We start from the raw sequence: 72,089 nt of genomic DNA, 5'->3' as shown, positions 1-72,089 counted from the left end.
TTAACAGCAGGGAGGTGACACAGGGCTGAATCCAGGCGGTTGCAGCCGCCTCCCTTCGGGAGGGGGTCTTTCCGCCCTCACTTAAAGCGGCGGTGGTGAGACCCCTCCTGAAGAAACCATCTCTGGATTCAGCCGTCCTTAACAATTACCCTCCAGTCTCCAACCTCCCCTTTGTGGGGAAGGTTGTTGAGAAGGTGGTGGCCTTTCAGCTCCAGCGGGCCTTGGAGGAAGCTAGCTATCTTGACCCATTCCAGTCCGGCTTCAGGCCTGGCTACAGCACAGAAACCGCTTTGGTCGCATTGACAGATGACCTCTGGAGAGCCAGGGATGGAGGCCATGCCTCCATCCTAGTTCTCCTTGACCTCTCAGCAGCTTTCGATACCATCGACCATGGTATCCTTCTGCGACGACTGTGAGAGGTGGGGGTGGGAGGCACTGTTTTGCAGTGGTTCTCCTCTTACCTCTCGGACAGGGCGCAGTCGGTGTTAGTTGGGGGGGCAGAGATCGAACCCTAGGCCCCTAACATATGGGGTGCTGCAGGGTTCGGTCCTGTCTCCCCTACTTTTCAACATCTACATGAAACCGCTGGGCGAGATCATTCGGCGGCACGGGATAAAATACCACCAGTATGCGGACGATACCCAGCTGTATCTGTCCGCCCCGTGCCAACTCAATGAAGCGGTGGACGTGATGAACCAGGGACTTGAAGCTGTTAGGGACTGGATGAGGGCTAACAAACTTGTGCTCAACCCGGATAAGACCGAGTGGCTGTTGTGTTTCCCTCCTGCCAATTTGGCAAGTATTCCATCGCTCAGGCTGGGGGGGGTCAAACATTACACCCCTCAGACAGGGTCCGCAACTTGGGAGTCCTCCTGGACCCACAGCTGACTTTCGAACACCATGTGTCAGCTGTGACCAGGGGGGCATTTGCCCAGGTTCGCCTGGTGCACCAGTTGCGCCCCTACCTGAACCGGGAGGCTCTCACAACAGTCACTCGTGCCCTTGTGACCTCTAGGCTGGAGTACTGCAATGTGCTCTACATGGGGCTGCCCTTGAGGAGTATTCGGCAACTTCAGCTAGTCCAGAATGCGGCCGCGCAAGCGATTGTGGGTGCACCTCGCTTCACCCACGTAACACCTATCCTCCGCGAGCTGCACTGGCTACCTATCGATCTCCGGATACGCTTCAAGGTGCTACTTGCCACCCATAAAGCCCTCCATGGTAGTGGATCTGGGTACTTGAGAGACCGCCTACTGCCAATCACCTCCATTCGACCAATTAGATCTCACCAATTAGGCCTCCTCCGAGGTCCATCCGCCGGTCAATGTCGACTGGCAACCACGCGGAGGAGAGCCTTCTCGGTGGCAGCTCCGACCCTATGGAACGATCTCCCCGTGGAGATTCGTACCCTCACCACCCTCCAGACCTTCCGCACAGCCCTTAAAAACTGGCTTTCCTGTCAGGCCTGGGGCTAAAGATTGCAACCCTCCCGAATGGTATGAATGTTGTGTTTTAACGATGTATTGTTCTATATGTTAAAAGTCTGTTTCCCCCCCCCCTTTTTAAGTTGTAAGCCACCCTGAGTCCCCCCAGGGAAAAGGGCGGCATATAAATAAACTTAAATACAAAATACAAAATACAATACTATCAACAGAGATACAAAAGTGGACGGTAGGTATAAAAAGGTTGACTACCCCTGTTTTAGAGGGTTGTTGAAGAACTTTGAGGTTTAGCTGTGACCTCAGAGTCACCTGAGTAGTGCAAATGAGTGTGGAACCTTCTTGGAACCAGTGGTGGGATTAATTTTTTTTAGCAAGGGGTTCTGTGCCCGGTTGCTGGGTGGGCGTGGCCATGGTGGGCATGGCCTAGTGAGCCTCCTGTACCATAGCAGTGGTGGGGGCGTTTTTGCCCTCCCTGGGCTCCGGAGGCCCTCCTGGGAGAGGTAGAGCAGGATGGGTGGGGCCAGCCAGTTCACCTTGCAACTACCCGTTCGGCGAACTAGATATAAAATTAGCATCTGGTTCACTCAAACTGGTCCAAACTGGCTGAATCCCCCCTCCCCTCAATGTATGCCCTTGTTCATTGCACTGTGAGGCTATCAATGAGTTTGGGTGTCCTCATCTGAGAAGGCACAATTAGACAATTGCATAAGATGCAATTCTTAATCTTTAGTTGGATGCACCCATTGCTTTAAGGGTCGGATGGTGGAATAATCCAAAAACTCAGATGAATTTACACCAAGGTACAGACCATGGCTTGCAAACTATAATAGCTTCACATACACAAACTAGGCCAAACCAATTATGATTCCATTAGTACATGAGTTATTTCCCTCCTTTTCTTTTCTTCCCACCCCGAACTTTGTCTAAAATTAAAACTAGAAAGAGAATGTGAATGTTTGCTGAAGCTAATTAAAGTGGCAATGGATTGTCCTTAAGATCTCCATCTTGGCTCCAAGCTGACTGAATTCCAAAGATGACAAACAATTTCTCCGTTAAAAGATGTTTGTGTTTTGGGTCGGATGAAGAAACAAGCAACTTTTCTTTTGTTTCGCTGTTCCGATTATACAAAATACTTGAGGATATTTTTTTTTTTAAAAAACTACCTTTTCAAAACAGCGAATAGCTCTGTACTCTCTCAGGCAAAGGCACTCAGAAATCTGAATGGAAGGCTGACGTCCTTGGCCTGATTTAGGTTGGAAAAGCAACAAAGGAATTTCTTTCTTTAAAAAAAAAAAAGGATTGCCAATGTAAGAAAGATAGAGGAGCTTTCAAAGAAGAAGGCCAAAGCCAAATAAATAGAGGGAGGCAGAATAGCACACAGTACAAAAGTCATATAATCAATTAAAAACCATGCATGCTACGATTGCTATTCTGAAAATGAGGATGGAACAAACAAGGCTTACGGGGCTCCTGATATACTTTTAATAGCCATTGAGATGCCTTCTCATTATTGAAGAGAACGGGAAGCTCCATTCCCACCGTTTTGAGGTAAGAAACACAAAAATATTGGAGTGGGAAGCTTAACATGGGCCTCACCTCGTTCAAAACAAAGAAATCTCTGTATTTCCCCAAGTCCAGGACGAACCTGAAGATAATGAGAGGAATACTGTTAATATAGTTTACTTGGACTTCATTAAGGCATTTGATAAAGTAGACTATAACCTAGGTAAAGGTAAAGGTTTCCCTTGCACATATGTGCTAGTCCCAGATTGTTGTTGGGGGCAATATGCTGACTCTCTGTAAACCGCTTAGAGAGGCCTGTAAGGCCTATGAAGCGGTATATAAGTCTACTGCTATTGCTATTGCTATTGCTATTGCATTCCTGACTCTAGAGGGCAGTGCTCATCTCCGTTTCAAAGCTGAAGAGCCAGCACTGTCCAAAGATGTCTTCATGTGGCCAGCATGTGGCCAGCATGTGGCCGGCATGATGCCAAAGAATGATGTTACCTTCCCATCAAAGGTGGTTCTTATTTTTCTACTTGCATTTTTATGTGCTTTTGAACTCCTAGGTTGGCAGAAGCTGGAACAAGTAAAAGGAGCTCACTCTTTTATGTGATGCTAGGGATTCGAACAGCTGAACTGCCGACCTTTCTGATCGACAAGCTAGCGTCTTAGCCACTGAGCCACCACGTCCCCTAGACCATAACCTACTACTAGATAAAGTAGAAAAATGTGGGTTAGACAGCATCACCACCAGCTGGATTTGTAACTGGCTGACCAACCGCACTCAACGTGTAGTCCTCAATGAAACTGCATCTACATAGAGGGAAGTATGCAGTGGAGTGCCCCAAGGCTCTGTTTTAGGCCCAGTGCTCTTTAACATTTTCATCAATGACTTGGACGAGGGAATAGATGGGAACTCATCAAATTTACAGATGACACCAAGTTGGCAGAAATAGCTTAAGATACAGAAGGATCTTGACAGACTTGAATATTGGGCAATATCTGACCAAATGAAATTCAATGTTGAAAAAAAAAATAAGGTTCTACATTTAGGCATGAAAAATAAAGTGGGGGGAAGGGAGGTGGGGTGTTAGGGGGGAGGGGGGATACATAGTATGTGTTAGATTTTAAAGTAACATGACTGCACTTGTATACTGTTGCTCTTTAATTCCACTGTAAAAATAGGACAAGCTGAATATATTAATAGATTGTAGAAATACACTGAAGGGAGGAGTAGAGGGATAGAAGAAAGAGGGGTAGAGAGGGTGGGAGAGAGGACTGGAGGGAGGGGGAGAAGGAAGGGAGGGAGTGTATCGGGAGAGAGGAGTGGTAGAGGGGGAGGGGAAGTAGGGTAGAGGGGAATGATGGAGGGAAGATGGAAAGTTGGAGGGGGGCGAAAGAAAGGGTGTATGGAGGGTCGAAGAGGTACATTGGGTTTTTATTTTTGGGGGTACTGCTGATAAGAGGAATGGCTGTGTTTATTGTTTAATGTTATATGGCCCCGGTTTTGCACAGTATATATGTGACTGTACGAAAATGAAAATGGAAAATAAAAACACATTTACATTAAAAATAAAATAAAATGCACAAGTACAGTATGCAGTATGTGGTGGGTTTCAAATTTTTTTACAACCTCTTCTGTAGGTGTGGCCTGCTTTGTGGGAATGGCTTGCCAGCCATGTGACTGGGTGGGCATGGCCAACTTGTAAAATGTGGTGAAACTCACTTAACAACGCTCTTGCTCAGCAACTAAAATGTTGGCCCAGAAACTCTGGCATTTGAAGCACGCAAGTCTTAAAGCTGTCAAGTTACAAAACTCTTGCACCCCTAACCTTTTAGAAAAAAAACCCAGGGGTGTTCAAACTTGACAGCTTTAAGACTTGTGGATTTCAACTCCCAGAATTCCTCCTCTCACTCTTCATCTTGATGATGCGCAGATGGGCGGGGGGAGGGAGCTGGAACCGGTTCTAAATGGCACTGTAGATTTGTGGAATCACTTCTATAGAAGAGGTTAGAACTGGCAGGAACCCATCCCTGGTGGTGCCTTACTCAATAATAGTAACTGTGAGAGGGATCTTGGAGTCCTAGTGGACAACCATTTAAATAGGAGCCAGCTGTGTGGAGCAGCTGCCAAAAAAGCCAACACAGTTCTAGGCTGCATAAACAGAGGGATAGAATCAAGATCATGTGAAGTGTTAATACCACTTTATCATGCCTTGGTAAGGCCACACTTGGAATACTGCATTCAGTTTTGGTCGCCACGATGTAAAAAATAATGTCAGCTAAGCGCATCATTGCCTTGCCCACTGAAGACTTTAGCCCTTCCCTGCAAAACATCAAAGGCAGCTTGTAATTTACAGGTAGTCCTCAACTCTGACCACAGTTGAGCCCATTAAGGCTGATCTTATGCCTAAATTACCGGTTCAATTTATTTGGAAAAAAATACATTCGAACAAACAAATCAAAATTGCCAATTCTTGTTTTCATTATGGATATCCAGGGCATTCTAAGAAGAAACAAATAGGCAATGTAAATTCAGAACATGAGAGCAGTTCGCTAACCAAGTTACTAGTAAAACCCACAAAATTCTCCATGTTTAATAGAAGGAGACAGAACGGTGATTTCATCCTGCATTTATGCTTTGGAAAGCCTGGTCTATTTGTTCTCTGAATGTATCCTGTTCCAGCTGGAACAAGTTCCTGTCCTTCAGATCAGAGCAAAATGTTCAGGGTTGAATTGCCGACTGGACATCCCTGTTGTCCAAAGAGTTCTTTCCAATACAAAAGAACAGAGGAATGCATTATTTCATGCATTGCTAGTCCCTTCGCTTCTGTTGCAGTCAAAACAAAGGGGAATCTAACAGCCCAGCCACTTTAACCCCTATGGAAAACATTAAATATAAAGCCATCTTAGTAGGAGTTCTAAGAGTTAGCTCTTCTTCTTGTTTGTATTTAAAATAACCTATACAATCAAGAAGGAAAAGCCCATAGCATAAAATACAAAAGCCATTATCCCAGTAAAATTCCCCATTAACCTATAAAACTATGGAAGTGTTCACCAACTAGGACCAGATGCAGTGTTGGGATTCAAATAATTGAACAACCGGTTCTCTGCCCTAATGACCAGCTGGGTAGGTGTGGCTTGGTGGTCATGTGACTATGTGGGCATGGCCAACTCAACGTCACTCACATCGATGGGCACTTCACCTTAGCGGTTACAATGTAATAAGGGTTAACTGGAGAGGCAGTTTCTGTAAGCAGGGCAAGAAAGATTAGGCTAGAAACAACACCAGTGTGTTTCCTTCCTGCCTTCCTTATAGGATTAGCCCTCTAAAGTGGAAAAAAACAAAATGAGATTTCTTCCAACAACCAGTTCTCAAACTGCTTATAAAGTTAGCAGCTGGTTCTCCCAAATAGGTGCGAACTGGCTGATTCCCACCACTGGCCAGATGCAAACAGATAACACTGGGGTAGGAACAGTGAGCTAAGTACTCAAGCTACCTACAGACAGAACTATATGCGGTATCTAGGATCACTTCATCTTGATAGATACTTGACTAAAGCACCATATCAAATTTGCTTTGTGAAACAACCTGGCCTCTCATGGTTCCCAAAAGCCACATTGCTTCTCTTTACTAGTCTTTTGAAGACCTCTTCCAACAGTTCCCAGAAGTACAAGCAACATGTTGCCTTCCTCACATGAAGAACCGTGTCAAGCCAAGTTGCCCAAACCAAAGCTACATCATTATAGATCAAGGATTCCCACCCTTTGATCTAGCTATTGTGGAACTGAGAGTTGGAAAGACTTACTTAATCTTCTCTAGCCTGAGCATCCTCCAGATGTGCATACTTATTCCTGGCTGAGAATACAGAGAACTGACATAACACCGCTAAAGAATGCCAAGTTTTAGGAAACTGGCTTTTGCGGATCAAGTGCAAAGCCCAGCCAGACTGTCAATCCCAATTTGTTTTGACCCGTTCCAACGGATGACATGGTTCCTTCTAAATCCCAGATCTGCCTTGTTGCACACCTCCCCACCCAAAGACTCATTCATCATTCATCCCCCACTCAAGCCAAGCTATGATTCCCACAAGCCACTGACCATGATGCTTGGCCACTTTGGAAATTGGTGGCTCAACCCAGACTTACCTTCCCTACTGGTTTACAAATGTGACCGCTCGTACGTACCATGCACTGCATGCACAGTGCTCGCATATTATGTTGGGGTGGGTGGGCAGAGCGCCCTGCAACTGCTGCTACCGGTTCGCCTGAACCAGAGAGAACCAGCTGAATCCCATCTCTGGCTCAACCTATCTGGAGGGCAACATGTTTGAGGAAGCTCATATAGAACATTTTATTAAAAAACAAAAACTTCCCCAAAAGGGAAAGGGAAGTAATGCCTCTGCTAAATGAGCACCAATGTGGTCAAATGCCACATGCCATTTCAAGTGGTAGCTCCAGCTAAAGCATGACTATATGCACAGCCCCCCTACTAATCTCTGTTTCTGTTCTGACCCAGCTCCCCAAACACGACAGACCCTCGGAAGTGAATTCAAAGATTCCTTTATTAGGAGCACCAGCAGCCCCGGCAAAAAGTTTCTCTCTCACCACAGGCTAACAAGTGTGCCCAGACGGAAGATAAATAGTTGTCTGCCACATCTCTTCATCTCCGCCCCCTGCCTTTTATCACCAGAGCTAGGATGGGGCTTCGTTAGCAGTGGTGGCTCTTCCATCCCAAGGACTGGCCCATCCATTTCCACTCCTCTCCTCTGCCTTCTGCGCATGCACACGTCAGGCACTAGACCCAGCTGTTCCTCCTCTTCCTCATCAGCCATCTCCAGACCTGGGGGCTGTTAACTCTCCATCTAAGGGCTGACGGACAGCCCAGGCTCTGTCTCTCTGTCTCTGTCTCTGTCTGTCTCTCTCTGTCCCTCTCTGTCTCTGTCTCTGTGTCTCTCTCTCTGTGTCTCTCTGTGTCTCTCTGTCTCTCTGTCTCTCTCTCTCTCTCTCTCTCTCTCTCTCTCTGTCTCTCTCTCTCTCTCTGACAGCTCCATTCCCTCTTCCCCCTTGGAGCTCTCAGCTTGCCTTGATGCTGACCCGGGCTCCCACACCGCTTCATCTGACTTGACTGCTGGAGGGGCCAGCGGCCGACAGGCCACAACAGTTCACAATGGCAAGGAGAAAGTCAGCTAAGAGAAAGGTTCAAGTCTCCAGTATGTCATATACAGAGGAGAGACAGAGAGAAAAATGCATGTTTGAATTGGAAACAGAGAAGAAAAATGTTTAGGGTTTATTGAACGATTGTACTGCTGCATCAGCTTAGCATTTCCGACTCAACCTAACCAAATAGCTTTTTGCTCTCTGTTCTGGCATGTAGGTGTTGGCCTTGGTTACATATTGGAGCCTTCTACTAAATCAAAATAGGGCTGGGGTGCCTCAGGGGCTAAGAGGCTGAGCTTGTCAATCAGAAAGGTCAGCAGTTCAGCGGTTCGAATCCCTAGCGCCGTGAAATGGAGTGAGCTCCCGTTACTTGTCCGGGCTTCAGCCAACCTAGCAGTTGGAAAGCGTGTTAAAATGCAAGTAGAAAAATAGGGATCGCTTTGGTGGGAAGGTAACAGCGTTCTGTGAGCCTTCGGTGGTGAGTCATGCCAGCCACATGACCATGGAGATGTCTTCAGACAGAGCTGATTCTTCGGCTTTGAAACGGACATGAGCACCACCCCCTAGAGTCAGGAACAACTGGCACGTATGTGCAAGGGGAACCTTTACCTTTACCTTACCAAACCCAAACTACCAAAACTGATTTGCAAACAGGTTAGGGATCAAGGAGGGAAGGCAGGCTAGTAACAAAGCCCAGTTTGGCTCCAAAGTTGTTTGTGTTTCTCCTGAGTCAGCTGCCGAATCCATCGTCAAAATGTCAGCCATTTTGACAAAGCTCAGCCAGGCTTCTCCTAAAAGGCCTAACAAGAGCTTCAAGCAGCAGGGAGCGAGGGTTACGGAGGGTTAAGAAGAGCAGGGCGAGTTTGCTCTTGGAAAACGGAGCAAACAAGGAGGTTTTGTCCAAACGCCTCCCTGGCCACATAACCCCCCATCTCCTCTTTACAGCCTATTCTGTTCCCCCCTCAAGGTGCCTGAATAATACAGCTTGGCCAACAACCAGGATGACACAGCACACACAAGGTGGAAAAGCATCCCTTGAACACTGATTGGAGCTGACAATATTTCATCTCGCCTCTGATCCCAGAAGGGAAATTAAGGCAATGGGGGAGATAAAGCATGGCATCAGAGGGGACAGACAGTCCCTGCTTGATCTTGGTATTGTGAAGATCACCTCGCAAGGAGAAATTGAACCGATCTGTGGAGGCTGAAAGCAGAACCCAGGGACAAAGATCTGTGGCACAAAAGGACAGTCACAAGGCTCCTTTCCTCCTGGAACAGTTAAGTTGCTGGCATGCCCATGCCGTGCCCCACCCCATATTACAGGGTAGACTTCGACTTACAAGAGTTCATTTATTTGACTGTTCAAAATGACAACGGCACTGAAAAATGGGACTTACGGATGTTTTTACATGTACAACTGTTGCAGCATCCACAGGGTCACATGATCACAGACGCATGGCAACTGACTCGCATTTATGACGGTTGCAATGTCCGAGGTTACGTCATCCCCTTTTGCAATCTTTTTACAAGCCGAGTCAACGGCGAAGCCAGATCCACTTAACAACTGGGTTATTAATTTAACAGCTGGAGTGATTCCCTTAACAATTGTGGCAGGAAAGGACGCAAAACGGGGCAACGTTCACTTAGCAACATAGGTTTTGGGCTTAATTGGGGTCCTAAATCAAGGACTAGCTGTAAATATTTTTAAATGATCAATTAAAGTAATTAAAACAGAGGTGTCCACTCTGACGGCTTTTGTTCCTCCCTTGGAGTTGTATTTAACCCAAAGTAAACTTTTATTTTAACCCCAAATAAAGGGACATGGTGGCTCAGTGGCTAAGATGCTGAGCTTGTCGATCACAAGGTCGGCAGTTTGCCGGTTCAAATCCCTAGCACCGCGTAATGGAGTGAGCTCCCATTACTTGTCCCAGCTTCTGCCAACCTAGCAGTTTGAAAGCATGTAAAAATGCAAGTAGGAAAATAGGGACCACCTTTGGTGGGGGTTCCACCACAAAACCGTGAAGCCCTTATCCGCGCCAACATAAGTGCGGAGGCAAATCCGCGCCGTCCGAAGCGCTAAGAAAAAGGCGACCCTACCGCGATGACATAACCGCGGAGGGCAAATCCGCGCATTCCGAAGCACTCAGCACCCTAAACCTAACCCTAACCCTAACCCTAACTCTAACCCTAAAGCAAACCCCTAAACCTAATCCTAACCCTTACCTTAATTTAAATCGGCTTTCTGCCGCCGCGCTGTTTTAAAGCACCCTTCTGTTGCCGCGCTGTTGTCACGGCGGTGATGACGCGCGGTGATGACGTTGCGGCTTTAGCGACGCGGTTTTATCACCGCTATTTTGACGAGCGCGGTTTTGTTGTGCCACGTTGGTGGGAAGGTAACAGCATTCCGTATGCTTTCAGCATTTAGACATGCTGGCCACATGACCATGGAGACATTGTTGGACAGTGCTGGCTCTTCGGCTTTGAAATGGAGATGGTCACCGCCCCCTAGAGTCAGGAACGACTAGCACATATTTGAGGGGAACCTTTACCTAAACCTTTAAGACTAAAACTGCCCTCTCCCTAACCTCAATAGGTTTTAGGGCAGAGATGGAAACGAAGGTTGCAAGACCTCTAAGTCTCCCAAGATAACATCCCTGTAATATATCAGCAAACATACTTGCTTTGGGAACAAGTATTGGGATTGTCTGAGAGTTCAGGTGTTAACATTAGCAGTTTGCATCTCTGCAGCATCCTGTTCCCAACTAAAACATTTCAGACATGACTTCATTATTATAGCATGACCACCTTTCAGCTCAGGAGAGTCTAGGGAGGCCATTTGCAGCCCTCCAGTTTTCAGCAGCTGTCTTCTACTGCTTTAGGTTCTTTCATGACACACACCAACCCTCATCAAGGCTTAGTTAACAATGGTACACAGCCGGTGAGCCCATCTAGTTCTTCCTGCTCATCCCTAGCGTTTCTGGTTCAAGTGAGTAATAGAAGAGCAAGCAGAGTCTGCTTTGCACCTGCCACACCAAGCTCAACAAATCTGAGATTTTAAAGTTTTCAATATTCACCGACAAGTGTGTCCCACTGGGGTCTCTTTCCCCATACATGCCCTGTTGCCACAGCTAGATAGCGTGTGAGTGTGTATGTGAGAGAGAGAAAGGAGAGAAAGAGAGGAGAGAGAGAGGAGAGAGAGAGAGAGAGAGGAGAGAGAGACAGACAGACAGACAGAGGTAGGTAGGTAGGTAGGTAGGTATATCTGATATGCTGTCCGGTATCTCTTTTTTTTAAAAAAAAAAAATTATTTCCATTTTCATAACATACACTCACATGTATACTATACATAGCCCATATCATATAGTATTAAATAATAATTACATCATTTCCTCTTGTCAACAATGCCCAGAAAAATAAAAACCCATTATAGCTCTTCTGCTCTCCATACACCTCTTTCTTCTACCTCTCTCCAACTTTCTATCTTCCCTCCATCATCCTTTCCTACTCTACTTCCCCTTCCTTTCTCCTTAATAATAATAATAATCTAACACGTCTCGTCAAACCTGATATATATCCCTCCCCCCACCCTCCCCCCCAACCCCCCACAACCTTCCCCCCCCCCGACTTCCCAGAACCTGTACACGGTATAGATTTTTAACAAAAACAGTCTAAAATATATTGGAAAAAAGAATAAAAAATTGATAACTCCTTTACATTGAACTTAGCTCCTCCTTGCTAAACTAACTTTAAACAATTTAAATCATTCCTAATCTTAAGCATAAGATATATGGAATTTCTTAGTCCCGTATTTATTTTGTATATAATCAATCCATTTTTTCCAGTCTCGTTTATATCTCTCGTTTGAGTGGTCCTTAAGATATGCAGATATTTTAGCCATCTCGGCTAAATTTGTGACTTTCAATGTCCATTCTTGAATTGTAGGCAAGTCTTCCTTCTTCCAGTGTTGCGCCACCAGCAATCTTGCTGCAGTTAATAAGTGCAAAATCAAATTAATCTCTACAGCTGTACAATCAGTAATTATACCTAACAAAAATAACTGAGGAGTAAACTTTATCCTTTTTTAAAGAACATTTTGCATAATCCACCATATTTTTATCCAAAATGCCAACCTTTTGGCAAGTCCACCATATATGGAAATATGTAGCATCGAGAGAACCACATCTCCAGCATTTGGGTTGTAAATTCGGATATATAGAAGCCAACTTTTTAGGATCCAAATGCCATCTATAAAACATCTTATAAAAATTTTCTCTCAGGTTTTGGGCTTGTGTAAATTTTACATTTCTTACCCAAATTCTTTCCCATGTATCCAACATTATCGGTTCTTCAATATTTTGAGCCCACTTTATCATACAGTCTTTAACTAGTTCTGTTTCAGAATCCATCTGTATTGCTGTCCGGTATTTCTTGAAAGCCCCAGGGAAAGATAATCCATTGGCCATGTTCCACTAAATATTATTTACTGAACAATTGTTCAATTATTATATGCCCAACATGCTACCCTATAAAGGACCGTTTGCAAGCCACAATAGATAAGACCCCTTTGCTAAAGCCAAACAAGCCACACGGCTTAGCCTAACAGACACAAAACAGAGACTTATAGCGGATGCATCCAATTTAACACAACCCATGGGCACAATTGATGGATGGGGCAGGAGAAGCTGCTGCCAAATTGACAAGAGCATCTTTTTTCTTCTTCCAGATGGTTGGGAGCAATATGCTGACCCTGTAAACAGCTTGAGAGAGGGCTGTAAAGCACTGTGAAGTGGTATATAAGTCTAAGTGGCACACAGCGCCCGCTCTGATTGCACGTGAGACCTCACCCCAGTTCAGCTCCGCCGCACATGTGTGCATGCCTCCCACCAGCCCGCTGGTTTTCAGATCTCTGGTGCGCATGCACGGAAGGTGGGTCACATGTGGGGGTCACGCATGCATGGGCGGGGAACAGGTTACATGTGGGTGCACACATTGCATTTTGGGGGGTCCGGCTGCGCACGTGTGATTTGGGCACTCAAACCGGAAAAGGTTAGCCATCTCTGGTATAAATGTTATTGCTGTTCCTACCACTGATTCAGCTGTGCTCTATTCCTTCGGACCAATTCTCCACCAGTGTTCCTTCTTCAGCCTGGAGCAAGGTTCTTCTTGTGTTCATTTGTGAGACCTGACTTTGACCATCATGGCTAGTCTGAACTAGCCTCCATCTACCCAAGGAGGCTGTTTCTTCTGTACTTGCAGTGTTTTGAGACAGCTGGAAAGAGACGGTGGGAAATGCTTGAACGGCCTGCTGGGGGAGCTGTCCAAGTGCTGATTGCACTTTCCCATTTGCATTGCCCTGGGTTGAGAAAGTTAGTCATTGTGGTCTCTTCTTTTTTTTAAGGCAAAGAAAATATCTTGGTCCCCCCACTGCCCAAGTGTGTGAACATATGGCAGCCTATTAAAGGGAATATCAGTCTTTTCCAGAAATATTTTGAGACATTTTGGCTGTGGTGGTCTTCACTTTATACAGGTAACCCTTGACTTACAACAGTTAATTTAGTGACAATTTGAAGTTACAACTTTAAAAAAAGTGACTTATGACCAGTTTTCATGCTTACGACTGTTGCAGCACCCCCATGGTTCCGTGATCAAAATCCCGACACTTGGCAATTGACTCAGACTATTTATCGCAGTTGGGCCAAGTGATCCCCTTCTGACAAAGTGTCAATGGAGAAAGCAGATTCATTTAACTTGGTTAATTTAACAACTGCAGTGATTTCCACTTAACAACTGTGGCAAGGAAGGTTGCAAACTGGGGCAAAATTCACTTCACTGTCTCGCTTAGCAACAGAAATCCTGGGCTCAGATGTGGTTGTTAAGGCAAGGTCGTACCTGTATTGAGGCTTTTTTGTAAACCAGTTTGATCATGAAGGGTAGCTCACAAATGTTCAATACACAATACACAATGGCTCATTTTGGCTCATGCCAAGTGCTTCAAGCCACACTTGCCTGCCGTGGGTATGGCCAGTCATGGCTTTGCAGCCGCACAGCCCCAGTATGCACGGATTGGGCCATAAACAGGGCAAAGGTGAGACTCAAGAACAATCTCCACAAAAATTGTTACCTTATGCTCAGAAGATTCCTTTGGTCCCCTAAGAAATATCCTAGACCAGGGGTGTCAAACTCAAGGCCCAGGGACCACATCCAGCCAACGGGCTGCTTAGATCTGGCCTGGAAATAGCAAAGGACCAGCCCACTGTGCTTCTGCTAGCAAAAATGGGGTGTGGGAGGGGGGGGCTACATGCACCACCCTACCCCCCTGCAATCGATTTTGGCCTCCAGAGTGCTCCAGATGGCCTTCCAGGCCAAAATGGGGCCTCTGGAGTGCTGCAGGAGGCCGTCCTCAACTCAGGTTTTAAAAGGGAGGAAAGGTAAAATAGTTTACATTTCAAGTTTGGATGCTTCTGCTACTATAGCCTATGTCAATCATTTATAGCTCTAGTCTCCCCATGGAGTCAGTTTCTTGACCTGGTCTCTCTGTCATAAGGTGCTCAAGTATTAAAAAAAACACAGAAATGTACGCCTCTTTATTTTGATAAGTATATAAAACCTTGTGTGTGGAGGTGCGGTCCTGTGTCACAACCCATGGTGATGCGCCTCCCTCCCCGGGGTCAAATACAACCCTGATGCAGCCCTTAATGAAGGTGACACCCCTGTCCAAGACGCTGAGGCTATTTGGCTTTTGCTCCTGGAAGTAAAAACTGCCATCTTTGCAGAGGGACTTTTTCAGGAGTGATGCTGCACTTATTAAAGCCACCACTTCAGGAGATACCTGCCAAGCTCTTGTATACTTTAATCCAGGCGATTAACAGCACGCGCACACACACTCATCTTTTAGCATTACTGTGTATACGCAGACATACGTACATAGACAGGCTTTTAACATTAGAGGCGTATTTTTAAGAGCTGGGTGTTGCATTTATACTGCAAGGTTCTGTAGCGACTATGGAAACATTGTTTTTAAACACTGCATCCATCCTCTTATTTCAACCATTCACATTAAATATGGGGGAAAACATATTAACTTCCTACATATCCACCACTGGTGGCATTAAAAAAAAAAAAAAAACAACCACCACCACAAGGGTCTATTTTGGCAAATTATACCAAAAGCTTTTGTTAAAAATCTTTCTTCAATTGTGCCTGATTTTCAGAGACAGCCTGGATAAAATCTCTCCAGTTTTCTTGACAAGGTTTTTCAGAAGTGGTTTGCCATTTCCTCCTCCTTAGGGCTGTGTGTGTGTGACTGGCCTAAGGTCTCCCAGCTGGATTTGTGCCTAAAGCAGGACAAGTCAGCCTCCCAGTTTGTATTTTGATGTCTTCACTATTACACCAACCTGGCTCTCTTAACGGCACTGATACTTCAAGTGATACGTCTTCAACTCCAAGCCAAACGCTGCTGCTTTTCGAAAAGGTTGAAAACACATATAGTATATTTTTAATTATTTATTTCCATGATGAGTAAGAGAGGAGCAGAGGACTGTTTTAATTTTTAAAATTTAAGAGAGAAAAGGCATGGAAGAAATAAAAACAAAAATGGATATTTGCCCTCCCTGCCCCAAAAATACACTAGAATAAGTTACCCTTTGAAGTTAATTATGGCAAATCTGGGGAAAGTAAGAGTAATACTTTAAGTATTAGAATTGCATTATTTACTTCTGCTTCACGTGACAAAGGTTTGTGATGGTGACCTATTCAGATGTAGACAGCTGATTATGCCAAGACATTGAATATTAAGCTATGTGCCATGGCTTCATTTCAATTAGGTTTGTCTTTATAGTATTCATATAAAAATGAAATACCCCGTTTCCCCAAAAATAAGACCTTCCCGGATAATAAGACCAATTGGGCTTTTGAGCACATGTGCTAAAATAAGCCCTCCTCTGAAAATGAGTCCTCCCCTAAAATATTGCAACATAGCAGCCATGAAGGTGACCATGCTCGCTGCCTCCTGCACCTCAAAAATAATAAGACCTCCCCGAAAATAAGGCCAAGCGCTTATTTCAGGGGTCAAAAGAAAATAAGACCCTCTCTTATTTTCAGGGAAACACGATAGAACAAGGAATGATTGAATTGGGATTGCACACCCATTAACATGCTTATACCAGATTGAAAGCCTATTGATTATGGATATTTTGAACAAAACATTGGGAAAGGACAAGAAGAATCTCAATCTAAATAGAAACAACATGCCGAAAACAATTCTAATGCAGGTAGTACTCAACTTACAACCAGTTGCTTAATGGCCATTTGAAGTTATGACAGACCCTCCAAAGTTACTTATCACCTGGTTCTAAAGTCCCCCTGGCCATTCCCACACAGTCACATGACTTCACTTGGGCCCTCAGCAATCTTTCTCACAATTACGACCATTTGCAGCATCATGTGATTGTGACTTACATTTTGCCAGAAACCAGCCCATAGTGAATAACAAGATTATTATAGCATTCGCTGAATTGCAACACTCGCTTAGCCAGGAGTTTACTTAACCACCAGAAAGGGTCACAAAATCCAATTGATTACAACTGTCATAACTTAACACCTTCATTGCCAGATTCAATTATGGTTATTAAATGAGAGGTACTTGTGTGGCTGAGGCAGAAAACCTTTGTACTTGAAGTTATAATCTCTAGGATATGCTCAACTTCTATTTGTGGCATCAAGTCTTCTAGGGTTTCCACATCTTAAGCTGCATTTATTAGAGCTGATGAACTTCACTCACCTAAAAATGTATTTTTTTTTTCTTCTGGCAGGAAAAAGAAATCAATGAAGCTCTATATTTATCCCAGTGACAATGTGCAAGAATATGTGAACATATAATTTCCATCAAATTCACATATAGTAAGAGTCCCCAAAATTTTTTGCAGTAAGTTATAAAAAAGTGATGAACTGTGAGTCAGGAGGGAAAAACTGGAAGCTATTGGGTAATTCTTTTCAATATATTTAGAACAAAATGAATATTTAGCATTATATTCTCTCAAGGAAAATACTATTTTTAACCACACTTCCATCTGTTTTTATGATTTTCTAAAATCAAGGATCTCTGCCATCCAAATCGACTATCCGGAAAGCTTATCCATGTTTCCAAATGTTTTCTTTAAACCAGGTTTGTGGACTGAGGTATGCAGAACCATTAAGCTATGCACATCCAAAGTGGAATGTAAGGATATCAAAACAGCTGCCAAATACCACAAATATCCCTCTGTACCATTATTGTAACTTCTGATCTTTAGGGCAGCAGGTAAAAAGTGACTTTAAAAGAAGGTGAAAATTAGGAATAGCAGCAGGACCAAGTTTTGCAAGGCGATACTAAGGAAAAGGACATTTTCTCACTCCTAGAAACTGGAACTGTTATCCTGCAGTCCTCGGGCTGCACTGAATTTTTCCAGTGAAATTCTCACCTGTCTTAACAATGCGTCGGGTGAGGCAGAGGGGGGTACAAAAAGCACATATGCATTCAGACTTGTAAGTTGTACACACACCAGGAAAGATAGGCGAGAAAAGATGATCTTGTGTGAATGGCAGTAAAGATTATAACCAAGCGTTAGAGAAAGTGACCGATTCATTGAACCCTAAGCATAACACAATGGCTAGAAAAGATTTCTCATTTCTTTAAGGTTTATATGATAAAAAGTTTTGTTTTAATCACATATACTTTACAAGAAGCCCCTCGAGGAAAGGTAGACAAAACTGGAGAGGTTATAAAAGTTGTTTTAAAAAGATTTGGATTAAAAAAAAGCAATTAGGGAGAGTAAAACGAACATGGAGAGCCAAACCCTGCATGTGGTTGCGGAAGAGAAGCAACAATTCCAATCTCCATTGTGCTTCTCCCTCTTCACCCAAGACCTGCCAGACAGAATTTGATACTGATCATCAGGCTGTACAGAAACAACCTGATGATCACTGGCCTCTTAGCATGGACATGGCTGACGTCACTACAGCACTTTTTGCTTTAGGTTTAAGGACTTTTGAATTCATTCCAAAAGCCAGTTCACACAACGCCGGAGTTATTGGTAAAACAAACTTTCAGCATACCATGGAATGGTCGCTCATTTTCACCAAGTGTGTATGGATACACTGACAAACACCTAGAAAAATCATACGGCTTGGCTGTTACCTGATATTTTGGAATGTGTAATGCTCTTGGTCTCTACTGATAAAACCAACAACTGAGTTCCTAACCATTTCCTCCGGCAGTTACCGTATTTTTTGGAGTATAAGACGCACCTTCCCCCCCCCCCAAAAGAGGGTGAAAATTTGTGTGTGTCTTATACACTGAAGATAGCCCCACCCACCGCCCCCAACCCTTTGGCCTCTGCCTCCCAGCAATTTACCTCTTTGCAGCAAATGGGGGCTTGCGGAGGCTTCAATAAGCTATAGCAATCCCTGCAGCCTGTAACAGCTGATGATTGGGAGAAATTGAAAGTGAAATTGGCTGTTTGCTCCACATGGCAAATTGCTGGGAGGCAGATTTTTTTTTTCTTGTGCTAATCAGACTGTTTGCTACAAGGAGGTAAGTTGACAACTATAAATGCCTACAGAATGTTCAAATTGTTAGACTTATTTTTTAAAGACTGCTTTATTATTATTCTAGACAACTTAACAAAATGAAGCAGCTTTTTAAAATAAATGCTTGATCTGAAGAGGCCCAGTGCTGTTGCTTTAAAAAGTGCTATTCTTTTAAATAGCAGAGAATAACTATACTTCCAGAAAGCACATCAATTTTAACAGCATCTGTACAAATATAGCCTGAAATATAACAGTACAAGCAGTGTATATTTTCTGTGTTGTTTGTTGCAAGGAGGCAAATTGCTGGGAGGCAGAGGCAGATATTTTCCCCTTGTTTTCCTCCACAAAATCTAGGTGTGTCTTATACTTTGGAGCATCTTATACTGCAAAAAATACGGTAATTAAGGTATATCTATTGATCTCTCTCTCTCTCTTTTTTTTTTTTTACAAACTGACCATTTAGAGAACTTACTTAAAAGAACACTTCCTTCAACATTCCACATTTTTCGTTCAGGTATGATCTAGGATACATTTGAAATAATTACTCTTACATAAATATATTTTATGAAATAAGGCACATAGAAGTCAACTTATTCTACATCATAAACATTGTTAGTTTTTGAACTCAATTAAAATGAATCATGTTAAAAGGTGCAATAAGGAAAGAAAAAGTCACTCTCTCCCTCCCCACTTCAAAACTCCGGGAACAAAAATTACATATAAAGGAAATCAAGCAGAGAAGGCCCCAGAGTCTCTCTGTAGTATGAGCAGCCTGGTAAAAGGACACAGCACCCTTCTGCCCAGCTGTGTGATCCAAGAGGCCTATTTTAAGTCTCTCTCTCTCTGCCCGACTGCCTGCTTGACAGAGCTTTGCGACTTCTTGAGATTTTGAAGGGTCCTTCCTCATAATGTGGTCAACTAGGGTGGAGAAGGAAAGAAGTCAATCTTCAAAGACTGTAGAAAACATTTTGGACCCAGCATTGCAGGTGGTTTTGGACCCAGTGGCACAATCTACAACTTAAAATATACGCATATTTTTTTTAAAGAAAGCAATTTGGAAAACTAGTTTACTCAGATGTGATGCAAAAGGAAAAGGAAAAAGGAAAACTAAATAATGGGTGGGCTTTCTGTAGAAATCAAGCAGTAGCGCTCTTGTTCTGGTGGAATTTCTTCTCCACCTTATTCTTCCACTGAACCAAAAGCAGCTATTTCTGCTGTTTAGATGCTGCAAGAAAACCTCAAGTATTCTAACTAACTCAGAGAATGAGATCTATACACAGCATCTTCAATTAAGTTCAATTAACTACGCTAAAATCAGAATAAATCAGATGACTAAAGCCATCTTTTGGAAATGAACCAAATTTACTTTGATGCTTCACGCCAAGCATGGGCGTCTCAAAGAGACAATTTCATTCATTTTAATCCAGGGAGAAGATCTGTTTAAAACTGGAGCAGTAGGAGAGGCAGTCGCCATCCAGTACCTAAGGATTTCATGCCCTGGCTCAGCAGTCTCCAACCGTGGCCACTTTAAGACTTGCGGACTTCAACTCCCAGAATTCAGCTCAGCTGGGGAATTCTGGGAGTTGAAGTCCACAAGCCTTAAAGTAGCCAAGATTGGAGACCCCTGGCCTGGATGATAACTATGGCCCAACTGGCTAGATGAGGTACTAGACTGGTTTTCTGTTTCTCAAGCGCGTTTTTTTCAGGGCAGTTCTATTGAACATGTACAATGTAACAATTTATTCTTTTCCAGCAGGTAGTCTCACTTCTTAAAAAGTGCCAAAAAGCAATAAGAGGGATTTAAATAGAGAGGAGTCAAGCTTTTTACTAACTGGCATCTGAACTCAACCCTAGCTTCAGAATGTGTGGATATGTCTGAGTACAACATACCTGTGTTTTCAGTTGTTAGTCAACACAGACAAGCAATTTAAAAGCTACAAGTGATGAGGGGCTTCAGGTTGTGGAAAGCGGACAAGAAAAATTGCGCTCTCTGTACAGGACCCCCACCTCTCATGGAACATAGAAAGAATTAGCACCACTTTCAAACTTTTAGAAGTCAACCTTAGGTCAAACCTGTTTAAATGTTATGCTAAAAATGCCCATTATCCTTATGCAACACATTGATTATAAATTGATACAGTCAATCTGCAAAAAATCCCAAACATTTATGGGGATAGCTAGGAAAAACAGTTGTACTAAATACAGAGGCTCTCTAATTTCATTGGCACAGCCATATAGTTTTCTTGGCACCGTGTCTGGGTAACCGTTCTCATTCTGAATGCACACCTGAAAGCCTTTTTATATTCCTGTGGCTTCTGTTAGGAGAGATTTAGGAGGCACAGTCATGCAAATTTAAAGGTTTTGCCGTGTATGAAACGCCAGGCACATTAAAAAGCAGGCAAAGTTCTGTCATTTCATTCTAAGCTGGCTGCTACTCTTAGTGCTTGAATATTAATTCTGGGTTACTAATGAGCCTTAGGGTCATTCTTGAAATTTATAGAGTGTTTTGAAAGGTTTTATAATTCATGAGCAAACTACCCATCGGCCTATTCTTCATGCCCTCAGATCAGATGCTCAAAGCTGTTCAGTGGCACAAAGGAAACCACCAAACTGAAGAAATTTCTTCAGGATACTCTAGACTTTCTGCCTACTTCTGAAAGTTTGGTCCTTCCTTTGGCTAAAAAAAAGCTCTGCTATATAGCTAGGGGACCAGAAGTTCGAAACTAAAAACAGGGACATGGAGTCTGTAAGGGTAAAAGCAAGAAAACGACACTCTTTGGGGTATAGAAGCTCTTACAAGGCACATCCCCGTGAGAAAAGAACAACAGGGCATATGGCAAGGCAAAGGTTTTCAAACCAATAAATAGGTAGGCAAGTTCCCTATTCAAACCATCACTCTGATTAGAGTGATCATTCCAGCAAGTGGGATGCCTGGATAAAGTTAGGGGCCTGCCCTTTGACATTCTGTATACTAAGAAAATCCCCCAAAATGCTATTTGAAAAAAAAAAGTTTGCTAGAAAGAAGTATGTATATCTAATGCTGGTAGGGCAGAACCTCAATTTGTCAATTAACCCACTTTTGTAACTGAAGTTGAGGCTCTACAGGTTTCAACAATGCTGAAATGACACTGGGGTAATTTTTGTAGGAAAAAGCAAAATAATAAGGAAGACTGGGCATATATTAGATATGGCCAAGTTGGTCTATGAAAACTCCCATGTGGTGTCTAGAGAACAGTCATTGGCTTAATTTCATCACATTTCAGCTTTTAGCATAATGTGATTTAAAAGGAAGAGCGAGCACTTACAGCTAAGTTGATTCATGTAGGACCTTCTACTGAACTGAGAATCTGCAAATCTTTTGACTGCAAAGCAAGATCACATCCAGTGCTTAAAGCTCTGGTCTGCAAGGCACACGGAGGGAAATCCTTCCTAATTTTGCATATACTAAATTCCATCTTCATTATAAAAACTTAAGTGGTACTATGGGTCAAGCAGACAGGATCCCTGTTCCCTGGCTCATTCTATGATTTAAAAAGGTTTTTTTGGGGGGGGGGAGATAAAATTGTTTAGAAGATCCTGTTGTGTACACAGTAGAGTGTTTTTTAAACTCCAACCTAAATTAATACATTCCAAATTTAGCATAAAGAAACTATTGTTAGGACTGGTGGGAGTAGAAATTTTAAATTACACCCTATTTGAGAGACAAAGAAGATGAATCACCAGCTTACTACCGTGTTTCCAATGCCTTACATAATTGTTGCAAAGGAAATTAGTATTACTTGCAAGTTGGTTGCCTGTCATCTTAAGCAACATTTCCTGGTTGCACCAGGAGCTGCAAATTTAGTCCTAAATCAAAGAAAATCTTTAACAATATACATATATTTTCATAGTAACCTGAGAATCTGGAAATCTAGGGTTCATTTTCCTTCTTTCTTGGAAGGATGTTTAAGTCCCATCGACTGGGGGGTGGGGGGAGCAGTTATTTGGAAGCCTGGAAGATCTATCTTTGGTTATTGGATGAAAAGAGGAAAGCAAAAAAAAAAAAAAAGTTTGGCATTCTGGGAAATGATGGACATTTTCTCTCCATCTTATCCGCCTCCATCTCCATTTTGGGGATGTGCAGGGGCTTATTCAGACCAGTCTTCATCAAACTCTGAGGAATCATCTTCTGAATCGCTGTATTCTACCGCAATGCGGCGCGAGAGGATGGTTGCCACATCATTGCCCACAACGTCTCGCTTCTCTTGTTCACGTTCTTCTTCAACTTTACGAAGCTGGAATCCTGGCAAGGAAAAAAAGAAAGAAAGAAGTTGCAGGTGCCCCCTTTCATCGGTACTCTCTGCTGTGGCTCACCAGTGGCCCTGGAGCTGGCAGCAGATTCGGACAGTGAGGAGGTTGGGGAGGAACATGGGCCAGTCCTGGAGTCTGGGGAAGGTTCTGATGAGGGCTCTGCATCGGAGGCAGAGAGGGGGCCAAGGCTGTCTGACAGTTATCAGCAGCCTTTGGAGTCAGACAACAGTGAGGCAGACAAACAGCTGGAGCCTGTTCCCAGTGTGCGCATGCACAGAGTTGCCAGACAAAGGGAAGAGCTAAGGAACAAGAGTCGATTTGGGAGTAAGGCCACAGGTGGACGGTGAATGGCCCTTCCCATGGGGAATAAAAGAGGAGCAAAGGGGGGGGGGTGTTTGCAGGAGACAATTAGTTCATTCCTGCATTCTTGCCAAGTATTATGGTGTCTGAAAGATTTCGGCCGGGCCACTCTCCAAGCCTGACAAAGGTAAATTGTGAACTATCTTGAAAGACTGTGGGAGAGGAAAGACTTTGCTGGAGAGGAATTCACTGTAAATTAAATGGAAGAGGTTTATTGAGACGAGGACTCAGCTTTGTCCTGCTGGGGAAGCCTAGGTCAGAACACTCTCTCCTTCTCTGTGTGTGTGTGTAGAGACAAGACAGTAGCATTATGTGAAATAGTTGTGCATGACCTTGCCTCCCCAAGAAAAGGGAAATAGCAGCAACTAAGATGATCAGGAAAAAAGCCCACACAAAAGGTAACGTTCACAATTTATAGAATTCTTCAGCAAGTTACATGCTTTGAAAAAGCCAAAACTATAGTGAGGAAGATGCCAAACGTGAAGGTTATACTGTATAAGACATTGGGACAAAGTGATCTACAGGAAGATAATTTTAATAATGAGATGCAGGAAGAAACTAAAAAGCATGTAAGAAATGCAGAAGAATTCTGACCATAGTAAAGCATATAAAGCAACAATGAATATTTTCCCTTCAAAACACAGGAGTCAGGCATTTTTTTTAAAAAAAACTTTCAATTATTTACAGTCAAAAGGATGCAGTTAATGTTGCTGTTTGAACTTGCTGGATGGAACAGAAAAGTTAAGCTGCCACTGTTGGTTAGGAATCCAATTGCACAATGGCAGTCAATGCCTTGTATGAGGTTAAATGATTTCCAATACATTTTGCTAAGTTCAGAATTCCAGCAACCGCAGAATGACTCCTAATTGGGGTATGTTTTGGGTGCTTGGCTTTTTTAGGGTAGTTCACATTCAGACATCCAAAATGAGAAGAAGCTTACCTTGACGAATAGCAGAAAGCAAGTCGCTCCTAGCTTCACTAACAGCAGGCAATGAGGATTTTGGCTTGGAGGGCACCAAATCAGGTTGCTGAATAGAAGCCTCTGGAATACCCATGCCACCGAAAGATGAAGGAGGTGGGCCAGGAGGAGGAGGGGGAGGGGGAGGCACCCCACTTGTGGGCTGTGGTAGGAGGGGAGATGGCACAACAGCATATTCTGCTGCTGGAGGTGGAGGGGGTGGAGGGGCAGAAAAATCAGGGTGAGGTGGGAAGGAGGGGGGAGATGGTGGAGGAGGAATGCCAGCAGCTTGAAAGTCAGCAAGTGGAGGGGGTGGAGGAACTCCCTCCATCGGTGGTGGAGGTGGTGGAGCAGGAGGTGGAGCAAAACCAGGTCTGGTTCCTGGGGGTGAGCTAGTAGGAGGAGCTGGTGGAGGATGGCTGGGGCTGACGAGGATGGATTTCTTCAGCCCTCCAGAAACACTCTGGCTAGGTGGATAGCTGTGGAGTGGAGAGTGGGAAGAACAGAAAGCAAAAAGAACATCTCGTGAGTTTTTCAAATAGGATCAAACCCTCTTAGTGAAAAAAGGCATCTTGACTGTAGTGCAGAACAGTCAGTTTCTCCCATTTTCTTTCTTTCTTTTTCATTATTTCTTTTCATTGATTTTGCATTTAAAAGCCGTTTTCTGATATCCCTCACAAGAACTTAAATTCAGACTTAAATTCTGTAGTGTAGATTCAATGTTCCTTCTGGAATCCGAGGCTTTTGAATCATCATTAACCAATGAAGGTGAAAAGAATCTGAACATAACCCACACTCAAATAACCTTGACGTGCAATTTTTTAAAAAAAAATCAAGGTCAACAAATGTCCCTTGTAATCCCACCTTGATAGAATTCTAGCTTTCTGCAATGCTAAACAAATTATAGGCTGAATCCCCAGCATGGCACCTGGTTAATAATGTCCCTGCTGACCCATTTTTTTGGCCCTTGTGAAGCTCTCTGCTCTACCCAATTTTATATTTAATGTTCAAACAAGAAGAATCTTGAAAAATCTAAAAAAGATACCTTTGGTGCTTCATTTGCAGCACATTGGTCCTTAAAATTAAGAGCCAGCATTGCAACAAGCAAAGCACCAAGTATTTCAATATGCTTCTAGGCCCGATATCCTTAGAAAATAACATTGGGGGCGGGGGTGGGGGATAACAGTCCAATGCTTTGCTTGCTTTCTGATAAAAGCCTACTTTGTAATTGATGCTAGTCATTATGACATGCTCTTCATATTTTCCATGGTCTCCATGTTCCAAATGTTTCCAGATTTCAAAAGGCACAAGAGTATCCAGATACATCCACTTTCATTTCAATAAAATTCTTAACTCCACATATTTATTTCATATCTTTTACAAGTAAGAATTTGTTTCCCCATTTAATTAAAGCACTTCCCAATATGGAATTAACTATTTCCCCATTCCTCTTTAATTTGTAATTATGGTAAGATATACCATCACCAATTCTATAAATAATTGAATGTTTTTACGAAGGAAAAAAATGCTGCATAAAACAATCATAACAAGAGTTGCAATGGAAACGAAAAAATAGAAGGCCAACCACTTGTTTTAGCATAGTGTTTAAGGACTGCTTGCAAAATGTCTTCTGACAAGTTACAGCTATTGGCCTCACTTAATGGGCAGGCTCTTTAACGTCTGAGTTGTTTTGAAGGTTAATGAATCTTCTAGTGACACATACTTACCTAAATTCTGCTGGTGGTGGCGGAAGACTATCGTCTGACAATGGAGGAGGTGATGGTGAAACGGATTCTGGTTGTGGAGGAGGTGGATAGTAGGTGGCATCAACACTTTCATTGGAGCCAATGCTACCATTCTGATACACCATGTTAGGAGGGTACCTAAAACCGCAAAAGTACAGTTGTGAGCCAAAGGCCTTCCCCTCCAAGAGTTCAAAAAGCAGCTTCAAATGTAGAATGCTTACAGCATATGCAAAACATATACAGGGTAGTAACTTGGCTAGGCTTTTATATCTATACAAGTAGTCCTCAACTTGCAACAGTTCATTTAGTGACCATTCAAAGCTAAAATGGCACTGAAAAAAGTGACCTATGACCATTTTTCACGCTGATGACCATTGTATCCCCTTGGCCATGTGATCAAGATCCAAATGCTTGGCAATTGGTTCACATTTACAATGGTTGCAGTGCCCTGGGGTCTTTTTGACTTTTGTGATCCCCTTTTGCCATCTTCTGACAAGCAAAGTCAAGGTTCACCTAACAACCATGTTGCTAACTTAGCAGCTGCAATTTCACTTAACAACAGTGGCAAGACAGGTCATAAAACGGGGCAAAACTCACTTAACAAATGTCTCACTTAGCAACATACATTTTGGGCTCGATTGCGGTCGTAAGTCGAGGGCTACCTGTAATGCAGCATCTTGGTATTAACTAGAATTTCAATTATAGGGACACTTTACCCATATGTTTAGGCCCAGGCCTCTGAAATCAGTATAATTCATCTCCTTATAAAAATTATACTATTCTTTAAAAAAGAAAAAATGATGGATCACACCAGCAATCTTCTCCTATTCAAGAATGATTTTTCATCTGTTCAGAACAGTTGCTGGAACTGGGTATGTCTAGTTTAATGAAAAGAAGGACTAGGGGAGACATGATAGCAGTGTTCCAACATCTCAGGGGTTGCCACAAAGAAGAGGGAGTCAAACTGTTCTCCAAGGCACCTGAGGGTAGAACAAGAAGCAATGGGTGGAAACTAATCAAGGAGAGAAGCAACTTAAAACTGAGGAGAAATTTCCTGACAGTGAGAACAATTAATCAGTGGAACAGAAGTTGCCTCCAGAGATTGTGAATGCTCCAACACTGGAAGTCTTCAAGATGATGTTGGATAGCTATTTGTCTGAAACGGTATAGGGTTTCCTGCCTAGGCAGGAGGTTGGACTAGAAGACCTCCAAGGTCCCTTCCAACTCTGCTATTGTATTGTATTGTATTGTATTGTATATCACACAAAGCACTTACACAAAGTGGCAAGTGTAAAAAAAAAAAGAACCCAGTGTCATTTAGGCCGCCTTCAAATGAGACCAGTTCAGATGACAATCTCATACACACTTATTAGAAGAACAGTATCCAAATAGGGCCAGCGGTATAACCATTGGTTGCCATTGGATGACATCCCCAGGTCTCACTGCTTCAGCAGAGTAAGGAAGATACTCAGAGATGATTCACAGCCTGGTCAGGGTCTCTTCGCACTTCTACCATTGGGCAGAAGACATCGAAGCATAGCCAGCCGAACAAATAGGTTTAAAAATAGTTTCTATCCTTGGGCTGTCAAGACTCTTAAACACAACCAATCACTCCATGCAGAAACATATGACTAGTTTTTTTTTCTTTTCCCCTAAATTACTTGCGTTGGGATTATCCCTTGTACTTTTATGTTGTTTGCATTTGTTGTCATGGATTGCACCAGTGAGGCTAAAACCAATTTCGTTATATTGTACAATGACAATAAAGGCTATACTATATCACTCTGATTCAGTTCAACATTCATACAGTTTCACCAATTTGCTATGCATTCCCAAGCCAGCTGATCCTGGCTGCAAGTGATGGATGTAAAACTGATATGCAGAATTATCCAAATTTCAGCCGTTTGCCAAAACAATTAAAAAGGCTTTCAAGATTCCTAATTGACATTTCCAGTTCATTACAAGAGTAAATATGTGTGGAAAATAAACACACATGGTCACACAGAGAGGGGGCTTTGGAAAAGTTAACTGGGCAGCTCTTTTCCAATGATCTCGCAATGCACACGCGAAAAAGTTCCTAGCCTACCTCTGCTCAGGCATTCATTTATTCCAACATTGTCAAAGGCTTCTCTTTTGCAACACAAATGATGTGCTGCTCTAGAAACAATTTTAGACCTGTGGTTTCCCCCATCTTTTTCTAAAGGAAGAAGAGCTGAACATGTATGTGTATGTATGTATGACCTTGACAAAATGCTACTGTGAGCTATACAGAGTTTGTCGGTCAGCATATATTCTCCCCTTATTAGAGAGATTGCCAGGGAGGGCAGACAATTTTTATGTAGGCTTTCTCCTCCAGGACACAAACCCGGCTACCACGTAGGTAGTGGCAAAATTCTGTGTTGCTGCAATGTCCACAAGAAAAAAATTGGTTACAGAAGTATAGTTGTCATCTTGTACCAATTATTTGGACATATCGATAACAATTTCTGGACCATTGTATTTACTCCCATACTTATCGGCTTTGTACCCAGGTAAACCAGGGAGTGATCTGAACAATTTGAGAACATGTATGTTATTATTCACTTTCAATGTCAATACTTTTTAATTATATTTTAATGCCAGTACTTTTTAACATATTGTAAAACGTAATGTGTATTGCTGGTCTTTGACCGTAATAAAGATTTATACTTATACATACTTGACAAAATGCGATTTCTTAAGCTATAATGAAAGAGAGAAATGGAATTCCTCTGGCTGCAGGTTTTTATGTATTATAAGGTTATCCTACTGGAAAATTTCACCACAGTAATCCCCCAAATGTAGTGAAATTTGTTTTTGAAATGGACAGTTTTCTTTAACTTGTAGTTTCAATTAATGAGATTGACCCCCTAAAGAAGACCATATCTACCTCCTCCTAAATAGCAGAAGATCCTAAGAATTATCTCATATGCTTATTTCTTTTGGTAAAAAACCTATTCCATATTAGTGTTTCTAGCTAATGTAGTTAAGAATACATCATATCCAAGGTATCTCTATAGCAAAATGACTGGGCCCAAGTAAAAGTAGACAATTTAGATTTGTGATAGATGAAGTTATCCCCAAATCAAGCCGATGGGCAGATTTTTCTTCTTTTAAATCTCATAGTATCCTAAGTAAGGAAGAGATCATTTGCAGAACACGTTCCAGTTCTATTCTAAAACTACTAGTAGGAACAACAATCTCCAAATCAGTTTCACTATAGCAACTTATATTGGTTCTAATGAGCAGTAGACAATTTCAGCACTTGTTGAAGGCGAATCAAGGTTGTGTAGTTAAGTTTGTATTACTATGCACATATCAAGTCTACTTTGCTCAATTTGCTCCCCATTGCAACAGCATTTATACAGTGCTCTGCAGCCCTCTCTAAGTGGTTTACAGAGTCAGCTTATTGCCCCCAACAATCTGGGTCCTCATTTTACCAACCTCAGGAGGGAAGTCAACCTGAGTCAACCTTGAGGTGGTCAGGATCGAACTACAGTCAGTCGGCAGAATTAGCCTGCAAACCTGCATTTCAACCACTAGGCCACCACAGCTATGCAATAAATAAAAGTTGCTGTGAACTCTAAATGGAAGTGGATGGTGAGTATTTCACAGGTCTCAAACCCCTGCACTTCTGCATTAAATGTAATAAAAGTAAAGTCACTTTCAAGTCAAGCAATACTCCTGGTGACTTACATTACTAGTTTGATTAAGAAGTCAGATATTGGTTTGTTTGTTTTTTAAAAAAATCTTTTTTAAAATACACCCAAAGAAATGTGCTAGGATTTCAAAATCTACTTCAGCTATTCACTTTGAACTGGAGAATGTTCAGTCAAACAAACCACACACTTTAACATCCCTTCCTAGGAAGGCTACTATTCAGGAAACAGACACCTTTGGCCTTGGTGGTCACAGGACCAACTCCATGGTTACTATTACAATTTATCTCTTACCCTTCCAGTCCATGATTTTCCCTTGTATCGACAAACTCTTGACCCATTTTCATTTTTTCCCATTCTTCTTTTCGGCTTTTTATCTTTCGAGGATTGACATTTCCTCTGTTAGGATTATCCTTCTTTTCTTTCTATAAAACAAATACATAGGAAGCAATTGTAGGCACCATTAGTCCTTTAAGCTCGTCATCAGCAAAGAAAGGTTATCAGTAAAAATGTACATAATCAGGAACACGTTCTCTCACTAGATCTAACTACACTTATGTTTTATTTATTCGTATGCTGCCCTTCTCCCTTATCCAATAGTACAAGTATTTAATAGATCTTAGGCATCAATGTTTTATCAGAGGTGTATGTTTTACAAATAGGTGTCCACAGATGAGTGAAAATAATATGCATCTTTACAAAAGAAACCAGTAAGATATTCTTCAAAAATCCAATCACAGGATCACATCTTGCCTGCTAAAAGCAGATACGCAAATGTAAAAACACAAATAAATAAGAACTGGGTTGGGGTTGGTTTTTTTGTTTTTGTTATAAGCAAGCAACGGCTACATAATAATCCCTGATGTCAACACTGCTAAATCAAACCTTAATTTAATGCTTCAGAATTTCTACAATTCATTGCAGAAGGCTGGCTGGCACTAAGTAAGGTAAAAGTTTGGTTAAGAAAGCCTAAAAGGAAGCTACTAAAGGGATCATGGGGATGGAGAAAACTTCTTAGAAACTACAAATTTCCCATCCTCAAATAAAAATGCAGTTAAGGGCATAGGAAAATGCCATCTAGATAAAAGCTTTTTTTTACAAGTATGATTTCCCAACTGATCCATTCCAATTGAAAATATTCCAAACACGAGATGTCTTTTTGTAACATCTTTACCGAGAAATATGTAGCAGGTAACATAATCCACATTATGAAATCCCAACTTTGCTCAGTTGCAGGTTTAAGTGTACAAATAATTCTATCACTGGACATTCAATAGTTATTATAACAATAGGAACTATTTTGTTACAAAAAATTATTCAGGATGGGCAGAATTCCCCTCTAACAATTATTATTGAAAATAATGGCATATTTCATACTGTTCTTAGTTGGAAAATAAAAATAAAATTCTAAATCCAGGATTTAATCACAGGATTATCAAAGAGGAAAAGAAGCAAAGAAAGGTCTCAAAACACCTTTCCCCAAATAGGTCCATTCACAGTAAGAGATGTGGCTTCATCTGCCTTGCTGCCTGCATAAGCATATCCCCATAAGATAAGTATGGCCCTTGGCCACCAGAAGGATGCCTTATTCTGCTTCATATATTATTCTTGTAACAGAATACATGGCACTAGAGCAGAATCACATATAATGCATACAAGAAGTTGACTGAAGTCTCTCCCACTTCCAAAAAGAAAAAAAAAACCCAAACCCCAACCACACACAAGCAATTCTATGATTGGTTATCCCAAGCGTTGCATGCAGTCAGGCAATGGAAATCTACATTTTCCTTCTCTTTGCTTAAGGATAAAACCAAATAAACGTAACCAAAACAGTGCCACACATCTCACCCTATGTTTCCGTCTCTCTTTCATAATATCCTTGGTATCCTGCAACATTTTCTCCTTCCAAAGATCAAAGAAATACGATGGATTTGTGTAAAATTTAAGTGCCTCTTTGCCATCATCCCTAGGAGAGAATATATCCATACAGAATGAGATGGTTACGTGTGTGTACATGACAACCAAATATGAAACAGAGATAATAAGGAAAAATATCTCTTAACAATAAGTTCCCCCTTTAAGGTAAACCAAATATGTTTGTGTGGGGGGGAGTCAACTCAAAAAAGACAGCTACCTCCAGCTACCTGTAGTTGCATTTTTCCTATTCAAAAAAGGTATTAATGGATATGGGTTAAGGAAGTATTTATATTCCTTATTGTCAAGTCATTTTCAGTCATAATATTCTCAGTGATATGTTACTTTACAACAGGACATTTATTTCTGTTTTTCTGCTTTTCATTATATAATCATAAACCAAAATATGCCACATAAAATGATATGGCAAAATCGAACTGTAAGCAGAGAAACTGGCTTCGCCACCACATTCTACCCTAGAATTTTATCAGTATCAAGTTTGAGGGTCCAACAATTACATTTCCTAGAGCAGTGTTTTTCAACCACTGTGCCGTGGCACACTAGTGTGCCGTGACATAGTGTAAGGTGTGCCGTGGGAAAAACACTTTATATATAGTCAATATAGGCACAGAGTTAAATTTCTTTAACATTTTCTAATGGTGGTGTGCCTCGTGATTTTTTTCATGAAAAAAGTGTGCCTTTGCACAAAAAAGGTTGAAAAACACTGTCCTAGAGAATTAGTTTGCGAGTTGTTCCAGCAATCCTAACATCAAATCTATGTGCTGTTGATTGCAAAAAGTTAAATAAGAAAGCAGCATTAAATAACACACCCAGAACAACATACCTGAAGCATTCTATTGTTAGACTGTTCTATACTAATAGCCAAACTGGCCATTTTGTGTTTGTTAATTTACAAGGCTGATTTTGGGTTTGTCCAGCAAACCAAAGTTAAATAAGGCAGTTCTTTAAATGCAAACAGAGACACCAGTCAAATAACATGCAAATTATTTACATCATGCACAAAAGATTGTATTTTTCTTCAGCTTAACCAATGAAAACTACATTTCCACAATGAAGTAACTTTAAATTTCAAATTTTTAGTCTCATCAACAAATATTTGTCTCCAAATCCCACTTTTATAAATTTGTATCATGGCAATCACCACTACCCCTGCTTTTCTGCTTTCTCTATCAACTCTGTTTTTCCTCAAAAAGCCAAAAATATCTAAACCAAATTTAAACTTAAATCAGAAAGCTCTATTTTGAGCCATCTGATGCCATTCCACACTCTTTAGAGGAGGGAGTTTAAAGCAAGAACCTGGTATTTCTCCTGGATATTGTTACCTGTATGACGAGAGAATGTTAAGAGGTGGAGGTTTATTACAAGTACTATATGTTTCAAGGACAGGCAGGGGGGCAGATTCTCTCTCAAAGAGCTTTTGGTCCTGAGTTGTGGAACTCTTGAAGGCTTTCCTGGTGTTAATACCTTGTAAGGACACTATGAAGAAAAAGAAACGGGAAAGAAAATAGTTAATTTTTTTTTTTTACAAAGGTAAATTTTTGCCACATCTCCAAGAAAGCTTTCATAAATAAAAACTCTTTTCTGATGCCGTTTCCAAAAGAGAATTGTCCAAAAGCCAGTAGAAAGGATTACTTACCAAAGGACCCAAACTGCTATGGAATTAGCTATCGTGTTCAAAGTAAAATACTACATAGAAATTGTGAAGAACTTCTCTCTTTCCTTCTGGCAGATTATGAGGCAATTCCCAGAGTGTGGCCAAATTTTGTCTAGCAGTTATGAGAATGTGGAAAAAAATATTATCAAACATGGCTGGGTTTATTTATTTATTTTTAAATCAATACTCTCATAGGTTGTTGCTTCCTGGATCTTCTCTATTGTAATTATGAATTTGATGGATTTTATGTGTATATGCTTGTCTTTGATTAAAACAGAGCAAAGCATGGAAAATCAGTCGTCTCTAAACAGAGGAGATTGAAAACAAATATGGAAAATAAGTTGGCAATTTTACAAAAACATGATTATTTAACCAATCAAAATGTAAAGTATTTCAAACAGCTTTAAGTGAAAAAGAAACAACTATCCAGAGACTAGATACATCTAGACCAGTGTTTCTCAACCTTGGCAACTTGAAGATGTCTGGACTTCAACTCCCAGAATTCCCCAGCCAGCATTCGCAAGTTGCCAAGGTTGAGAAACACTGGTCTAGACTCTAATAACATTCAGATCAATATAGAGTTTTCCCTTCCTACTCTTACCAGCAATCCAGTGGTGGGTTTCCAATTTTTTTACTACCAGTTCGCTTGTGGTCTCGCTGCTTCTGCACATGTGCAGAAGCATCCGGACAGAGCCTCCCACTGTCACCACTACCGGTTCACCTGATCCAGGCTGAACCGGGAACAGCAACCCACTTCTGCAGCAATCCAATGGATGCAACAGATTGGGGTGTCCAACCTTGGCAACTTTCAGACTAGTGAACTTCAACTCCCAGAATTCAAACTTCAACACCGCTGCAATAGAACTTGCAAAAAGTGACTATATTCTGTTTCTTAGTCTCTTCTAAACTTGTGTTCCCTTTCCTTCTCAAAAATGTTGGCAGTTAACCTGCACAGTGAACACAAGCAGCTGAATTCTATGGTTTAATCAGAAGAAAGGACCACAGAGGACCTCAAGGCAAGGAGTGTTTCTTTTGAACGAAATCTGTTCATGGTTGTCCTTTCGTCTATATCAGTGTTTCTCAACCATATCAAGGACATGTGGATATCAACTTCCAGAATTCCTAAGGCAACATGGGGAATTCTGGGAATTGGAAGTCCACACGCCTTCAAGCTGTCAAATTCACAAACACTGCTCTATACAGAGTGGTAAGCAAAAAAGACATTTATGCTTGTTGCTATTATGAAGTGACTTCTCCCTCGTTAACAAAATAAGGCAGAGTACCACTTTTCTACAAGATTCTCTTGGGCAAGTATGATGGGTCAGCTGAGACTGTTGGGTGACTCAAGGGGATTTTCCAAAGTCTCAAGGGGACAAAAAAGGCTTTTGCTGCAGTTCTGAATCATAATGTTCTAAAAATATAGCATTGTATATACCTTCTTCCTCCTTGGGATCCAACTGAGTAACTTTCACCTGAAGGCGATCGACTCTCTCAACTAAAGAGGTGACTCGAACGCCAAATATGGTTGCTTGTGTACACAGCTCTCTGAATATGTCCTCTGCAAATTTACCTGGGGGGAAAAAACAGGCATGTAGACTGAAATACCAGGGAAAAAATTCCCAGGAAATAAAGGCAACAGTAAAATCACTTTTACACAATTGCCAAAAAACAAACAAACAGCAACCCTAAATGTATGGCCAGGTAATCACAAGTTGACCTCAATAAAATGAGTCTTTAAGTTAAGCATACACATAATTATTCTTGTTGCTCTTATTCACAGGATGCAATTATAGAAAAGCAGTACATTTTCCTTCAAAGCTAGACCATTAGTTAAAAAAAAAAAAAGGTTCCATAATAACATTGAACCTACATATGGTATTTTCATAAGTTAAGGTTATTTATTGTCTAAAACTAATAAAGCATAAAGCACAATACTTAAAAGCACAAGAAAAGCAAATCCAAAACAAATAGTAATGAGGTACCAAACTGCCTTCAGCAAGCTATGGCTACTGCTATAAATTGACAAGAACATCTTTCAAAATAAAAGGAAGTGATACAGAATCTATACAGACTTATTAAGTAGTAAGTAAGTAATCAAACTGCAAAAGTAATCACAGCAAAGCAGCTGATTCTTACAATCTTAATCATCAGATTTACTGGTAGGATAAAACAAGGTAAAGGTAAAGGTTCCCCTCGCACATATATGCTAGTCGTTCCTGACTCTAGGCAGCGGTGCTCAAAGCCAAAGAGCCAGCACTGTCCGAAGACGTCTCCGTGGTTGTGTGGCCGGCATGACTAAATGCCAAAGACGCACGGAATAGTTACCTTCCCACCAAAGGTGGTCCCTATTTTTCTACTTGCATTTTTAACGTGCTTTTGAACTGCTAGGTTGGGAAAAGTAAAGGGGATTCGAACCACTGAACTGCTGACCTTTCTGATCAACAAGCTCAGTGTCTTAGCCACTGAGCCACCGTGTCCCTCTAAAACAAGTTGCCGCATTTTTCGGGGTATAAAACACACCTTTTTGCCTCAAAAAAGAGGCTGAAAATCTGGGTGTGTCTTATACACCGAATACAGCATTTTTTGCCTCCCAAAGCCCTGCCCCCTTCACCAAAATGGCTGTGCATAGCCTTATGGAGGCTTTTAGAGAGCTCCTGGGGACTGGGGAGGGCAGAAATGAGCGAAAAACTGTTTTTGCCTCTCCCAGCAGCTTCTTAAAGGTATGCATGCAATTTGTTTGACAAAAAACGGGCCCATTTTCACGAAAAAACGGGCTGTTTTTAGGACGTTTGCAAAGTGCAAAAACTCGGGGCTTTCCAAAGGGGGGGTGGGCTTTTGGAAAGCTCTTTAGTTAGAGTGGTTGATGAGAATTACATTGATCAAGTGCTGTGCCAGCAGAAACAAAGTCTTAGGTGCTGCAGATTGTCAGTGATTTCCTTCTCCAGCACATGGATAAATACACCTGGAAACCTACCCTCCCTCTCTCTCCCTACCTACCTACTGTTTTTTTCTCTCTCTATTTCTCTCTCTCTCTATCCCTCTATCTATCTACTTTTTAAAAAAAATGCCTCTTCAAAACCTTGGTGCGTCTTATACTCCAAAAAATACAGTAGATTACAGCAATATTGGCAAGTGGCTGTTTATTTTCTGCCATTTATTAAAGTGGGGATTCCCAGAACCTCCTCCCAAAGTATCTGTTCTTGCAGTGTGGAAGTGCCTTCCTGTTTCCCTGATGGAGAGAAAATGCACAGATATTCCATGCTTGTAATACTTTGAAACCCACCGTTCGCTTTCCTAAGAAGGTTATTACACATTTGGTGGGTCTTTTTAGCTTCTAATATGGTCTGCGGGATAAAGAAAATAGAGCTCTATTCCACTGTCTTCCGGATGCTCTAAAAGGCTGACTTCATTACGTGATACCCAGAGGAGGTCCCATCTCTCTGCTTTCCTTCACACTGGGCACAAAGTCATTTATTACTTGCAGGTGGCAGCGCCGGAAAACAAAGCAAGGTACTTTCAAGGTTGAAAATAATGCTCCCAATGTTGTAGGGGAGATTTAATGTTTCTACTAAATCAAACAAAAGGTCTGGAAAAGAAACTTCATGGGGAGCAGATATTAAAAACATCTTAAATAAATAATTAAAGCAAATTAAAGTCTACGGGCAAACATAGGGAACACCTGAAGTTTCCCGTGGACTCCTGAGAAGCCTCAGCAGTGTTCAACAATTTGGAAATGCCAAGAAAATGAAGAAAATCATTTAGTATTTATTCAATTATATTGATGGATTCCTTGTTTTCATCAAGAGAATAGATAACACAGATCCTAAGTGTGTGGCACTAGGAAACGGACAACTCACCACGGCTAACTTGCCATGGCCAACTGCAGGACAACTTAACAATTCAATTTAATAACTGAAATAAATAGAAAAATATTTTATTTTTGTTGTTCACATTTCATTCTTCCTCCTTATGCATGTTTTCTTTAAGGATTCTATTCTACCATATCTTTGATATTAGAATAATTCTTGTCCTCCAGTGAGTTGGCCGTGGCAAGTTGGCTGCGGCGACCCACTGGACATTGATGGCAAACCTTTTCAGTACCAAGTGCTGAAAAGGGAGCACATGAATGCGCTCGTCTGGGCCGCGACCAGGAAGAGGTGCTGCCCAGGGGGCATTCATGAGCCGGAAAATGTACATCTGGTTTCATTTTCTGGTTTCCGGTGCGCACATGTGCGCCGGCCAGCATATGTTCCAGTTACTTCTGTGCATGCCCACGCACCAATCAGCTGGCTGGCGTGCATGCTGACACCGGAAAACGAAAGACCAGCCCTTCCAGTTTCGGGCACTGCTGCACGCACAAAGGCCAGCTGATTGCCGTATACGCATGCATGCCAGAAACCCGGAAAAGGAATGGGTGATGCCAGGCGTGCCAGGTGACATGGCTCTGCGTGCCTCTTCAGCTAGGTTCGCCATCACGGCATTAGGAAACCAGGAGAAGCAACAATTAGCAAAGACTGAAAGATATGGAGATAGTGAACAGCATTAGTGTGAAATCTTTTAGCCATATTTTCTTTACCCATCTCACCTTAACTACTTCACCATACAAAAAAGGCAGCAAATTCTTTTAGGGTTATGCATTTATGTGTTATACTTAGGTACACTGTGTATATAACTGTGAGATTTTGAGTGTGATCCTATCTGGAAAGAATACCCAAATGTAGTCTGCAATATAAAGTACTCTTACAATACAATACAATAGCAGAGTTGGAAGGGACCTTCACTTTGTCAAAGAATTCAGTAAGATTAGTCTGACATGATCTGTTTTTGACAAAGCCATATTGGCTTTTGGCTATTATTTTGTTTACTTCTAGGTGTTCGCTAATTCATTGCTCGATTATCTTTTCCAGAATCTTTCCTGGTATTGAGGTCAGGCTTATAGGTCTATAGTTTCCTGGATCTATTTTTTCCTTTTTTGAAGATGGGAAACACATCAGCTCTTTTCTTAGTCACACAGTACATAAAAGGGTTTTCTTTCACACTTCATAGTGCCAAATTTGCACTTTATTCTTTGTACAAATATAATTCTCCCTTGATGCTACCACCTTTAATTAAATGCAACACATGCTACTTCATTTGACTCGGTTTGTATTTCTAGAGAGTCTTTATACCCCAGGGAATTAGCAGATCTCTGAGGATCCACAGGTGAAATAATGGTGAACTTTTTCAATAAACTTTTTTATCCTGAAAAGTATTGCTTTTTGGTCATACTATCCAGGGGTGGGATTCAGCTGGTTAAGACCGATTTTGCACAGTTCAGAGAAACCGGTAAACTGCTGCTTTCTGCTGCTTCTCTGTGCTTTCCGGATGGGACTTAGAGGAAAGTGGAGGCTCACAGCTGCTGAATTGCACAAGAGACTCTCCCTCCCTCCCAGTGAGAGCAGCAGCGGAGAGAAGCAGCCGCTGCCCCGGAGAGCCAAAATGGAGCAGAGCAGGCCCCAAAAGGTTGCTTGGTCAACCTTCGCCGCATGGCAGAAGCCGCGCATGCACGCACACTCATATTTTCAGCAAACCAATTGTTAAGTGGGTTGAATCCCCCACTGATACTATCCCCTTACTCTGTAACTGCACAAGTGTCACATATGAAAAGAAGTGGTTCCACAATCCATAAAATTCACACACTGTACTATGTGTGGAGCAGGGAGAAAAACAAGCTCAGATAAAAAGTATGTTTTTTTCTGAGTTAACTGCAGCAAGGATATAAGCACCATTTCCAAAACAATCCAGAAAGACTGAGACTTAAAAGGGTTTGGCTTTCTTCAATCACACCCAAGTTTTAATAATAAAAACATCATAATCAAAAACGGAATCAGATATGCCTCATTCCCCCTACCCCCCATTTTCTTAGCAATGTACAATGGTTTCAGGAAAAGGCTCCCTTCCACAATTTTCATTCGACAGTAATATCCAGACTGTTCTGCTGATATATTTCAACCTTTACAAATCTCAAGAGCAGCGTTTTATGTACATATCAAACTGTATTGTGCACATTTGTTTTGCAGGCAGAAATACTGGTTCCTTCCAAAAAGGGTGGGGAACAAAGAAGAAAAGACAACAGCAGGGCAAGAAGTTCCTCCTTGACTCACCTTAATTTGGGACTGCACAGTAGAACAGATGTGGTAAACCTATTTTCTTTTTCAAGCTGAACTACTAGTGTCAGCACTGACATGTGTATCAAGTGATCTGTAATGGTTTTAAAAGGATTTCTGACCACTAGTTGTTTATAGCAATAGCACTTAGACTTATATATCGCTTTACAGCTCTCTCTAAGCGGTTTACAGAGTCAGCCTATTGCCCCCAACAATTTGGGTCCTCCTTTTACCCACCTTGGAAGGATGGAAGGCTGAGTCAACCTTGAGCCTGTTGAAACTCTAACCACTATGCCAGAGACTCAATTGTTTAATAGCAAAACAAAAGACTTTCCACCAACACAGTCCCTATCCTCAATAAATAAAGCCTGGAACACCCAGAAGTATATTATATGTAAAAAAAAAAAAAGTTTCATCTGGTTAATCTTAAAATTACAAAAAGGGTTTTATTTATATTTTGGCTTTTTGTGCAGTCTGACATTTGGTTTCTCACTCTAGCTTGTTAGGAACACATCGAGCTCTTGATACACACTGAAGTTAAACAAGGGACTTCCAGTTTGGTTGTTCCTGCTGACAGAAGAGGTGCAACAGGAGTGACTAAACAACAAGTACCAGCTTACTTGCATGCTTACAGAAAGTCAGAATAATACAAAAAGGGTAGATAGATCTCTGCATTTGAATTATACTCTTAAATGGTAAGGTTGTGCGCTGCACCTCCTTTGGTTCACCTTTTCCTGAACTCTGGGAGACAGCAATAAACCTAGCACCAGGGATAGTTAAGCTAATAGGCAAGTGGAATGTGCCAAGTTTATCACCCACTTCTAAATAGGTGAACAACATCTATATTTGAAGCTCTTGCACTTTTGCATGGAACTTCAGAAGCAATTCATTAAGATCTGGAGAACAGCAATCAGTGATAAGAATGTTAACATTTAACTGCCAAGAGGTAGGTCACTTTCAAACATGCAGCTTACAAAGTCCACGAAAGGCTGAAGTGACATGGGAAGAAGGTGCAGGTGGACACTGTGAGCAAAATATTAAAAAAAAAAAAGATGGACAGGCCTTAGCTGCAAGACTCCATTGATCTGAACCTCCACTTGTGCTATGTAGCTGTCTTCCCCAAACAAGGCAGAATTTGGGTCAATTCAACTATGGGAAGGTGTGAATGTTGTATGAGTGCGAATGTGTTTGAATTCCTTTTTCACAAACTCCAAAATCAATATGTTATTGTTGTTGAATCTTGGTGTCTTGTGATACTCACTGCATGCGATTAGACTATATTTCTCAAGAGAGGCCCTGCTTCATTACATCAATAAAATGCAAGGCCTTGACCTGATTGCATGATGGTTGTATGATAAATGGTATCCTTTGCACAACCGGTCCTATGAAATTTATAAATTTGATTCTATGATTGTCCAAATCCTGATTATTAATTTTTCCCCCTGCTGTTTGGTCAAAGATAAATAAATAGCAGACGAACATTTTCTTTCCATCTTGTGTCATGGACACTTAATGTGCCTGCAACTTTCACCTCTTCTACAAACGCTGGGGCATTTATAGCCCAATCTTATGCATGTTTATGCAGAAATGTTTCATTTCATTCAACAGGAAATTCAAATGCATGTTCACAGGAGTGAAGTCTTAGTCTTCAAATATGTGCATTTACATATCCTTGCATGCATATAGGGAAAGCCACCGTAACAGAAGTCTGTGAGTAAGCTATATGACTTGCAGGAATAAAGACTTTGAGTTGTGCTCCTAGACTGTATAAAGCAATCTTTCCCCATCTATCCATATTCTAATATCCGGATTTCAACTAAATTCCCGTGTTAGGGATTTTGTTATATAGCAGCTGTCCAAAAATCTATAATATTGTAATCAGGTTGTATATAGGCAATCCTCAACTTATGACAATTGAGCCCAGAATTTTGATTAAGTCGTTGTAGTCCTCCTATTGAATCATTGGCAGACTTATAATTATTTTTCTGATGGTTGTTATGTGAGTCACCACGGTCATTAAGCGAATCACATAGTTAAGCCAATCACAACTCTAGCATTTTTGCTAGAAAACGACAAAAAATAATGTTGCAAAGCTAAGAAGTGCAGGTATACTGCTAGGAGCCGCAGGCACTGGGTAAGGATGCTTTATTGAGTACAAGATTCTTGGGATCTCGTACTCCGTTGCCAAAGTCCTCAGGAGAAAAATCGTTGGAAGCAACTTATGAGAGCAAGTTGTGACTTTTCCTGCTGGCTTTCCCATTGACTGTGCTTGTGGGAAGGTGGCAGGGAAAGTCACAAATGGTCATCACGTGGGATGCTGCAAGTCATAAGCATGAGCTGGTTGCCAAGCACCCAAATCATGATCATGTGACTATACGGATGGCTATGATGGTTGGAATTTTGAAGACTAGTCATAAATTCCACTTTTTCAATGCTAAGGAGGGTGATAAGGAACCATCAGTTCCAGATAGTCCTCAGATTATGGATGCTTGTTCACTGACTGTTCAAAGATACAACAAAGTCCTCATAATCTGAGGACTATCTGGAACTGAAGGTGCCTTAGCACCCTCAGTCATCTTTAGAGGCTCTCCTTTAGGCGTCCTGCCAAATAAGGCAAAGAGGGCTCTGCTTCTGAAAAGCTTTGCTGGGGATAGAATACCAGTCACTTGCACTAAAGTGTTATCATTGCCAGGTAAAGACATTTTTCTTCTTCTACAGGAATATAGTTATAACAACTAAATTCAGCTTTTGATTTTAAGTGCTCAGGTTATATTGAGATTTTGGTTCTGTATGGTTTTCATTAAATCATTCCTGCTCTGCTTATTCATTCTTTTTACTATTGGATTGTTTGCCATGCTTTAAGTGACTATAATTTGCTGATAAAGAGTTCTGGTTATTGGAAAAATTAGAAATATTAATAACCTTAGCTACCACATTTTTGACAGCTTGGATAGAATCACTGTTTGATTATTTATTTCAAAGAGTAAATGAAGTATATTCAGTAAATCATTTTGGAAAAATGAAGACTGCTAGAATAAGGTAACCCTTCAGTTGCAAAAATTGCTGTGGCCGATTTTTCTTTTTATTACTTCAGCCCACCATTTTACTCAGCTTTTATATGAAGATATTGTCCAACCAGATTAAAAACTATACCCAACTCATTATTATTCATCTGCAGACATAATGAATAAGAGAATAGATTAAAATTGGGGGATTTCAGGTAAGTTTCAGTTCTAATCATTAAATTGCTTCCTTTTGTGTTCTGACAAAATTCTGAACCCTGGAATCTGAACAATGCTTAATAGTGTGCCTCATGTTTTATCTCAGCTTTTACTCCAACTATCCTGTGCATTCCTCTCAAAGAACATTACATGGAAGATCTTTTGGTACTGAGAAAGATGTATAATAAATAAGTTACAACGAAAGAGGGCACCAAGAAAGAATTGGGATCCCAACAGCTCTTGTAAGCAGTTTGCTATAATACTTACTCAAGCTGCCCAGCTGTCGAATGACATTTGACAGGGTGATGTTGGTTGCACATTCCAGCTCATTCCGAACACTGGGCAATGTCTGGCGGCACAGGTGCCTTGGCTCGATATTTCTTGTTACTAATGGCATGGTGGATCAGCTTCAAACAGGGCTCTGAAAGATAAAGAATAATCCCCAAACAGGAATAAGATTATATGGCCACAGACCCTCGCAACATTAGAGAGAAACTAATATTCTAACATATCATAACACAGTTATGTATTCACTCTCTCTATATATTTTTAAATAAACCTAATTTTTAAGGTTGCCAGAAGGAAATCAAAGCCTGATAGTTCCAAACTCCCAACAAAAACTCCCTCTGCTGTAACCTGTTCCATATCCATTTATTCAAAACCATATATGGTTTCTTTGACTGCTAAGTATTTTCAGAAATCATTCTTATTAAATTTATATGCTGTCCATCTCACTATCTAGCAATTTTGGACACTATAAAGACCAATGTGAAATGTGCACATTAACACATTTTAGCTGGCGGAAGGATAAAAATTTATCATGCTAGACAAATTGGATTCTCATTAGAAAACAGGAAGTGTTGATAGCTGACCAGGCAGCTTACTAACAAATGCTTTTTAGCCAGAGGGTTGCACCATTTCTCCTAAATTTCCTCATGATGGAAGGCTTTCCTACTAATACGCCTGCATTTTAAAAACAGTCATTTTACTCTACACAAGAACAAAGTAGGCAATGACCTATCGCAATCAGATAAATGCCTTTTGAAATTATTATGAGAAAGATTCTGAAGGACAATCATGTTTGTTTGCCTTTCCCAAACTTTTTTTTAAATCAAGGCATCTGTAATTCAGTTAACCTAACACTTAAAGAAAGCATTTATTAATAAATATTAATTAAACAAGATAATTTGTAGATCGGAGTTGCCTAAATCAAATCAAATATTTTACAGCCACTAGAGATAAAAATGTCAAAATACAGAATGATACTCTTGACGTTCACTACCTTTCTACCTACTATAAAACTAACCATCCGATTTTCAGCAATCATAAAGTATTAAAGTGCCTGTATGCTCATGCCATTCATCTTCAAAAGACACTGATATTTCTCTTCAAGAATTTGCACTCTGTTGGAGAACACAGCCATGTGTTTATGAGCTGTCCAACTAGCGAAAATAAAATATACAGCATTTAATTAGCTAATTTTCAAGAAAGAAAAGGGAACCCACCCTCTCTGAGGTTAGGCAGCAAACAGCTTTGCTAAAGGAGACAGCTGTCTTGTGACAAATGCTCTGATCTGCTCTGGGATGGAATTGGGGGGGGGGGGGAGGAGACCAGGAAGCTGACAGCTTGGGGAACATGGCTTCCTGTCACCAACAGCAACAATCCAAGACTCTTTTTCTTTTTTTAAGTCAGCTGTTTATGCTTGACTTTGAACCACCTTTTTATAGTCTCTGTGGCAGCTGGCAGCTTATCTCTGAGGTCCAGGAGTCATTCCTGAATGCTTTTCTATCAGGGTGTTAAGGGACCGAAGCTGATTTAACTTTTGCTAATTACCTCCCAAGCCAAAATCTGAATTTCCAAATTTGACCTACCACTGCAGAGGAGTCCAAGATCTAGAGGGTACAGAACAATATACAAGGTTTTATGCGTAACACAAAGTTACAGTGGGGAGAAATCCCTCCCCTAAAATTAACTGTTGGAGCAAAGAGCAGCCAGGAAACCTTAAAATAAATTAATTTACCTATTACCAAGACATCCTAGGCTTGGGTATCTCAGAGATCAGTCTACATATTGTGCTTATAATCACATTTATTAGGAACAACTTCTAGTTCTGATTTTATAATAAGTAGATTGGTATTTTAGTCTATAAGGTCTCAGTCAAACTTCATATTATTCTGCAGTGTTGTTTTTACTAAACTTCTTAATTTGGAACAGGTTAAGTAAGATATATTTCAAGCTATTACAATGTTCTTGGCAAGTCTGGCTTTGAACTTAACTCAAAGGTTAGCTTCAAATGGATGGTTTTCCCTACAGTGATTAGCTTCAGAGAAGGATTAGCATCCTTCAGATGACACACATCTGGTTTGCTAAATGTCAACTACTGCTATACAGTATGTTGAAAATGGGAATATCATTCTGAAGAGATGCACAAAGGCAATCTTTGTTATTTCTTAGAATCTGCAAAGCAAACCTACTGTAGGTCACTATTTGAAAAATAGAAAAAAAATTTTTACAAAATTCTCATTGTGGTAATGTTTGCCTGTTTGTATACTTAAACTAGACCAAATGGTGCATTATATTGTCAAAATTTTTGAATCAAGGTACCTAAAATCCACTAACTTAAAGGATACATTAAAAATAAACACCAGATATTTGGTTTAACAAAGCAGGAAAGAACAGTTGCAATGTCTATTGAGACAAAGACTAATATAAGAAGTAGCAGTACAAAAGCGGAAATGGAAGTGCAACTGTAAGCACATACCGGTGGAGTAAGAATATCACAAAGCCACCAGTTATATAGAAATAACATTGAAGAAAACTACAGTCCTTCAGAAATGAAAGGAGAAAGCGCCAGCTTAAAAAAAAAGTTGAAAATAAGGTTTTTCACTTGAGGATTATGAGAAGTGAAATCCAAACACATCTGAAAAACACCAGCTTGGGGGAAGTCTGATCCGAACTATGAAATGGGCATCCTCCTAAAACCATATGATCGTGCATTTTACCCTAAAATCCTACAGCCTTTCTGCCATGTGGCAGCAGCTACATTTATATATATTTATATATATAAATATTTATATATATTTATATATATATACATTTATATATATATTTATATATATACATTTATACATTTATATATATATACATACATACATACATACATACATACATACATACATACATATATATATATATATATATATATATATATATATATATATGTATAAATATATAGATATATGGATGGATAGATAGATAGATAGATAGATAGATAGATAGATAGATAGATAGATAGATAGATAGATAGATAGATAGATATAGAGATAGTTAAAAATAGCCAGGAGTTCTTACACATTGCTTATTATACACATTGCTTATTAAACATTTCTGGTACTAAAAAATGCAGTGTTGGAAGAGGAGATACGCCACTTGCATACAATGCATATTTGGCTGGAAAAAACATGCTATCATTTGTGTGCAGATACTACTAACGTTTCAGACTATACAAACAATAGCTTGCCAATGGTTCAAAGATCAAAAAGAGGCCAACCAAAACATAATACAATAAAGGATGTATACAGGACTCATGTGCCCCTGAAGAAATCAGAATTTTTTTCACTGTTGTAAATCACAAAAATGCTTATAGAAGGATTACTTCAGGTAAACCATTCTTTTAGTATGTTGCTTTTTCCCCTGTTTGAAAACTAACAGTGAACACTGAAAGGAAGGAAACGAACAAGAGCCCCACCCACAACTAAAATAACAGTAAGAAAAGCTACAAATAAAACGTTTCTGATGAAGTTGCTCCCACTCTCATAACTGAAGTAGAAAAATTCCCCCACTCCCCCTTTTTTTAAAGAGAAACTATCTCCTGGATAATATGAGTTTGTGAGTATGTGGGGGGGAAATCCCTCCAAAACTATCCCTCCAAATCAACATTGCCACAACAATTCTCCTCTAATGACATACCACACTTTAATATCAAGTATCTTTTAGGATATACATCCAAAATACTGCTATAATGATTTTGACAGCAATCGGCCCAGTGTGTTAAAGGAAAGAATTTGCTTAACCATGTCAGCAATTATACCTCTGGTTAAAAAAGCCTAGTTCCCCTTTGGACTTTCTGAATGTTTGCATATCTTTGTTGCTGAATGTTTGTTACCAGAGGTTATGTAGATCCCAGTGGTATATAAAAGGAATCTACAGAGCCACTGATATCAAAGTTGGGTGTTTGTTTCATTCATTTCCTAACATCTTTCAACACGTAAAGTGTCAAGTGTGAAAAATAAACTAGCTCCTTAGATTCATTATCTGGGTGAACCATCTTTAAATGCAAAAATTGCAATCAAATATTTCCTGTTACCACTTTTTTTGCATTGCTATGTAGAAATATTGATCCATTTCTCCAAGGCAACTCGGTAAGGTGCATTTTCTAGACCAGGGGTGTCAAACTGGATTTCATCGAGGGCTGCATCAGGGTTGTGTTTGACCGGGGTGGGGGGCGTGGCCAGCTAGAGGTCGCTTGTGTCGGGGTGCCTGTGGGCGCCTGAGCACTCTGCTAATGAAAGTGGAGCTTGGGAGGGCTGCATGTGACCCTCCCGAGCTCCGTTTTCACTGGGAGAGGCACAGCGGGCTGGTCCTTCACTGTTTCCAGGGCAGCCTCAAGTGGGCCAGTTCTAAGCACCCCACAGGTCAGATCCAGCCCATGGGACTTGAGTTTGACATCTCTGTTCTAGACGAACTGTTCATTCTAGTTATCATATTTGTTGGGTTTAAATTGGAAATCTGATTTTCAGTGATGCTTACAAGTTTGCAAACTCTTTTGAATTTTCAGTATTTCTGCCTAAATGTGACCCAAAATGTGATCTGTTCTCTACACATCCCAAAACTAAAGAGAATCCAATTAAACAAATGAGTCAAAAATTATACTTGTTCATTTATTTATAGAGGTAAAAGATCCAAAGCTAGCCCATATTTATGCAGAGAGATTGAATGTTCAAATTTTAGCCACCATGCCAAACAGTGAATCTCTTCTTCATCTCTAAAGGCATTAATGACTATGGAAGTCATCAGAAATTTCTGGGTGGGGTATGACACACATTCAGAATCTGTGATGAAAATTTCATTGAAGGGTTAACTTTTTTTGTAGGACAACCCCAAATTAATGTTAATGAAGAACTTATACAACTGGTCCTAGATAGCTCTTTAACTCAACAGACTGAACTGGGGGAGTGTCACTAAACTAAAAGAATGCTCATAACTCGAGGACTACCTATATTAGAAAAATAATATCACTAAAGGTTTTTTATGTCATATCTATGAATTATCATCAGTAATTTCATCAACTTTCATCTGACTTGGAAGATTCTAAACATATTTTAGTGCAAGTGGCACTCTTTAACTCTATTTAAATGTTTCTGTTGGGATGGGCAATGGATTCATGTATCATTAACCAAAGAATGTTTTAGGTTATTTACCCAGGTATGGAAAGCAATGGGAATGGAGGATGAAACCAAATAAAAATTATTCTATTTCCCCATATTGAACACTGAGCAAAGGCTAAAGGACAAATGCATCTGACGCTATTTAAACACACTTTAAATCTGATGCAGACCAGCAAGGACATGGCATTGAAGAGGATACATGTCAATCACTGGAAAAATATGGGCTTAGCCTAGAACCAGGAAGAGATGAGAAAAACTGAAGGCTGTCCTGCCTTGACACTCTTTGGTAGAATCTCATATTTTCAAGAGTCTTTTGTTAAAAGCTATAAATTGATTGAGTTCTAGCATTTCTTGTGATATCTATTTCATGATCTGGTCTACTTTGAAAAGTTAACACCTGAGATACAACCAAATTCATCTGGGATTCAAATTGGGGTTCAATGGCTCAACCATTAAAGATGCTAAGTTTGTCACCTGGAAAGCTGACAGCCTGGGTTCAGGACCCGAGTGCTGCACGACAGGTGAGCTCCTATTACTTGCCTCAGCCCCTGCCCACCTAGTAGTTTGAAAGCATACAAATATGAATGGATAAATAGATGCCACTTTGGTGGGAAGGTAACAGTGTTATGTGCATCTCCAAATATAGTCATGCTGGCCACAACTACAGAAATGTCTTCGGACAACGCTGGCTCCCTCAGCTAAGAAGCACTGCCCCTAAGAGTCAGACTAGACTGGACAGGAGAAACCTTTACCTGAGATTCAAAACAGGATCCAGAATTCTGCTGAAAAATGTACCCACAGCAGCTGTGTGCAATTTTGCATCTTTTCAGATCTCCCTGGTCAACTTAGAAGCTGGGAATAGAAATGGGTAGGAGGGATATGATGAGAGGACAACAATGGTGGGCGCAGAAAGCAGACACCTTTCTTCTCCACTTTCAATCTCTCTCGCCTTCAAGCAAATACCTGAATAGAAACTTGTTAAAATATCTGCAGATCATATAACAAAACCAAACAGCACAATTCTCCAGCTTCTTAGGGGCAGCTTTTCATAATACCCAGTGGTAGATCAGACATACAAGAAGATCTAGAAAAAAAAAAGGGGGGGGGGAGAACTAACGAGTCAAAATTGTAAGTTTCTATCAGGCCACTAAATCAGAAATCTTATTTCTTTTTACCAAGGAAAGACCAGTTGTTATTTCCGGTGTCTTAAGACAGTGAGTTCTCTCAGCAGTTAGTAATTCCTTTGGGAAATTGCCAGAAAGAACAGTTTCAAGTAATTCTGAAAAACCAGGAAAAGGGAGGAAATGATAGATATTAGAAACCTTTAAAGGGAAGATCCAGAAGAAAATTCTGCATCCTGCCAAAAAAGGATGCAGTAACCTATCTAAGAGAGAAGCCTCAGCAACAAGCACTGTACAAGTAATTATTCAAGACACCATTGTTATATCACATCATATCCTCCTATAATAAGCACTTACACTTTACCATTATCTCAAATGCAGATTCCTGTCCTTTACAAACACTTACAGCTAGCAGACAAACAATATTTGGAAAAGGGAAGTTATGGTTTTAACTGAGTCTTTCCTCACCCCTATCCCTGCCCTAATACTTTTTCTTTCTTTCTTTACATACTGTCTTAAAGAGCTTAGAGTTCCAGAACTGCTAACTATACAACAATTAAATTGTCCTTAAGACAGCATAGATATTAAAAACAAAATATACTGTGAACTGTCAAAAAATAATTTAATTAATGTTTTCGACAACTCAGCCTTAAATCCTCATTTCCTGCTCATAAGAACTGACTCATACATAGCCTTAGTTACATCTTTCTTATAGAGTATGCTTTTCTTTATAGAAGCAAGGATGAACTAATATTCCATAATGCCCAAATGTTTGTATACATGCATGAAATTTACACAGGTGTTTCTGTAGGTTTAATCCTTGGAAGATATTTGCCATAATCGCCCAACATAATCAAACTTACAATAGAAATTTATGAATTAATGTATATTCTGCAAAGTGACAATACATGCTTAAGGCTTAAGATTGTCTTCATGGCTTCTTTTGCAATTGTATAGATTTTGAAATAATCGTTAGCACACAAGGACTAAGTTTGCATGGGTAAAACTAAGCTGAAATAAGTTTGAATTACTTGTGGTTCAGCATGTTGTAAAAACACAGCAATTTGTTGCCATGTTGTATGAAGTAGGGCCTTTACATAAAGCCATAATACATAAAGCCATAATATCAGTTATTTATCCAGGCATGGCATGTTATGTTAACATAGCAATTCAGTTTTGTTAGCATTAGCATATTATACAAACTATCTGTTAAATTGAACTGAAATTCTGATTATTTTTTCTTATCTACACAGAAAGAAGTAGGACTGCTTTAACCTGACACCTGTACAGATAGCTATTTATAGCCATATTGATAAATAATGGTTTATCATTACACATACAAACATGCTATTACCCCATCCAGCTGATCTTAGTCAGGAAAAGGGGAAAACTGGAAACAGATTTCCGAACAAGAGTTGTTGTTTCCTGTTCCACATCTTAGCAGTTTTGCACCCAAACCTAGTTATAACAACCAATAGCTAAGGTCTACCTTACAGTACAGGTAGTCCTCAACTTACGGCCGTTTTTCACACTTACAACCATTATAGCATCCCCATGGTCATGCCATCAAAATTCAGATGCTTGGCAACAGACTCATATTTATGACGGTTGCAGTGTCCCAGGGTCATATGATCATCTTTTGCAACCTTTTTTCAAACAAAGTCAATGGGGAAGCCAGATTCACTTAACAACCATGTTACTAATTTAACAAGTGCAGTGACTTACTTAACAACTGTGGCAAGAAAGATCATAAAATGGGGCAAAACTCACTTAACAAACGTCTAACATAGTAACATAAATTGTAGGCCTCAATTATGATGATAAGTTGAGGACTATCTGTATTTAGTCAAAGGCAAAATGTTCAAGATATAAATTTTCATTTTTTATGATTCCACTTAAACCACCTTTGATTATACAGTGATTACAGCTGAATATTCAATCCAACATTTTATAGGAAAAAAAGCATATGAATTGTTAGCTAATTCAATTGTACTCCACTAGAGATAGAAGGCACTTACTACAGATTAATCTGATCAGATCCGGGATTCAGTAGTTCATCAAATGTGTAAGCAAGGGTTCAACCAAAGGATGCAAACCGTGTAGGTGAAACCAGCTATTACAATGATCAATGATCAAGAAGTAATCTCCACTGAATTCAACAAGTGTTTCCTCCAAAGAGCTTCAATGTGGTTTAATTCAGACTTTAAAAAATACAATGAATAGAAAACAGAAATCCCAAAACAAGCCAGATATAAATTATAACAATGCCATTGTTAGAGGCTACTGCAGAGATTGGCTTATCTTTAAATCCATCTTATTCTCTCCAGAAACACTAGACTAGAGCAATTGTAAGGATATTAAGAACATCTTTAAATGCTTGTAGCAAAAACATACATCTTCAAATGACAAGACTGAAAACTATTCATAAATTGAAAACCAGCTACTATGCATTCTTTTGCCAGGCTCAACAACATTTCACAATTAATGCTATATATTTAAAAGCTGAATTGATGCCAATATGTAAATATATCTAACATGGTTGGCCTGTCCTCATTTGTAGATCGCTGCCATATTGTTTTCTCTACCTGGGAAATGCAAACATCAGTTACTTCCCTACACAAAGATTTGCACATATTTCTCTTTAGAGATTTTCCCTCCCTAGTCACAAAGCAACTAGTTAGGAATGATTTATCTGCTGACATTCTTCAGGACAGATATCTAAAACTGTGCCATTTAAGGAGCACCCCTTTCCTTAATTCAGTTTTTAAATTATGCACTACACTTTCAATAGCAATTCTAGATTACTGAAATAAAGCAGCCTTTCTATAATACCTACAGCTCTTTCTAATTCACCTTATAACTTATACAATTAATTAATTCCAATATCCAATTTCTTCACCTTACCATTTGTTGGGAAATACTGGGAAGATAAGTCTTTTCTTAATAATTAAATGTAAATAGCTCACTAAGTATAATCCAATTACTTTAAGAAAAATCATTACAATATGTGCATGCATTCTTGCCCTAACAGTTTTAGTATTTTAAATTAATCATTGCTGAATACTTATTAAGTCAATCTCTGACATTATAAAATCTATAACTGCCAATTTCTTTTTAAGGTATTTTTATAGATAGCTTTAGATTTCAATATTTTCATTTATTTTAGGTTTTTTTCTCAGAAGTATCTTAAACATTTGAATTAAGAATTGAATACAGCTTCCAAACAATAAGAATAATTATTACAAGAACATATACCTACGGTGGAATCAGGACACCTTTATAAATTTTACAAAATAGCCAGGTTAAATGGGCTATTAGCAAAACAATCACTGTGATATAGAAAAGATGGATATACCAGCCTGCATTCTTGGGTTCTACCTCCAAACTACCCTTTTAAGCAAGCAGCTAAACAAACCAGGATTTGTACTGATTTGAGAAAAGCATTCATCTCTTAATAGGAATGCTTTTGCTAGCTATGTCAATATTCTGATAAAAACTCTGTATTTGATTACAATCCCTGTAGTCCTCAACTTATGACTGGTCATTTAGCAACTGTACAATATTATGATGGAGCCCCCCAAAACTACTTATGGTTTCAAAGTTCCAACATTGCCTTTGCCCATGGTCACATTACTATATTTAGCAAATGAACCATATCTGTAGCTATTTACAGCACCCTGTGGTCACATGACTGCAATTTACAATGTTTTGGCCAGAAACTGGCATTTATTTCTGAATCTGATTACCAACAAAAAATGGCTCATAACGAAAAATGGGTTCCCTTACAACTGCGGCACTCACTTAATTGCCACAGAAAAGTTTGTAAAATTGATCCAGTCACATGGTGACCCTCCCCCCCCTTACAACTATCATGATTTGTGACTCTAATCTCTAGGCTCAATTACAGTTGGAACTTGAGGACTACCTCTACAATCATCACTCTGAAGCTAGAAAATGGGACAGGTTTACTTCTGCAATTCTGCTATCCTTTGGAGGCACTACGCTCATGACAACAGAAGTAAAGATTTTTCTTTCCATCTTCACATTTGGAGTCAGAAGAAAAAGCAAATGATTATTTTGCTGTCACGTCACTGATGCACTCTAGACTGCAATCTAAGCAAGAAAACCACAGCCTTCTCCCCCAAAGATGGAGAGGAAAAGGTTTGGCACAGTTGGAAGCCAGCCTATTCTTAGAACCACAGCCATAGTTTGAGGCTAGTGAGAGGCTGGCCCTCCTATTACATTCAACAGGAGACAATGAGACACTTGCTCTGATGAGTAGAACTACAGGTTCCTACAGTTGGAGAATAACCTCTGCCACCTCAAAGTACAGTTGTCGACAATTCCTCATTGACTTTTCTCATAAATCAGTAGCATTTTACAGGAAGAGATCAATCAATCATGAATTTCACAATATCTAATCATTCAAGAAAAAAAGATTTTAAAGATACTTGAGTCTAAACCAAATCTGAAATGTCAATTGAAAGGATAAAGTAGAACGATTCCCTAAAACCAAGAGAATCAGCACAGATATGGCAAATTCTCTACCCCATTATAATTTTATACATAATGCGGTAATTCAAACATCTGTAGCAATTTTAATAATGTCGTTTTTTCTCACATCTTTTCTAGGGAACTCAAAGATAATCTAGGAGCCACTGCAGAAGAATGAAGATAAACAAACCTAATGAAAAACAGTAACCAAAAACACCAGCCTGAGGATGGCGAGTGAGACCTCACCGAAACGTTGCCAAGACAATCTCAATTTTACACGGAGAAAGACCCAAATACAACAAGACCAGCATGTACATACATACATACATACATACATACATACATACATACATACATATCCCTCCTGCCTACCAGACATCTGGAAACCAGCCCTAGTCAACAAATGAGCCCCACCCACCACCCAGGCCATTACAACACAAAACAACAATGGACACACAGCCAGCACCAATCAGCACCAATCTACCAATCATGATACAACACATGACCAATCATTCCACTTACTGAAACAAAGCCAGCACTCCACACACACACACCAAGATTTATAGAAAGATGGCAACTCCAACCACGCTTTAAGCCCAAAACCCAGCCTGAAGATGGCGAGTGAGATCTCGCCGAAACATTGCCAAGACAATCTCAATCAAACATGGGAAAAGATCCGAATACAACAAGACCAGCATACCTACACCTGTGAAAAACTACGAACACACACACACACACACACAGATGCCTCTTGCAGCTACCATATGGCAAAACTAAGAGCAAAAATTGTTAGAACACAAAAAAGAGGAATGATCCATTTTTTTATCCAACTGATCTTTACACTTACAAAATAATCATTAACTTTTATTCAATGATCCAACAACCTGCTTTTTGCATAGGCCAATCAAAAGTATTGATATAAGAAATTATGTTAAAGTGTATATGGCTGTATTTTCTAGAGATCATGCACATCATTCTCCAAATTCCCAAAAGTATATGTATATCGGCATACATGTGCATACACAAGTAGGCTCATATCTTGCTCTTAGGCACAGGAATTTTTCTGCCAACTTAATTCCAACATAGGATTTTTTGGGATACAACATAGACTGCAACTATTTCTCCAAATACCTTGAGAATTCCCACTCCAAATAACTCTCCAAACTACCACCTTAACATCTTCCTAACCAGTGCCTCTAGGATAAGCCAGGGAATAAAACTAACCCATATGCCTAAGTAATATGCATTCCTTTCCTTATCAAAGGATGCTCATTTCCATGCAAAGCATCAATAGAAGCAATTTCCTGTCATGTCATTCCACTAAACCTTTATCAACAGACTGCAGAACACCAGAGTTTTTCCTGGGTATGCACTGGATGGATTCCAATATCAATGGAAGAGAATTCCAATATCACCAAAGCCAATGGCTCCATTTTGGCCTTCTGACATTTTAAAGTGCTTTAAGAGGCTGTTCAACTATAATGCTAATAGTGTTCTGTTTTTTAAAGGCAAGAGTTGGGGTGGAAATGAAACCAGAAGGCAGACTTCTCCATTTATCTTCCATAATATGGATCAAAATAAAATTTCCAATATGATTCTAGGCCATTTTTAAAATTGGGAAGATTAAGGGTGGGGATGTGGAAACAGCTTTACCTCTCACTCCTATCCAAAATATTAAGCTATAATGTGGGGCCTTGGTTTACCATGAAGCATAAATCCAGCCAATGTGATTTGTAAACCACTGTTAATGGCTTTCAGACCATTATGTCTTGTTCAAAAGTACTGTACTCAACAAATAATTAAAATAAACTATATTATGATCTGAAAGATTGATTACTTTTTCCCACTTATGGTCAGCATGGATGTTTTCCTATTTTATAGGGAAACAGCTCTCCTTCCTCTTTATTACTTATTACACCAATTTCCTTTTCTCAATGGAAATTACTCTATGATTAGTATTTTCTACTTTAGATAAAACATTCTTAAATCCCATAGGTTCCTTAATCTTCTAGTACATGATTAGGTCATCGTATCTGTTTAGAGACTCCACCTTCTTGCTTCATTTCATTTAGTCTTTCCTGCATCAGCATTTTCCTTGTCTATGAATCACAGCAAGAAGTGTGTTCCAAGACCCTATTAAAGCCACAGAATTGCTTTCCTGTTCCTCTATTACTTTGTTCAGTTTCATTGAGTACATCACTCCAGTGCTTTTCTTTTTACCAAGATAAATGCCAGAATGCCCTGATTTTCTTTTGGCTTCAATGTTCCCAGGTCCTTCCCTCCTACCATCTTACCCACAAAAATAAGCAACATCACATTTTTTTAAAAAGCTTTCCCTATTCCTTGTAACAGATTGTGCACTTAAAAGTATCCCTATGAATTATCTTCACTAAGATAATAATAACATAAGGAATGTTATTATGAAAAGTACAATGCATACATTCAGATTACATTTTCAAAGAATAGCAATTTAGCTTAGAAACACACTATTGTTTTATACTATTTACCAAAGCAAAATTAAAAGCACCACAACTTATGGCATATATAAAGACATTTCATATACAATTGACACCACATACCAAACAGAAATGAAAGGCTTTACAAATTTATACTGGGATTTTTTTTACTTAGTATGTGCAAATTACAATCCTAAATATAATTACAACAGGATACATTCCTTAGATAAATTGTTTATTTTAACCATGTTAATGTCCCATCATTTCCCAAGGAGTTCTGAACACAAGTTTCCCTCCCTCGCAGTATGTACATATCTTCCTTGGGATGAAGGCTAAGCCTACAAATAGCACTGCCCCAAATTTCCATGTATTGTAGACTAACAGTACCCTCTTATATCCAATTGTTTTCAAACACTCTACAACCACCATATACCAAAACGATTCACAGTAAAAATTCAAAGTCATCTGGGATGAATAAATTCTTCCCCTCCAGATACTACATACACTATATATTATACATAGTTTCACTGGATTGTCCTATGAAGAAGCCTACACTATCTGTTAAATATTGAACTTCCTGGTTTTATACCACTAGCTTCACTTCCTTATCAAGAGTGAAAGAATGTGGGAGCATAGACCTTTTGAACTGGGCAGAATACAAATTTAATAAATAAACCAGAGCAATTTACAAAAAAACTTATTGCAGGGTAAATTGATCAATGCTTACGACCACAATTGAGTCCAAAATTTCTGTTGTTAAGTGAGATGCTTTTAAGTGAGCTTTGCCCCATTTTATGACCTTCTTTGCCACAGTTAAGTGAATCTCTGAAGTTGATAAGTTACTAACCTGGTGAAGTGAATCTGGCTTCCCCACTGGCTTTGCTTGTCAGAAGATCGCAAAAGGTGATCCCATGACCTTGGAACACAGCAACGCTCATATATATGAACCAGTTGCCAAGCATCTGAATTTTGATCAGATAACCATGGGAATACCACAAAGATCATAATTATGAAAAAAATGGTCATAAGTCACATTTTTTCAGTGCTATTGTAATTTTGAATTGTCACTAAGTAAACTGTTGAAAGTCAAGGACTACTTGCATTCCCAATAACCACATGATCTGGTTATCTAAAAGCAATTTTAGACCCACATATTTTTTCCTCTTTTGAAAAGCCACCCCACTGCCTTTAGTAAGATTCTTTCAAACAGTAAAAACTATACATCTATCACTGTGATTCTTTACCCAATATCTGTATAAACAGCCAACTGATTGCAAACAGAGTGGGACCAGTATAGATATGGACCAAAGCAGAAAACTATACAACACTATTCCTGAATAGGTTAGGCCAGAATTCACATGTAGTTCTCAGATTTCTCATCTAACATGGACATGGAAAATAGATTATTAATTGTCTTTGTATGGTGCAGGAATAACAGCAGTTTTGGGTCCCATGAATGCTAACAAATATGTTACAGGATTGAACTTGCAGATTTCATAACCCCTCAAAAGGGAGGCGGCATGAGCCTTCACCTTTAATCCAACCTGAACACCCTTCTCACTTTAAGTTGTAATTTTACACCTTTCTCACTTTAAGTTGTAATTTTAAAAAGGAACAAAACACGTCTGAGTAAAACATGTTTAAAACATTTTCTCTCCCCGCCCTCCCTTATGAAAATAACTCGGGAAGGAAGAAGAGGGACAAATAATCAGGAGAAAGCTCTAGAGGAGGGGTCTCCAACCTTGGCAACTTTAAACTTGGCGGACTTCAATTCCCAGAATTCCCCAGCCAGCAAAGTACGAAGGGCTCCTGATTTTGGTTCTCGCTTTGACCACGAATTTTCGGGCACCGGGCTCCGAAATCCTTACCGCAAGCCCCATTCACTTACTTCAACCATCACTGTGCACTTGGGAGGATTTCGGGGAGCCAGCAGGAAGCAGAAGCCGCGGGACGCGAAGTTTGTATTGTCCCACTCCAGTACCAGGCGCCATTCGTAGGACAAGCCCCGCCCCTCACCTGTCTGGGGCACCACCCGCATAGGCCCCGCCCCTCGCCTTCTTGGCCCTCGCCTCCTCTACGTCACCCCCAATGGTGCCACTCCCACTACGGTATAGAGCACCTTTCCAGTTTACCTCTCTCCCCTCAGCTCTTTAAGGCGACCCCTGGTCTTTTTCTTCCCCACATTTCCCCCCTTCCCGCTGTCACGGGGAGAGACTTACCTGCCTACGGCCGCCTTCTCCGATGCGCTTCCACTCCAGCTCTTCACCACCGAAACAAACCGTCCCAACTGTCCGCCATTCCACAGCTTTCCCCTCAGCTTCCCCTCACCGATCGTAGTTCACGCCTACTCCGCCGGTCCGTTTTCTCATTGGCTCTCGGCGGTCTTCCCGCTCTCGCTGGATTGGCCGAGTTCCACTGCCTGTCAAACATTTACCCGACGCGATTTGCGTAGCCAAGCCGACTTCCTTTTTTCCCCCTTTCAACGACCACACCCTACGAAGTCTTTTTTTTTAAAAAAAAAGAAAAACGTAAACAATATGGGCCGTACCATATTCTGAGACTAGGAGGGCGGAGATTCATGTGGGAGAGAATAGTTTCGGACAAGGGGTGACAGTAGACTTCGAAAAGAAGGGATCGTCGCACGTTGTCACTAAAGGAGAAAAAGAAGGCATTACTTCCGTTCTGTGTTCTCCGAAATTTATTACATTCTCAAAGTCCCCTGTTTTAGTTTGCTCTCCCTTTATTCGGCTTCGCTAGGCCGGTCTGTTCTATGATCCTGAAGTTGGAGTGGGGAAGGTTGAGTCCCCTGGCGTTGGGAGGTATTACTGCAGGAGAGGAAAGTTTGGGGAGTTCCAGATTGAAAAAACGGAGAGGAAAAACGTCGGGCGGCGTTGGGAGGGTTGGGGCGGGGGGGGGAGTTGCCAGGTCTTTTCATACGTTACGCAGTAGCATGGTCACTGGGGGCTGTTCCAAGGGCTTTTCCCCCTCCAACTTCCTTTTCATCGTACTATTTAAGAGACGGCTCGTTGCAGGGAAGCAGCCAGCCTCAATGTAGCAGCCTCTCCTTGTACGCCGAGCGAACACGCGGGGCGTCGGCTTGGAATTCGGGGAGTTGTAGTCTTAAATCGGTTTCAGGCGGTTCCGCAGGTTGGGGCGGGGTCTTAAACTTTAAGAAATAATTGCAAACTTTGTTCCTTTTTTTTTAATCCCATCTTTCTGTATGTATTTATGAACGCTAATCTATTTTCTCAGTTTGGTTAGTGGGGGAAAAATCCCTAATCAAATGGAGTGGCTTAAGCTACACAAACACACACACACACACAAACACACACAGCTGCTAGGTGGGTGGCAGACTTGGTTAATCAAAATACTGTTTAGGCAAAGCAAGCCCCACAGACTTGCCAGAGGCAATGTCAACATCCTGGGAGGGAACATAAAAAGTATTTACAGTATCCCTCGGCCATTTCTGGCTCTTCCAGGGCTGGGAGAGTTTGGATTTTTGAGAGCCAAACCTTTTCCTACCCTACCAGCCTCCTGCCCCACTCCCTTCTCAGGTATTCCTGTCCTTTATGAGAAGGAACTTGGAAGCAACACATGGAATCTGATACATCCAACGTCCCCACCCCACTTCTGTGAATCAAAGCCTGTGATCTAGATAGAATGAGAAACTGGATGTGCTACTACTGTAGCTTGTCTGGACTTGAAACCTAGCCAGAGTTGGCCTGGTGAGTGTTTGGAAGGGAAAAATAGAAATGGATGGAAATATTGTAACAGCAAATTATGCGGCTGGACAAATTTATTTATTGTTACATTTAGTTGCTACCTGTCTCACCAAAATAAAAGAGTGCACACAAAAGTAAAATAATTGAACAAATAATGAAAAAGAACAACTGGAATATGATAAAATGGATGCTTCAGAGCACGCAGGGACATCAAGAGCCTTCTGCAGTTGCAATGTAACCCCAGGAAAAGAAGAGTTTTGTTTAAAAAGTTGCAGGCCGCAGACATTTGTCCCTTCCCATGAGATTTCTGAAGCACCTGTTTGCCCTTAAAACACATGTATATCCCTTTCCATATCAGGCTGAGAAAATAGCATACACAGATAGTCTCAACTTTTGACCACAATTGGATCTGGAATTTCGATCATAAGTCAACAGTTGCAAGTTTGAGTCAGAATCGATTGTACAGCTTTTGTTAAACAAATCACTGTGGTTAAGTGAATCAGGCAGTGGTTAAGCAAATTCCATTTTCCCCAATGGGTGTTTTTTTTTCCTGCCAAGCGCTCAACATTTTGATTCCGTGACTGTGGAGATGTTGTGACAGTTTGTAGGTACAAAGACTAGTTGCAACTCCCTTTTTTCAGTGCTGTTGTAATGTCAGTAAGTAAATGGTTGTATGTCAAAGACTACCTGTAAGTGTGTGGGGGGGGGGTTGTCCTCATAATATGCCCACAACAATCCTGTAAGGAAGGCTGGACTGAGAGAAAGAAGAATCTGCCCAGTTAGCCAGGTGATTGGCTTTTGGGTCTCCCTGGTCCTAATCTAACCTATCACTCCAGGTAGTCCTCGATTTAAAATCATTGTATTGTTGGAAGAAATGTCCTTCTGGGTTCAGTTCAAAATGGGGGAAGAAGACACTGGATTCCTAGAAGTTGCTCTGAAAGAAGGTTTATTGACGGTGGACAAGACCACGTGGTTTGAGATCCTGGGGGGAAAAGGGGATCACATGCCTTGAAGAAAAAAAAGGGAAGAGATGCTGAGAGTGCCTGGGTTTTATGCCCTCTCTTGGGCCGCACCTTAGAGTTTCCTGTTCCTGTACAAGAAATATATTGCCAGGTGTGCCTCATTCAACATCCAAGAAAGACCCCCCCCCCCCAACTCCATTTAATTAGAGAAAAGGTACTTTTACTGGATATGAAATGAAAACAGTGAAGGTGAAGCAAAATCTGAAGCAAAAAAGAGCGGACTTGTACATCTCAAACGTTTACCCAAATCCCTCCCCCCAGTTACCCCGACCCAATGTCCAATCTCCAACTGCCAAAGGTGTCATGTGGGGCGCATCTTCATGTGGGCCTCATCCAGCTGGTATGCAGAGACAATTGGCCTTGACCAAACCCAAACACGAGCCATCAGCATGCACAGAGAGGATGGCGAGAACTCCCTTTTTTGAGATGTCTCCACCAGCACGTTTCCCCTTCCAAATACCATGAGCCCCCTTCCTCCCTGTTACTATGGCAGCCGATAGCAAGCATGCGAGATAGAGGCTGACATATATTCTGATGGGTGGCCAGACTGCCAGGGGTCTTAGCTAACTTCCAGCTTGGTTGAGCCTCGCTGGGTGATGATGAATCTTCCCAGGTGCCATGTAGTGAGATGGGTAGAGGGCTAATCCTATCATGTCCTGAGGGCCATGTCTTAATCCCATCACCCTGGAGCTGAAGGGGGTAGATCTTTGTTATGTAGAATAGACTGGCTCAGACCTTAATGGCCCATTGACAAGGGTGGGAGGGGGGGCTGAGTTTCTGCCTCTCTTTTCGGGGAAATATTCTGCCCTTTTAATATTTCCTAAAATATCTTATTTTCCTAGGAGAGGGGTGGGTGCTAACTTCCTACAGTATGGTGAGCATTCAATGGCACTGAAAAATGACCATTTTTCACACAACCTTTGCAGTATTCCCATGGTCATGTGATCAAAATTCAGATGCTAGGTAACCGGTCCATATTTATGACGGCTGCAGTGTCCGAGAATAACGTGATTACTCTTTGCGACCTTTTGATGAGCGAAGTCAACAGGGAAGCCATAAAATGGGGCAAAACTCACTTAACAACTGTTCCCAGCAACAGAAAATTTGGGCTTGTAAGAGCCAAGGTGGCGCAGTGGTTAAATGCAGCACTGCAGGCTACTGCTAGATCAGCAGGTCAGCGGTTCAAATCTCACCGGCTCAGGGTTGACTCAGCCTTCCATCCTTCCGAGGTGGGTAAAATGAGGACCCAGATTGTTGGGGGCAATATGCTGACTCTCTGTAAACCGCTTAGAGAGGCCTGAAAGGCCTATGAAGCGGTATATAAGTCTACTACTATTGCTATTACTGCTATTGCTATTGCTATTGGGCTCAATTGTGGTCGTAAGCCAAAGACCACCTGTATTATTGTACTCTGCAGAATTGCCGTGGCATGACTTTTGACTTGAAGGTTGAATTCTTTAGGCAGTATTTGTCACACCAACTTCTCCGTTCTCTTCCAAATTAGGAGGCATGTGGAGATGAAGAGATGGAATCCAGGTGTTTGCAAGAGACAAACCGCAGGTGTAGATGCTTGAATCAACTTCAGCAGAGATTAAAAACCCACGTGATGTACTCTGCACCATGGCAAGCCCCTCCCTCCCCCCCAATTCACCCCCTTACACCCACTAGTGTTTCAGGAACATTGTTTTTTGTATTTGACACAATTGTTACTATCCAATGCCCAGAACATCCATTCAGAGACTTTTTAATTGCACATGTCTAGCAATGTCGGGCATGAGATTAGCAAAGCTCCATTTCCCCTTTCCTCGAATTCGTTCATCTTTCCCTCTTCAGGTTTGCAATCACCTGAAATAGATTTTTTAAAAGCCTTTCGGGAAGGTTGGGTTTCTGATGAGAGCAGCCAATTAATTGGAGAACTGGATACAGGAAATGAAATGAAAAAAATTTTTCCCCAAAGATTTTTTAAATTTTTTTTATTCTCTTACATACCATTTTAAGTTTACATTCACATAATTGTTGTTGTTCTTTACATTTATCATTCTTATACATTTATCATTCCATTTAATAGCTTATAATGTACAGTTTGGGTTGCTTTATTTGCCATCCCTTCCTCCTTTTGTAACACCTCGTTTTCCCTTTCTTTTCTTCCTCCCTCCCTTCTGTACTTCCTTCCTTCCTCCTCTCCTTCTCCTTTCTTCTTCCCTTACCTTTCTCCTACTGCTTCCTCTTCCCCATCTTCTCCTATCTTCCATTTTCTGGTGCTAGCATGCGCACTGTCCAGCTGATCAGCACGTGCGCATGCGTGGCAGTAACCAAAAGGCTTGCTAGCCGGTGCACATATGCGCGCTGTAAACAGGAAGTTCATTTTCTGGCGTGCATGCCCCCTGGGCAGCTCCTCTTTCTGGTCATGGCCCAGAGGAGCATGCAGGTGTGAAGTGCTCCCTTCTCAGCGCTTGGTGCCCAAAAGTTCACCATCACTGCTCTAGATAGAAACTTTGCCAGATACTAAGCTCTATGCAATGGTAGAACAGGTTGTCTAGGTCCCTTTTCCATTTCTGGAGGATCTTAAAAAGCGGCTGGATAGCCACCTCTTGTGGATGGTTTGGTTTTCCAGAGCTGTGAAACTCCTGGCCCACGAGCCAGATGCAATACAATAGCAGAGTTGGAAGGGACCTTGGAGGTCTTCTAGTCCAACCCCCTGCCTAGGCAGGAAACTCTATACTGTTCCAGACAAATGACTATCCAACATCTTCTTAAAGACTTACAGTGTTGGGGCATTCACAACTTCTGGAGGCAAGCTGTTCCACTGATTAATTGTTCTCACTGTCAGGAAATTTCTCCTCAGTTCTAAGTTGCTTCTCTCCTTGATTAGTTTCCTTCCATTGCTTCTTGTTCTACCCTCAGGTGCATGCATCATGCACTGCCCATGCCCATTTTAGCAAAGTGGGGAGAAGCCCGGATATGTCACGTGACAATACGAGTTTGATGTCCCTGTTGTAGAAGGCTGGAAAAGATCATCTTAATGGTGCCTTTCCATCTATAATTCTATGACACCAAAATCCCTTCAAGAATTTAAGGTAGCATATAAAGAATTCCTTCTGGTTCTATAGGTAATCCTGGGGACCAAAACTTCCATTGTAAGCAAGGTGATACTGAGTTATGCCCAATTTTAAAACTTTTTGCATCAGTGTGAACGGAATCATAGCAGTTGTTAAGAAAAAAATGCAATCATTAAAGAATCCAGTTTCCTTCATTGACTTTACTTGCCAGAAGGTTGCAAATGGTAAACACATAACCCCAGGATGCTGCAACCATCATAAACACATGATGGTTGCCAAGCACCCAAATTTCTAAAATAAAGTTTTATTCGTTTTCTATTATACACATTTTGTTGGTGCATAATAAACATCATGTTGTCTGGGTTATTTTATTTGCTTATCAGTATAGATTACATCCTTAATCTCCACCCCCTTTTTTTCCAAACCACTGGTAGAATAAGTTCCATGTTTGATAATCTTTTCTATCTTCTTTCTTTTTAATCTTCAATGTGAGTCTTGCCATTTCTGCACAATCCAAGCACCCAAATTCCGAACATGTGATTGTGGGAATGCAGTGACAGGGCAAGGACCAATTCTAAATCACTATCGGTGCTACTATTGTAACTTTGAACGTCGCTAAATAGTTGTAAATCAATGACTACCCGTATCTCTGCAGCAACAACTCTGTGAAGTAGGTTTAGTTGAGGGACACAGACCCCAAAAGCCACCCATTATAGAATGGAGACTTAAACTTGGATGGGTCTGTACAACTCAACCACAACACACAAATTGCTACAACAGGTTGCCTTTCAGATGCCCCTTTATTGTCTCATACAGCTCAATCACTATGCCAATGTGAGTTTCTATTTTTTGAAAGCATATTATCTGCCTTCCCACCCCATGAGTCAAAGGGCCACCAATTATGACCTATCTTTTGTTTTTGACAGACACAGGTGACTTGACATAACAACTGCCCTCCGAGCTTCTGCTAATTCTTAGCCAAGTCATACCTCTAAATAAATTAGCAGGTTTGCAAACTGAAGATTGCAGGGACGGTAACATTTGAGGGCTTGACTTGCAATGTAGCCTCCTGACCTCCAGGCGGGCTAATTCAGTGTTGGCTTTTGCGGAGCAGGTGTTAAGAGTGGAGATGGGGATGGTGGACTCAAAGGAAGGGACCAGTTCAAAGTCACGCAGATAAATTTTGCAGCTAAAGGAGAACTAGAATTTTCATCTCTTTATTCCTAGTCTAGCATCTTCACCACTTCTCAACTGTGACTCTTGGGTTAGGAGAAATGGATTGCCCTAGAAGCCCGTGGGAAGCAACAGAGTTAGCACTGATAATATTACTTAGTTTGGTAATGAAACATCTTCAAGAAAACCACCAAGCTCAGAGAGCACCAAGGATCCCACAAAACCATAACATATATAAGGAAATTTGGGCTTTCTGTCTGAATGATCTCCTTCATGAGATGATCTTTCCTGTTGTTGTTATTAGTTGCGAAGCCATGCCCACCCGACCCATCACAACCCCATGGACAACGTTTCTCCAGGCCTTCCTGTCCTCTACCATCCTCTAGAGTCCATTGAAACTCAGGCCTACTGCTTCGGTGACTCCATCCAGCCACCTCATTCTCTGTCGTTCCATGCTTCTTTTGCCCTCAATCTTTCCCAGCATGAGGCTCTTCTCCGGTGAGAACTTCCTTCTCATTAGATGGCCAAAGTCTTTGAGTTTCATCTGCAGGATCTGCCCTTCTAAAGAGCAGTCAGGGTTGATCTCCTCTAGGACTGACTGGTTTGATCGCCTTGCAGTCCAAGGGACTCACAGGAGTCTTCTCCAGCACCCGAGTTCAAAGGCGTTCAAATCCCCTTTCTGAGTGGATTTTATTCAGAGGCCCCAAATCTCCTGGCCAGTTCTGGTTTTCATAAATTATATATGCACTGCTGGGTGTCTTTCTGAAGCAACTCTCCAGCTCGGGCGCTTCCATCCAGGGGAATCCAAGTTGACCAGTCCCTTGTCCATGTTATGATAAAGTTGTCTTTGAGTGACTGACAGGGATATAGACATGTCAGTTTTTCAGCCACAGTGCAGAAGAAGCTTCCTCTTACCTTCTTCCGGGATGTTTTTTCTGATTTCTGGTGTAACCTGCAGTCGTTCTATTCCCCATCCTGGTGGTGCCTTGCCCCCTCCCCGCATCCTCCCCACATCCAGCCTTGTTTAGCTTTTAAGATCAGCAAAGAAGGGGCAATGGGATGCTACCATCTAGGGCCTCTCCAAGTGTCCTCTTGGGCCAATCTTTTGGAAAACCGAAGCAAGGAAGTGCATCAGCAGAGGTGAACTCACTTGGTCCCTCTGCCCAAATCCCGGAGCTTTCAAAAAGTCCTGGTCCAGCCACAATGACACTACAATGACACCACCTCTGCAGAAGAGGCCCCTCTTACACAAGTCTTTGGTGCTCAGCTTTGCAAGGAGAAAGCAGCCGTTTTCACAGAGTCTCCTTTTCCTTCCTTCCTCCTCCTCCCACCACCCCTCTCTCTGCCTGCCCGCCTCCAGTTCCTTTCAGCCGGCTCTAGCCTGCTGAGTTTTCCATTCTGACAGGGACCCATGCCAAGGCGGATGGAGGGCAGTCCTAGAAACACTGCTGACATGATCCCACTGACATTTGCTAATCAGCTTTAACCTTAGATCCACACACACGCAGTGTCTGGCTTGCTGTCTTGTCTCCATGGAGACATAGCCGACCTTTGCTCAACCAGCTCCCGGGTACCTCCGAAAGCAGCAATGCTGGTTCCCATTTTCCTCCCCATCAGAGTCAGGTGGGGAGAGAATTTTCGCCCTGCAGGAGTGTGCCTGGAGAGCGTGGAGAGGAAGCAAGCCCAGTTGCCTCTCTAGACGCCTGTCCGCCTTCCAGAAAGCCATCGCCTACCACTGCCTCTGCTGCTTATCTGTGCCCCCCCCCCCCCGGGTGGGCAACCAGCAGCACTCAGGCCACAAGCAGGCCTGGCGTTCCAAAACTTTCTGCCAACGATCCACTCAAACCACCGGGAGACGCCAAGGATGCTCCGCTCTCAATCGCCAATTGGGGTCTCGTTTCTTCTCGATCGAAGCCAGCCCGGCCCAGCTTGCCTTTGATGGGGTTTGCCATTCTGCACAAGTCATGCAATTTGGCAACACCACAAGGCCGACTGAGGGAGGGGGAGGAGGAGGAGGAGGAGGAGGAGGGCTGCTCACCCAGGGTGCTATTTATTTGTTCTCAGGCCAGCCTTGGCCGCAAGCAAGGGAACAGCTAGAGAGATATCTCATAGCCACGGCAGCTGGAACATAAAAATAACAAGCAAGCTTCCCTACCAGCAGAATGTGCAGTGTGCAGCGCTTTGGGGCTCAAAAATAAACAGCTGTGGGTTTGCTTTTTTTTTTTTAAAGCTTCATTTCCTTTTTCTTTGGCTCTTTACTGCAAAGAAAGGATCCTGTGCTCGTGACTGTTGGTTCGAGACCCCGAGGCACCTTGGCAAGAGGCCTGGGAACGTGTCTCTGTGTGCGCTGCTTTTCATTTTTGCACAATTTCGTCCCTGGCTTCATCGACCCGTCCCCCCCATTTCCATTGAAGGAGAGCTTCAGAAGGGCCTACACAAAGACACATACATCTTAGCACGCCCGCACACACACACACACACACACACACACACAAACAGACACAACCCTCAGGCTTCTCAGATGGGGAAGGCAATCGAGCCAAGGAGCCTGCAGAGCCATGGGAAGATACGTCACAGAAAGCAGCCGTTGCCCCTGGTGGCTTTGACAGATGTTTCTTTCTTTGTTTGTTGGGCCTTCAAGGCGGTCTAATTTTCTAGGCAACGTTTTCAGAAGTGGTTTTGCCCTTCTTCTCCTCCTCCTCCTCCTCCTCCTCTTCTTCTTTTTCCTCTTCCTCCACCTCCTTCTTCTCCTTCCTCCCCCTTCTTTTTCTTCTCTTCTTTTCTTCTTCCTCTTCCTCCGCCTCCTCCTCCTCCTCCTTCTTCCTCCGCCTTCTTCTTCTCCTTCTTTTTCTTGCTCCTCCTAAGGCTGAACGTGTGTCACTGGCCGAAGGTCACTCAGCTGGCTTTGTGCCTTAGGTGAGAGTAGAACTCCCGATCTCCTGCTTTCTAGATCAGTGCCTACAACAGCATTACCACAATTACAGCAAAGTAGCCTCTTGGACTGCAAGGCGTTCAAACAGGTCAGTCCTAGGGGAGGTGAACCCTGACTGCTTTTTAGAAGGCCAGATCCTGAAGCAGAAACTCAAATACTTTGGCCACCTAATGAGAAGGAAGGACTCACTGGAGAAGAGCCTCATGCTGGGAAAGACAGAGGGCAAAAGAAGTGGACGACAGAGTGGCTGGATGGAGTTACCGAAGCAGTAGGCGTGAGCTTGAATGGACTCCAGAAGATGGTAGAGGGCAGGAAGGCCTGGAGGAACGTTGTCCATAGGGTTGCGATGGGTCGGACATGACTTCGCAACTAACACAACAAAGCTGCTTCAACTGTCTAGCCCAGGGCAGGCTCTCCAATATTGGCAACTTTAAGACTTGTGGACTTCAATTCCCAGAGTTCCTCAGCCAGGACCCGTGGCCTCCAGATGTTCAAGGACCCCCATCTCTTGCTGGAGCTCAGGAGTGGGTGGAATGGGAAGGAGGGTGCCTCTGCTCCCCAAAATGAAAGGCTAGCAAACGATGCCACCCCACTGGGATGAAATAACTATGATTCATCCACTCTTGCCTGAAGCAATAGCATAGCGGTCGCCAGAAGACCAGCTTGGAGAACAGCACACTAGACATCCATGCCTAGGATGTCACATCCGTGACAGAAAACCAGGCCATTTTCCGAAAGTGAGTTTGGGAAGGTGCAGCCGAGAAGACTACAAGGCTCCGTTGCAGTGTTTCCCAACTGTGGAAACTTTAAGAGGTATGGACTTTAATTCCCAGAATTCCCTAGCCACCTTTGCTGGCTGGGGAATTCTGGGAGTTGAAGTCCACAATTCTTAAAGTTCCAAGGTTGGAAACCCCTGGGCTGGCCCACTCAAAGACCCATGAGACAAAATTGGAATGGCTTTCCCAAACATCTAGAAAATAACAAATCAGATGCTTTGTTCACACCAAAGAATCACCTTTTAGGAAACCGAAAGACAATAATTGTGGAGCAACATAACCCCCAGCCAAAGAACACAATGCTGACAATATAAAATGGACCCATTTTTTTTTCAAAAAAAAAAGGGGCATGAACAGCCCTTAGGAGGCTTGTAGGGTGTTCCTGGGGGAGGTGGGGGGCTTGCTTTTTAATAAAAAAAAGGAGATTAGGAAGCTTATAGAATGCTCCTGGGGGCTGGGTGTGTGTGAAATTGAGCAAAAAAATGGCCCATCTTTTCTCATTTCTGCCCTCTCCAGCCCCCAGGAACTCCCTGAAAGCCTCCTAAAAGCTATGCAGGGCCATTTTTGCAAAGGGGGTGGGGTTTCAGGAGGCCAAAAATGCTGTATTCAGTGTATAAGACGCACCCAGATTTTCAGCCTCTTTTTTGAGGGAAAAAGGTGCGTCTTATACTCCAAAAAATATGGTACATACATACAGAACTTGAATATATTTGTCTACACACACACACACACACACACACACACACACACACACACAAAACACACTTGTTATTATTAGTACTTACACAACAGTCCATTAAGCAAAAAGGAAGGCTGTGATGCAAATGAGCGAGCCAGCTGGATCAAGGAGATAGAATGCTCTCTATGCCCAGCAGGGAAATTATGGGATGTTTATAATTATGGCGGCCTCCTTCCTTGGCCCAACTCTTTATTTCTCTTCGGCTAGAGACGGCAGTCCCCTGTTCTTTGATTTGAAACTTGTGTTCTGACCTAGGTTTCCCAAGAGCAGGAAGCACACTCCTTGTCCCTTGCCCGTGCGGGCCCTGCACTTACCTGGCATCCCAAACGGGCCACCTGGAGACTCCTGGGAGGGGAGGGGCAGGGGAGGCAGGGGCAGCCAGTCCTTGCAATTACTGGTTCCAAGAAACAAGTGTAAAATTAGCATCCGGTTTGCCCGAACCAGTCCGAACCGGCTGAATCCCCCCCCCTTGCATTGCTGTATGTCTTAATGTGCCAAGGGAACTCAGGTAGCTGCAGCTTAGCCAACAAATGAAGAGAAGGTTTGGCAGGATCTGCAAGCTAAATTTCAGGGAGAGACATTGTGTTAAATCCAATACATAGGTAGTCCTTGACTTACAACCACAACTGAGCCCAAAATTTATGTTGCTAAGGGAAACAGTTGTTAAGTGAGTTTTGCCCCCTTTTACAACCTGTTTTTTGCCACAGTGGTTAAGGGAATCGCTGCAGTTGATAAGTTAGTAGCCTGGCTGTTTAACAAATCTGGCTTCCCCCTTGACTTTGCTTGTCAGAAGGTAGCAAAAGGGGAACCCAGGATCTTGGGACACAGCAGCAGTCATAAATGAGACGTGACCTGTCAAAACCGCGGAGGACAAAATCGCGCTCGACGAAAGCGCGCATTTGACGTCATCACAGCGCGACGAAAAAAATTTAAAATTGAAATAAAATTAAAATTAAAGCAAGCCGATTCACATAAAGGTAAGGGTTAGGTTTAGGTTTAGGGTTAGGTTAAGGGTTAGGGTTAGGTTTAGAGCGTTAGGGTTACGTTTAGCATTAGGTTAAGGGTTAGCGTTAGGTTTAGTGTTAGGTTAAGGGTTACGTTTAGGGTTAGATTTAGGGTTAGGTTTGGGGGGGTTAGGGTAAGGTTTTCGCTTTATTTTTACATTTTTCGATCACAGCGCGATGTTTTCGTCGCGCTGTGATGACGTCAAATGCGCGCTTTCGTCGAGCGCGATTTTGTCCTCCGCGGTTTTGTGGTGGAACCAAATGAGAACCAGGTGCCAAGCATCCGAATTGATGACCATGAGGATGCTGCAAAGATCAGAACTATGAAACACGGGTCATAAGTCACATTTTTCAGTGCAGTTGTAACTTTGAACAGTTGCTAAACAAACTGTTGTAAATTGAGGACTACCTGAGCTGTCAAGAGATGTAGGGGGCCTAACCCAGATCTTCCATTTCAGGATGATCCCGAGATTATAAAACAGAAATGTGCACTATTTATAACTTTCCTGAAAGAAAGGAGATATAGTACCAAAGCAGTGGTGGGTTCCAGATCCACGTCGCCCACAGGATGTGTGCGATGCGCTCATGCATCGTACCCAGGGGTGGGTTCCTGCCAGTTCTAACCTCTTCTATAGAAGAGGTTCCACAAATCTACAGTGCCGTTTAGAACCGGTTCTAGCTCCCTCCCCCCGCCCGTCCGCATATCATCAAGATGAAGAGCGAGAGGAGGAATTCTGGGAGTTGAAGTCCACAAGTCTTAAAGCTGTTAAGTTTGAACACTCCTGGGTTTTTTTTCTAAAGGGTTTGGGGTGCAAGGGTCTTGTAACTTGACTGCTTTAAGACTTGCATGCTTCAAATGCCAGAGTTTCTGAGCCAACATTTTGGTTGCTAAGCAAGAGCATTGTTAAGTGAGTTTCACCACATTTTACAAGTTGGCCACTCCCACCCAGTCACATGGCCAGCAAGCCACTCCCACAAAGCAGGCCACACCTACAAAAGAGGTTCTAAAATTTTTTGAAACCCACCATTGATCATACCTGCCATCGACGCCTCCGCAAACCCCCGCGACACTCTGGCTGTTTGCCGGAGTGTCATGCAGATGCTGTATGCGCCATGCACGTGTGCGGAAGCGCCGAAGGCTTTCAAGGACAGGTAAGGAGCTCGGGCGGGCAGGTGGGCCCTCCGGAGCACCGTACTGGAACGGTACCCAGTGCTTTGGGCAGGCTCTTGTATGCCCGCCTGCAACCCACCACTGTACCAAAGGTGAAAAATTCCAGTCTTGGGGAGAGCTAGTTGCACACACCCCTCCCTTCCTGCATTCTTTCTTTTTTCCTCTTTCTTTTGTTTTTTTAGAAGTGTCTCTCTCTTATTCCCTTCCCATCTCCAAATTAGCACGGGGAAAGATGCCTGTTATTACCTGCCACTGGATAATGATTATAATTAGGTGGCTCTCTGCCACCAGCCAAGATCTGAAGAGCGGAGCCTGC

At 41.5% G+C, this 72,089-nt stretch overlaps 1 protein-coding gene across 3 annotated transcripts; it reads right to left on the bottom strand.

Annotated features, from left to right (window-relative positions):
- Positions 1–17,780: 17,780 nt before the first annotated feature.
- On the bottom strand, positions 17,781–58,547 carry WASF2 (WASP family member 2). 3 transcript variants are annotated; one of them, XM_087727664.1, is made up of 9 exons: positions 58,395–58,547; positions 42,925–43,078; positions 34,726–34,860; positions 32,959–33,112; positions 31,550–31,667; positions 29,996–30,126; positions 26,007–26,162; positions 24,262–24,758; positions 17,781–22,953 (listed from the first exon to the last, which is right to left on the bottom strand). In XM_087727664.1, the coding sequence occupies exons 2-9, from the start codon at positions 43,052–43,054 to the stop codon at positions 22,799–22,801; spliced, it is 1,476 nt and encodes a 491-aa protein (XP_087583790.1). In that variant the 5' UTR covers positions 43,055–43,078; positions 58,395–58,547; the 3' UTR covers positions 17,781–22,798. The 3 variants fall into 3 exon arrangements, with proteins under 3 accessions (XP_087583790.1, XP_087583791.1, XP_013928127.2); XM_087727665.1 differs by lacking the exon at positions 58,395–58,547 and adding an exon at positions 58,064–58,195; XM_014072652.2 differs by lacking the exon at positions 58,395–58,547 and adding an exon at positions 48,857–48,956.
- Positions 58,548–72,089: the final 13,542 nt, after the last annotated feature.

This window comes from Thamnophis sirtalis, unplaced genomic scaffold, assembly GCF_051295495.1.
Source record: "Thamnophis sirtalis isolate CommonGarterSnake01/CBP01778 unplaced genomic scaffold, rThaSir2_p1.2 scaffold_13, whole genome shotgun sequence".
NCBI lineage: Eukaryota > Metazoa > Chordata > Lepidosauria > Squamata > Natricidae > Thamnophis > Thamnophis sirtalis.
This window is presented reverse-complemented; position numbering and strand designations above follow the sequence as displayed.

Bases quoted from the DNA above. Each gene is read 5' to 3' on its own strand.
- WASF2 (XM_087727664.1), bottom strand. From the start codon at position 43,054: ATGCCATTAGTAACAAGAAATATCGAGCCAAGGCACCTGTGCCGCCAG. The intron at 24,759-26,006 runs GTAAGTATGTGT...TCCACTCCACAG, and splicing joins CCACCACCAGCAGAATTTAG to CTATCCACCTAGCCAGAGTG. The intron at 22,954-24,261 runs GTAAGCTTCTTC...TTTCCTTGCCAG, and splicing joins GCTTTCTGCTATTCGTCAAG to GATTCCAGCTTCGTAAAGTT.